Here is a 72,089-nt window from a genome sequence, read left to right on the forward strand (position 1 = left end):
AAATCAATTTTGTAAACATTGGTGCGTCATTGAAGAGTGATTAACGATTAATTGCTCTCTAAAGGATGCAATTAACGATTAATTGCTCTCTTTGAAGGCGTTCCAAAGAAGAAAAAATAACCCATCCTACGATTACATGTAAAATACATGCATGGTAGTCATATAGTTTGTCTATTTATTAAATTGTTTGCGATAAAGCTTTAGAAGAAATTGACATGTTCATTGCATTTATTTTCTTGTTCAGGTCTATTACATACATCTGAAATAAATTTGTGCTGTATTTCAGTCAGGTAATTCGAGGTAAAATATAAGTTAGGGCTAGAGCTGACATGATGAATATATTAAGAGAACTTTTTTCATGTTTTCTAAAATCGTTTGCAATGAAGCCAAGGAAAGCCTAACTTGTTTGTTTTGTGAAAAAGTTTGGCTTCTAAGCTCCATTACAGACATGGTCGATTTGAAATATGTACAGTGATCTAGGATAAAATCTGAACAATGATGGAATTTTTACGAAGAGATTTTCCTTCATAGCAAAAACTTTCATCTGAAAATTCCATGATGCGATGGACGATCTACATTCAGTATTTTAAATGTGCAATGATGCGAAGCATTTTTTAGCTGATAGAAATGAGAAAATCAATCTTTCTTTTCAAAAGAAACGTTTGATTCTTGTTTCCCATCACCAATTGAAGATTTGATAAGAAATTTTCTGGACTAAAAATTATTTCAGTTCTGACTTTCCTTTGTATTTGTCTTTGTGATGTTCAAGTCTTACTACGATTTTTAATCTAGAAGTATTTTTGTGGTTATAGAGAAAGCTTTATTATGCTGCCAGGTTAATTTATTAATAGAGAATCTACCTATACAACCAGTGATTTGTTGACCACATTATTTGGATGACATGTAAAATATATCTTAGGTAGTCATCTAGTTTGTCTATTTGTTAAATTGTTTACGATAGAGCTTTAGGAGAAATTGACATGTTTATTACATTCATTTTTCTGTTTTGTTCTATTGAAGACATCAGATATAACGATTAGTTGTGTTGTATTTTAGTCAGTGATTCGAGGTTACACATTACTTTGATGACATGTAAAATACATGGTAATAATCTTGTTTGTCCATTCATTAAAATTGTTTGCGATATAGCTGTAGAAGAAATTGCCCTGTTCATAACAAACATTTTCTTGTTTTGTTCTATTGAAGACATCAGAAATAGTGATTAGTTGTACTTCAGTCAGTGATTTTAACTTTGAAAAAGTCAAAGGACAGTTAACTTTTCATATTTTCTAAAATCGCTTGCAATGAAGCCAAGGAAAGCCTAACTTGTTCGTTTTGTGAAGAGGTTTCGGCATTCTAAGCTCCATTACAGACATGATCGATTTGAAATATGTACAGTGATCTTGGATAGGATCTGAGCAATGATGGAATTTGACGAAGAAATTTTCCTTCAAATGAAAAACTTTCATCTGAAAATTCCATGAAGGATGATTTACATTTAGTATTTTCAATGTCGATGTTGCGAAGCCTTTTTTTGCTGATAGAAGTAAGAAAATTAGTCCTTCCTTTCAAAAGAAGCGTTTTCGATTCTTATTTTCTATTACCAATTAAAGATGTGATAAGAATTTTTCTGGAATAGAAATTATTTCAGTTCTGACTCTCCTTTGCATTAATTAACCTTTGGGAAATTTACGTTTAGAAGAAATTGACATGTTCATTACATTTATTTTCTTGTTCAGCTCTATTGTAGACTCCCGTAATAATGATTAGTTGTGTTGTATTTCAGTCAGTGATTCGAGGTTAAATATTAGTTGGATGACATGTATAATATAAATGATATTTATTTTCTAATTCGTATATCAAACGAAAATAACATATTTGTTTCAACTCCAATCGTATATTGCCCTATATATTATAAAAGACATTCCAGAAACTTTTTACAAATGGATAAGTATAACAATAGATCTAGCAATAAGCTGTAAAGAACACTGTAAAAATATGCCTTAATTACACAAACGGGTCAGTAGCTAATATGAAGTTTCTAACATTTCTCTAAACTAGGTCCCCGGGGGGGTACTAGGGTTGGTGAATGAGGGGTATGTGCTGACGGGACCTCCGAAAACCGACCCTTAGAGAGACCAAATTTTAGTGAAAAAGTGACCCTTAGAGAGACTTTTTCGAAAAATTTTCTCTGATTTTCAAAAATTTCCTACCCTTAGTGAGACTTTTTGTAATTTTTTCTCTGAAAATCAAATTTTTTTTCTAAAAATCGTGATTTTTCCCACCGTTAGAGAGACTACTTTGAAATTTCCTGATTTTTGTAACCCTTAGAGAGACTTTGAAAGGTGAAAACCCCGACCCTTACCGTCCGCACATACCCAGCACCTATTTTTGCCTAAGTACCCCCCCCGGGACTAGGTCTCAACCATGTCAATTAATCTTTTAATATCATTGACGTGGCAGCTTTAGATGAAATTTATTTGACGTCAAAAAAGTTGTTTAGAGTTGTTTTCCAAATTCCAATTTTTCAGATTTGGTATATTCAGTTGACATCATCGATGAAGATCTTATGAAATTTTTCTGGTAAGTGACCATTTATTTTTTTTTAATTTCCAAGACAACTTAGAATTATTTGATAATTGGCTCTAGTTTAGACAACCGACTTCCTGCCCTGCTTATTCTAATTTTTAGAGTAGACAAAAAAGGGCAGAATGTTGGCAATTAAAATCTTTGCATAGACGTCAAAGAGGGTCAAAGCAATTTTGGCGATGTCCTAACGTCTGTAATCATTGTGTGGTAAAATTGCTCTATTTCTATTTGTTTTCTATTTGGTTGAGTTGCAGGAGGCTTTAGAGGCCTATTTTCGCAACTATAGACGCTTACTAATGAGCGTCCCATCAGCACCTTGAACTGACTACCCAATTCCCCTCACATGGCATGGGTTGACCCGGGCGAAGGAATGTTCACTTGCCAAGTGAACTTATAATCATACAATCTCATACAATAGCTCATACAATCTTATTTTGTATATGAACTATCTTTACAAAGTACAGCTTGGAAAGACTTTTATTTGCTTACAGTTACTCACAGTTCAAGAAACTTTAAATTCCTTTCACCGAATCTATCACTCTTGATAAGGTCTTTTCTCAACTTTGGTTACCTGTAATTGGTTTGTTCTCCTGGTGGAACCTTTGTATTCTCTTACTGTTGAATACCCCTGTCCTATGACTTTATGCTGTAAGATGAGTTTCATCTAAGAAGATCTAATCTAACCAACTCAGTGCCAAGGCCTGGCGAATGGGCGCCCATCTTCCACCATTTTTGTCTAAATGTCATTGCTTTGGGTCTATATTATATTCATTATGGCAGAAGTGAACCGAAAGATTGTCTCTTTCGATCCGTCGGCGAAAGATTTGAAGCTGAATGAGAATCTTAATACGTCTCCGATCTATCTTGTCTAAACCCTTCTTCATTTATTATGAAGATTAGAAGTTAAACGGGAGCCGTTCTCTCCGGAGTAGCTTTTGCATGATTCATCATCCCCGCACTGTTCTCCAACCATAAACAGCTTCAACCGTCTGCGTCATATTTTACCGCGCGCCCATAAAGCTTTACGGACAATAACATCGCCTGCCCCGGGGGTACCTAGGCAATTTGAGGGTACGGGTAATATGTGCCACCCTTAAGGGTACCTTTTTTGGACTTCTAAAGTCCCATTAAGGGTCGGAAAATAGGAATTCTATTTTGTGTCTCTAAAAACATTGAACTTTGGTCTTAAAATTCACAAAATTTACCGATTTTTCCTCTTTTTGGTCGAAAGTCCGGGCAGCACACCCTCTCAACCCTAGTACTCCCAAGCTAGTTATTCAGTTTGAAGGAAATGTTAATACCGAACATTAGGCAAAGAAGCATGAAGCACCATTTTGGATGAAGGCTAAAGGTGAATTTTCAACCTTTCCCACTTTTTATCTAACCTTCTCTAAAATTACTGGTTTGCTTCAACAGAAAAGTTTTTATGACACGACTCTCAGTTACGTCAATTTTGAACAATTAATTATTTGACCTCAAAAAAAAAAGAAAAAAAAAGTTTCCAATAACATGGAAATGGAATAACATAGCATATCTGTTAACATAAGGAATAGAAGTTATAAAAGGTGTGAGATGTGAGCTCGTCAAGAAAGGCGTAGAACATGATGCTACCTAACAAGGCTAAAATATTGTAAACTACTAGATCAGTTGGAACGGAAGAACCAGAAGGATTGTTTGTATGCGATCATTAAGGTGACTTTTGTTATAAACACTTTTGCTCGTTCCTTTTCCTCTAATCAAACCTTATGTCGGTATTTCGGTATTTTTTATCAACTATCGGTATCAAAGATCACGAGCCATTGCTTGCAATTTTTTTCACGTGCTTCGCTCGCAATAAAGTTCTTCGACAATTTGCTGAATAAAATTATTTAAAACAAAAAATCTCAAATTTTTTTCTCGCTTTGCTCACACTAGCTTCTTTGAAATTCTCCTTCATCGAGAAAAGTATCAAATTCATCGCATTCTTTCTATTTGGCCCCTTGATGGAGCCTCCTTTATGAATAAATGAACGATATATATGCCTCCCCTCCTGCTTTTACTTGTATAAAAAAATACTAATTTCCAAGTAGATTCCGATTGCTCTATGATCATTACAGGTAAACTGTAGACCTGTAGACCAGGCCTTTGAAGCAGACAATGTTGATAACATACAACTACGCCCATTTTTGTTCAACTCCTGTATATTTAGAACGCAGTATGATAGTTTTATGGTTTTAATGATGTGTACCATGGGTAAATATTCTCAAGATGTCAAACTGACTTGTGGTAGATCGCATCCATAAATTAACTGGGAGAAGTAATGTTCGGTTCATTGGACGTGTGAGACGGACATCGAAATCACAAGTTAGATTATACTAAGGGATAGAAGTCATGGGCACCTACTTCTTTTCAAAGAAAGTGGGACAACGTTGATGATTTCTATCCCCAAGTAATGAAATGTTCTTGAATGTTGTTGTTTTAAGGGCTCTAATGAGAAGTAATGTTCGGTTCATTGGACGTGTGAGATGGACATTGAAATCACAAGTTAGATTATACTAAAGGATAGAAGTCATGGGCACCTACTTCTTTTCAAAGAAAGTGGGACAAAGTAGATGATTTCTATCCACAAGTAATGACATGTTCTTAAATTTTGTTGTTTTAAGGGCTCTAGTGAGAAGTAATGTTCGGTTCATTGGACGTGTGAGATGGACATTGAAATTACAAGTTAGATTATACTGATGGATAGAAGTCATGAACATCTACTTCTTTTCAAAGAAAGTGGGACAACGTTGATGATTTCTATCCCCAAGTAATGATATGTTCTTGAATGTCGTTGTTTTTAGGGCTCTAATGAAAAGTAATATTTGGTTCATTGGACGTGTGAGATGGTCATTGAAATCACAAGTTAGATTATACTAAAGGATAGAAGTCATGAGCACCTACTTCTTTTCAAAGAAAGTGGGACAACGTTGATGATTTCTATCACCAAGTAATGATATGTTCTTGAATTTTGTTGTTTTAATGGCTCTAATGAGAAGTAATGTTTGGTTCATTGGACGTGTGAGATGCACATTGAAATTACAAGTTAGATTATAATGAGGGATAGAAGTCATGAACATCTACGAAACCATCCAGCGAGGACCGTTTTTTAAACATCTGTTTCCCAGGCATATCCTTCCTGGAAAATTTGATCTGTTGGACAAAAGTTTCAAAAATCTTATTCCTAGAAATGAAGATCTGTTTTTCCTCAAAACCTAAATTTCTAATATCAAAGTATCTTCCCTAGAAAATTTGGTCTGTTTCCACAATTTTCAGAAATAAAAATTTTAATCTGTTCTCCCAAGCTTATAAGGAATAGGATATCCGTTTCCCTCTCCTGGAAATTTTCATCTGTTTCCCTTGCTTTTTGTGATTGATATCCGTTTTCCCCAAGAAAGTTCGAGCTGTTTCCAATGCAATATCATCTTTTTGGAAACAGATATCTGTTTCCCAATTTATTATGTCATCTCCTAGAAATATTGATCTGTTTCTCTCTGATGACGTTATCAGCAGGAGCGGGGAAACAGATAGTTTTAAGGAAAAGGTCGTTCCTAGAAAATCTGATGGGCACCTACTTCTTTTCAAAGAAAGTGGGACAAAGTTGATGATTTCTATCCTCAAGTAATGGTATGTTCTTGAATTTTTTATGTTTCAAGGGGCTCTTGGAAACAGATTAACTGTTAACATAAGGGACTGAGTAACATAAGGGACTAGAAAAACTTGTTCGAGTTAAGGAGGCATTCGAGTTGTAGAGGTTCGAATTAAAGAGACTCAAATTTAGTAATCCGCTTAATCCGCTAAATCTTAAAAAGTACTTCCACGGCTCCACTTTGAAAGTGATAGGGCCATGATATACCAACGGGCGAAAAGTTTTGAATAGAAAATCTTCCTTCCCTCACGTTAATCGCTGTTTTTGGTCTGTGTTAAATGAGAACTAATTCTTGGATCAAAACTCGAATCCTAAAAAAAATCCTAAAATCCAAGCGAAAAGAAATAATACAATATTTATCGTCTCCAATAGAAGTCTGAGCAATGATTTTGCCTCGGGTGCTCTTTGAAGGGAAAAATATTTTCTCAAATTATGACATTAATTTTGAAACAATTTAATATTTGACGTGGAAAAAAATGAAATATGATTATTCTCGATTTCCAGACCACTATTCTTTTAACACAAAACGTTGGAGCAATCCTGCCTCAAAGTAAAAAAAGAAAGAAATCCATACCGGAAGTTGGAATTCACACACTTAAAAAGTAAACAAACTTCTAGGTAGGTTTTTTCTACTACTGTAAAAAGAAGCTTTTGAGTAAAACTGATGTTAATTAGTAGTGTAGATCTAGACTAAATTTTGATTGAAATTTCACTTTTTAAAAATCGTTTTCAATGAGGTGGAGAGGACTTAAAACATTGGTGGTTAAGTACACTGGACTAGATCAAACGTCTTTCTGTCACTATCCGTTTTGATTTATGAATACAATGCAATGGTATCAACGAATTAAGTTAATCCATTGTTTTATATTCATAGACCATTGGATGTACAAATTCCTAAATATTCTATTTATTTAGCAAACTGTTGAAGATTTCGCTCGTAAGATTACACCTTACTGTTTGTTAGTCGTCTAAGAGGTATTTTGTATTTTGTTACGGATCATAAGGTTTCTTAGTGACGGAAAACTGTTTTATAGCCTGTTTATATTGAAATGGTTGTATTCAGTTCCCCATCACTAACAACCAGTATTTATAATAAATTATGCGGATTTGTTCTTCAGTCATTAAGATTATTGGTAAAACTTTCTTTGAGTTCATTTTTTCGCCGTTGTATAAAAATCAAGCTGAAAGACAGACAGACAGAAGCATTAAACGAGAATTTTTATGGTAGCTTTTGATGATGAGGCTATAATGGAGAAAGACGAGGGTACACTGTAAAATTGAAATCTGTTTCGTGATATGGGATAGTAGTATGTTGATGAACAAATCAATGACGTCAACTTTGAAAAAAGATTTGACGTCAAAAGATAAACTCATTTTGAAATCATTCTACGATGAACATAAATGCATCTACCTTTCTTTTTGTTCGCTGTTCTTTAATGACTGATTTAGTTTATCTTGAAAGGTGAGATTGCTTTTTTTGTAGGGGGGGGGGGAGTTTGTACTTTTACGGTGTGACGGGATTGGCCCTTTTTTAGTACGGTATTACGGGATTTGACAAAAATGAGACGGGAAAACAGTATTTTGAAATCAAACGGTGATTTTTTAGCCCTTATTTTTGGTCAATATTTCGGTATTTTCAAATTCAAAAACTTATTTATTCGCCTGCATATCATTAAAAATTTACATATTTAAGTTTGTATAAATTAGGGGAGGGGATGCAGGCCAGGAGTCCATCCAATAGACGTTTCCGTCTAATCATATGGAATGGCTACCTGGACGCAGATTTTTTTTCTGTGGGGTTGATATAACTATTATAGTAACAATATTTCAATATTCCAAATAACAAAGTAAAAAAAAAAAAACTCAACGTAACTATCGACAAAAAAAATATAGTTATATAAGTAATCTTTTGTTTTAATAAATCAAATTAGAGTATTTTTATATCTATATGGACTTTCATTTTTCTGGTATGCAAGAGGTCAATTTTGAAGGAACTCGCTTATCTTTTTTTTGATCATATATCCAGATAATGGTTGTAGATCGATTTTAGTATGTAATATTAGCTGGTTCCAGTTTAAAAGAGATTGGTACTTAATCGATTTCAATCCATAGTTTAATGTTTTGGCTTTTGGGCGCTCCAAAAGTTTCAGTTCGTTATTTCTAGTAAGATAATTATGAGACAGAGTTTTGAAGTTTAAAATGTTCGTAACAGCTTCAGGAGAAAGACTAGTGAGAGTTTGATGTACGAGTCGGATATTGAACTTTGTTACAGTATGTGGCAAAGTTGGAATATCCAGGTTATTGAAAAGAGGAGCAGATTCTGCATTAAAATCTGAAAAAGTCAAGATGCGCACGCATCTTTTTTGAAGTTTGCCTATTCTAGAGTTTTGAGTGAGACTTTGCCCCCATACAATTATTGCGTATGACAAATGAGAGTGAAAAATAGCATAGTATAAAGTTTTAAGAATGGTCTGTGGAACAAAGTGACGCAGTTTGGATAAAATGCCATTTGACCTTCTAAATTTTGCGGATAAATGATCAAAATGGAAATTCCACGCTAGACATTCATCGAGAAAAAGACCAAGATATTTGACACATTTCGAAAATTTCAAGACATGCCCATCAAGATTGAGATTCATTGTATATGGTACAGGTTTATTTTTACTTCTAAACAGGATAACCTCAGTTTTTGTAGTATTAAGAGAGATTTTGTTGGCACGAAGCCAAGAGGAGAGTCTGATTAAGTCAGAATTCACTTTCGTCTCAAGTGAATTTAGATTCGAATCGGAAGAGAGAAGACAGGTGTCGTCAGCAAAGAGGTTTGTTTCGCTATTCAGAATGGCTTCAGGAATGTCATTTATATATATTAGAAAAAGTAGAGGCCCTAGGACAGAGCCCTTTTTTTTTTTTTTTTTTTTTTTTTAACTTCTACAAACCGGTGTGACGGTGTTATAATTTTTCTCAATTTTCGGGATTCCGAGATTTAGTAAAAATTTTGTATTTCGAACCCCTACAATCCCCCTTTTGTAGGCAAGACTTTTATTACATTAGCCAGTGACTGTGCGATATGTGTATTTGTTAGAAAATAAATCTCTCACAACAATGTTTTCCTCTTCTCGATGGAAATTTGGATTTGAGCTCAGCATAACCGCTGTTTGTTAACGAATTTCCTGCATGAGGCTACTTAGTGAAGGGAGCGCTAAAAAACAATACTGTTTTTATAGAACAGGTTGTTTTCTTATCCCCATCACTAACAACCAAGCTTTTAATACTTCTAGTACTAGTCAAAATTAAGAACGTCGTCGGCTATTATGAACAGAAGTTCTTTTTGAAGCTAAATACTTCATTGTCAGTACCAATGTTTGTCCATCAATTATCCATCAATATCTTTACGTTTGTAACACCCGAGGGGGAGGGGGCGTTAAAAGTGAACTTGAGACCTTAGCTAAGTTCTAAAAAAGTTTGACGTATATCTACGTTCAAAACTTTCAACGCATGATGTTTGTTAAAGAGAGTATACTTGTAATTTTTTTTACGACAGGGATGGGGGAGGTGAATGATATGTCCGATTAAGAGTACGAAAATAACTTTACGACTAAATTTCGAAAGTAAGAGGGAATTGAATAAATTAATTCAATGATGTCAATTTTGACAGAAAATATATTTGACGTCAACGTATCACAATGAATTTAAAATTGAATTAAGATAGAAATTTTTATTTGGAGGTAGTTTTTGAGAAGTATAAGAAACTTTCTCAAAAGTGAAGGGGAATCCTTCACCAAGTTATTAGTAGTAAGAAATTCAACAGCATCAAATACAATGTTTTCACTTTTCAACTAATGGTGATGGGAATTTTGATCATTTTTTAAATGAAAATCTTCATCGGAAAATTTCCACTCCGGATATTATAGTGATGATTTTAAGAAATGTGAAATATTTTGAGAAAGTTTATTCGGTGATGATAGAAATGAAGAATTGATTTGTCTTTTCAAACGAGACAGTTGTAATCCTCGTTTTTATCACCGATCGATAATTTAATAATAATTTTTCTTGAATCGGAAATATTTCACTTCTTTCGCTGATAGAAATGAAGAATTGATTTGTCTTTTCAAACGAGACTTTTCCAATTCATTTGTTCCTATCATCGATCGATAATTTGATCTTTCTTGACTACTACAGTAGGAATTACTTTATTTATTTTTGCTGATAGAAATGAAGAAATGACTTGTCTTTTCAAACGAGACATTGTTACTATTCATTTCTATCACCGATCGATAATTACACGACTTTCGAAGACAAAGGATAAATTTATATTTTTTCCGTCTTTTGGATATCATTCAGCGTGATACTCAATTTAAGAAGTTATCTTACGATAAAGCTCGATGATTTGCATTTAAGATTCTTTCATTGGAGAAATTGGTCCACATTTCAGCTTTAAAGTTGAGATGTGGTTGTCCACAATGTGCCGTATCATGGGGAAATCATCTTTGTTCAAAAAATCTTCGGTCAAAAAATATTGATCAAAATGGTGAGGAAGAGCTCTCGAGATGATCTTCTAATACATCTTCATATCGTCTCAAAGTCGTTTGCAATAGGGGTTCCTTGTTGATTTGTTCATTTTATGACGAAACAACTCTTCTTGGGCTCTGTTGCAAGCATTTGAATTGAAAACATACATACTTTTTTTTTTGTTGGCCGTTATTTGACCTGTGAAGACAGAGCGTTTATTTAGCCAAATCAAAAGTAGTCATGGCATGCAAGCATTCAGGATCTAGGATGAAGTCCGACCAATGACGGAAATTATGACGAAGACATTTCCCTTCAAATAAAAAACTCTCATCAGAAAATTTCAATGAAGGACGATCTACATTCAGTATTTCAAATGTCTGACGTTGCAAATGTTTTTGCTGATAGAAATGAGAAAATCAGTCTTACTTTTCAAAAGAAACGCTTAATTCTTGTTCCCTATCACCAATTAAAGATTTAATAAGAATTTTTCTGGACTAGAAATTATTTCAGTTTTGACTCTCCTTTGCATTGGTTGACCTTTTTGGCATTCAAGTCTTATTTCAATTTTTAGTCTAGATGTTTTTCTGTGGCTTGGAGAAAATTTTATGAGACTGCCAGGTCTTTTCCCAATTTATTGATAAAGATTCAACTTAAAATAGCCAGTGATTTGTTGACCACATTATTTGGATGATTTGTAAATAGAGAATCTACTTAAACAGCCATGCATGGTCTTGTTCGACTTTATTGCAGGTACTTGAAATAATGACTTGGAGTGTTGTATTTGAGTCATGTAAAATACATGCATGGTAGTAATCTTGTTTGTCCATTCATTAATTTGTTTGCGATAGAGCTTTAGGAGAAATTGACATGTTCATTACATTTATTTTCTTGTTCAGGTCTATTGCAGACTCTAGAAATACTAATTAGTTGTGTGGTATTTCAGTCAGTGATTAGAGGTTACACATTAGTAGGATGGCATGTAAAATACATGGTTATAATCTTGTTTGTCCATTCATTAAATTGTTTGCGATAGAGCTTTAGGAGAAATTGACATGTTCATTACATTCATATTCTTTTTTTACTCTATTCCAGACATCTGAAATAAAGTTGTGTTGTGATTCAGTCAGGTAATTCGATGTAAAATAGGTAAGTTAGGGCTAGAGCTGACTTGATAAATGTATTAAGAGAAGTTATAGCTTTTCATATTTTCTAAAATCGTTTGCATGGAGCCAAGGAAAGCTCTCTTAACTTGTCCGTTTTGTAAAAAGTTTGGCTTCTAAGCTACACACATGATCGATTTGGAATATGTACAGTGATATAGGATTAAGTTCGAGCAATGATGGAATTTTGAAGAAGAGATTTTTCTTCAGATGAAAAACTTTTTATTGAAATATTCCATGATTGACGATGCTACAGTACAATCAGGGACAAAATACTTGGCACAAAAGAGAAATTCACCGGGGTGTTTTGAAACCACAATCGATTTGTAAGTGCTCTAAAGTAGGTTCGAAGGGTAGAGTTTTAACTCTGACTTAAGACTTAGGACCTTAGGATCTGAGGATCCAAAAGTTCAAAAATGGTCCAGTAGGGCTTGAAATATAGCCTAGAAACCAATAAATCCCTTCCAGATCGAAATAATCGAATAAATCAATTTGAGGGCCTGAAATTGACATTCTCGCTCGAACTTCTATTTTCGAAAAATGGTGAATTAGCCAAAAGTGCAAATATATTATGGCACGGATTGTATTTCAAATTATGTCGCGATCGATTTTTGTTTTGCTGATCGAAATGAAAGAATTAACTTTTCTTTTCAAAAGAAATGAAATTTTTCTTTTCTATCAGCAATTGAAGATTTGATAAAGATTTTTCTGGACTAAAAATTATTTCAGTTCTTAGTTTCCTTTGTATTGACTTTTGTGGCGTTGAAGTCTTATTTCGATTTTCAGTCATCAGATAATATATATTTTTTTGTAATAGGAGAAAATTTTAAGAGGCTGCCAGATCGTTTCCTAATTTATGAATAGAGAATCCACTTAAACAGCCAGTGACTCGATGACAAAATGAGTTAGATTACACGTAAAATACAATTTTGGTAGTCTTCTTGTTTGTCCATTCATTAAAATTGTTTGCGATAGAGCTTTGGGAGAAATTGACATGTTCATAACATTCATCTTCTTTTTCAGCTTTATTGCAAACTCCATGATCGATTTGAAATATGTACAGTGATCTTGGTTAGAAAAAGAAGGGCAGAATTTTGGCAATTAAAATCTTTGCATAGACGCCAAAGAGGGTCAACGTATTGACTTTAGACACCAAACTTTTTGCCCACTTGTTTCACAATTATAATACCACGAGTAGGCCGTCTAAGCCAGACCTAATATAAGTATATACAATGTCGGCCTTTGAAATGCAAATAGTAGAACGTCATTACATCATTTTACTCCAACGGGTTGTCAATTGAAAAGTTGTTGCATGAAGCAATTTTGACGATGTCCAAACGTCTGTAATCATTGTGTGGTAAAATCGCTCATACAATCTTATTTAGTATATATGAACTATCTTTAAAAAGTACAGCTTGAAAAGACTTTATTTACATCTCCGCAGTTCAAGAAACTTTGAACTCTATCACTCATGATCAGGTCTTTTTTCAACTTTGGTTACGTGTAATTGGTTTGTTCTCCTGGTGGAGCCTTTTTTGCTCCTAACTGTTGAATACCCCTATCCTAAAACTTTATACTGCAAAAACGAGTTTCATCTAAGAAGAACAAACCGGTAGTAGCTGTTGCATGATTCACCATCCCCGCACCATTTTTTTCTCCAGCCATGAACAGCTTCAACCGTCTGCGTCGAAAGTCCGGGCGGCACACCCCCGTTCACCTTGCAACCCTAGTACCCCAAGCTAGTTATTCAGTTTGAAGGAAAAATCTGTTTTGATTAATGTATTACAATGACAAAGCTAACCAAATCGCTGTTGAGAAATTATGAGTTAAAGGGTTAGATAGAGTTTCTCAAATGAGGTGACTCTTTTATCATTATTCACTAGTGATATCATTTAGAGTTCGGAGTACATTACGAAAATGGATGTATAGATGTATTTATAGGCTCTCGACCCTAGTTAGAGGTGACCCGAAGGCTCCACCGAGGGCTCCACTTTCGATATAGCTATTACTCGAAGGTAGAGAAGGAAGCCACTTTTTCTTCCTGGATTATCCACTTACTCTTAATCCTTCTCTTTTAATATCGAGCCTTAGGCAAAGAAAGAGATGGGATCAAGCACCATTTTGGAAGAAGATTTAAGGTGAATTTTCAACCTTTCTCTAAGGTTGAAAGGTTTTTGAAGGTGTACCTTGAGAAGATAATTTTAGAAGTGTATACTTGATATATCGCCTGGCCAGAGGCTTTCTCAGAGTTATGACCAATCCCATTTCTTTCGGTCAAATTTCTCTTTATATTGTAATAAGTGCAGAATGTGATTGTCAGTAATCGAATGTGTGAGTAGGTTTGATACAGCCTGTATTTCATCAGACTGTCAGCAGCCACTAACGGATTCGTGCTTGACTATACTACCGGTGGTTTTGTAGAGATCTGTGATTCAGACTAGTATTTCATCTAACCTTCTTTAAAATTACTGATCTGCCTGCAACAGAAAAGTTTTTATGGTATGACTCTCAGTTACGTCAATTTTGAATAATTAATTATATTTGACGTCAAAAAACAAAAACAACAAAAAACAAAACTGTTTCCAATAAAATTTGTTAACATAAGGAATAGAAGTTTAAAAAGTGTGAGAGATAAGCTGGTCAAGTACGCAAGAAAGACATAGAACATGATGCTACATAACAAGACTAAAATCGTAAGCTAGATCAGTTGGAATGGAAGAGCCAGGAGGATGGTTTGGCTCTGATCATGAAGGTATTCATCAATCTTTTGTTATAAACACTTTTGCTCGTTCCTCCCTTCTACTCAAAACGAAAATTATAAAGAGCATGCTATAAAGAATCAAATTTATTTCGAACAGAGGGCTGCTTTTCCTGTATAAATAAATACTAATTTCCAAGTAGATTCCGATTTCTCTAAGATCATTGCTGGCAACTTGTAGGCCTTTTGGTTTAAGGTCCACCAGGCCCTCAATGCAGACAAATTTAGTGGTTCATGTTGTTCAAGGCCTGTAGATTTAGAACGCCATGCCTACGTCATATAATGGGGGGCCCCCAGTGGTTTGTGTGAATGCATGAATGGGCATTTTCGGTTGCGTGAATGCGTGAAAATTGTAAAAGAAATGCGTGAATGCGTGAATTGAAAAAACTTGCGTGAACGTGAAAATCCACTTTTTGATTGCGTGAATGCGTGAATCTGGGCTATTTTGTGCATGAATACGTGAATTTTCCCTTTTTTCCACCAATTATTGGTAGTTTTCCCGATTTTCCAATGTTTCCCCGATCTTCCCCAAAAATTTCCCGATTTTCTGAAAAATCGGATTATTGCGTGAAACTCGAGGAAAATTTGCGTGAATGCGTGAATTTCGAAAAAAAATTGCGTGATTGCGTGAATTGAGGGTCCGCTGGGGGGGCCTCTATAATTGTTTGGTGTTTTTGATGATGTGTACCATGGGTAAACATTCTCAAGACGTCAAGCTGCCTTGTGGTAGATCATCCATGAATTAACTGGGAGAAGCAATGTTTGGTTCATTGGACGTGTGAGATGGACATTGAAATCACAAGTTAGATTATACTAAGGGATAGTAGTCATGGGCACCTACTTCTTTTCAAAGAAAGTTGGACAACCTTGATGATTTCTATCTCCAAGTAATGATATGTTCTTGAATGTCGTTGTTTTAAGGGCTCTAGTGAGAAGTAATGTTTGGTTCATTGGACGTGTGAGATGGACATTGAAATTACAAGTTGATTATACTTAGTGATAGAAAGCATGGACACCTACTTCCTTTCAAAGAAAGTTTGGACAAAATTGATGATTTCTATCCCCAAGTAATGATATGTTCTTGAATTTTGTTGTTTTAAGGGCTCTAGTGAGAAGTAATGTTTGGTTCATTGGACGTGTGAGATGGACATTGAAATTACAAGTTGATTATACTTAGGGATAGAAAGCATGGACACCTACTTCCTTTCAAAGAAAGTTGGACAACGTTGATGATTTCTATCCCCAAGGAATGATATGTTTTTGAATTTTGTTGTTTTAAGAGCTCTAATGAGAACTAATGTTTGGTTCATTGGACGTGTGAGATGGACAGTAAAATCACAAGTTGATTATACAAAGGGATAGAAGTCATGGGCACCTACTTCTTTTCAAAGAAAGTTGGTCAAAAAAAGACGATTTCTATCCCCAAGTAATGATATGTTCTTGAATTTTGTTGTTTTAAGGGCTCTAATTAGAAGTAATGTTTGGTTCATTGGACATGAGAGATGGACATTGAAATCACAAGTTAGATTATACTAAGGGATAGAAAGCATGGACACCTACTTCCTTTCAAAGAAAGTTGGACAACGTTGATGATTTCTATCCCGAAGTAATGATTATGTTCTTGAATTTTGTTGTTTCAAAGGCTCTAATGAGAAGTAATGTTTGGTTCATTGGACGTGTGAGATGCACATTGAAATCACAAGTTAGATTATACTAAGGGATAGTAGTCATGGTTACCTACTTCTTTTTAAAGAAAGTTGGACAAAAAATATGATTTCTATCCCCAAGTAATGATTATGTTCTTGAATTTTGTTGCTTCAAAGGCTCTAATGAGAAGTAATGTTTGATTGATTGGACGTGTGAGATGGACATTGAAATCACAAGTTAGATTAAACTAAGAAATCGAAGTCAAGCACCGTATCTAATTCTTTTCAAAGAAAGTGGATCGAATGACGATTTCTATCCCCAAGTTATGATATGTTCTTGAATTTTTTTGTTTTAAGAGCTCTAATGAGAAGTAATGTTTGGTTCATTCGACGTGTGAGATGGACATTGAAATTACAAGTTGATTATACTAGGGATAGAAAGCATGGACACCTACTTCTTTTCAAAGAAAGTTGGACGATGAATGTTTTCTATCACCAAGTATTGATATGTTCTTGAATTTTGTTGTTTTAAGAGCTCTAGTGAGAAGTAATGTTTGGTTCATTGGACATTGAGATGGACATTGAAATTACCAGTTGATTATACTTAGGGATAGAAAGCATGGGCACCTACTTCTTTTTAAAGAAAGTTGGACAAAAAATATGATTTCTATCCCCAAGTAATGATTTTGTTCTTGAATTTTTTTGTTTTAAGAGCTCTAATGAGAAGTAATGTTTGGTTCATTGGACATGTGAGATGGACATTGAAATTACAAGTTGATTATACTTAGGGATAGAAAGCATGGGCACCTACTTCTTTTCAAAGAAAGTTGGACGATGAATATTTTCTATCCCCAAGTAATGATATGTTCTTGAATTTTGTTGTTTTAAGAGCTCTAATGAGAAGTAATGTTTGGTTCATTGGACATGTGAGATGGACATTGAAATTACCAGTTGATTATACTTAGGGATAGAAAGCATGGACACCTACTTCTTTTCAAAGAAAGTTGGACGATGAATGTTTTCTATCCCCAAGTAATGATATGTTCTTGAATTTTGTTGTTTTAAGGGCTCTTATGAGACGTAATGTTTGGTTCATTGGACGTGTGAGATGCCAATTGAAATCACAAGTTAGATTATACTAAGGGATAGAAGTCATGGACACCTACTTCTTTTCAAAGAAAGTTGGACAAAAGCTGTGATTTCTATCCCCAAGTAATGATATTTTCTTGAATTTTGTTGTTTTAAGAGCTCTAATGAGAAGTAATGTTTGGTTCATTTGGACATGTGAGATGGACATTGAAATTACAAGTTGATTATACTTAGGGATAGAAAGCATGGGCACCTACTTCTTTTCAAAGAAAGTTGGACGATGAATATTTTCTATCCCCAAGTTATGATATTTTCTTGAATTTTGTTGTTTCAAGGGCTCTAATGAGAAGTAATGTTTGGTTCATTTGGACATGTGAGATGGACATTGAAATTACAAGTTGATTATACTTAGGGATAGAAAGCATGGACACCTACTTCTTTTCAAAGAAAGTTAGACGATGAATGTTTTCTATCCCCAAGTAATGATATGTTCTTGAATTTTGTTGTTTTAAAAGCTCTAATGAGAAGTAATGTTTGGTTTATTGGACGTGTGAGATGCCAATTGAAATCACAAGTTAGATTATACTAAGGGATAGAAGTCATGGGCACCTACTTCTTTTCAAAGAAAGTTTGACAAATCAATTTTTCAATTGCGTGAATGTGGTAATCTCCCCGATTTTTCCCAGTCTTCTTCAAAATCGAGATTGCGTGAATTTCAAAATAAATTGGACCCACTGAATTGGTGTCCTTTAAAGTTTCTTTTCCACTGACGGTGATAGGGGTCTACAAGCGATGGTTTGCATCTATCAAGTTTTGAGCTGTGGTATCATTGATAGTGAATTCATTTTATTGATTTTTGATAAATCACGACTTCTTGCAGAGAGAAAGGTTACTTTAGTTCCGGGATTCTGCAGAATAGACCTGCTTATATGGAACAGTTTTTTTCCAGTTTCCCATCACTAATGATAACCAAAATCATTTCTTCAAATTTATTAGTGATGAGACTGAAAACTTTGGAGAAAAACAGACAATTTCTCAAAACAGTACACAGTGCTTATTGAGCATACAGTAGAATTTCCATAACTCGAGTAAGCACGGCCAAGGTAAATTTGTTCGAGTTAAGGAAAATTCGAGATACAAAGTAAGGTTTACAAGGCATTGTTAACTTAAGGGACTAGAAAAAATTGTTTGAGTTAAGGAGGCATTCGAGTTATAGAGGTTCGAGTTATGGAGGTACGAATTAAAGAGACTCCACTGTAGTATTTCGCCTAATCCGTTAAAATCTCAAAAAGTACTTCTGTGGTATTTTGGGCTTTGGTGGGGAAACACCGTCAGCTGTGTATCATTGGAAATCTTCTCTTGCATTAACCGTTGTCTTGGTCCATGTTAAATGAGAACCAGTTCTTGGATCAAGTGTTAACTCGAATCCTAAAACTTAAACAATCAAACGAAAAGAAATAATACAATATTGATCATCTTTAATAGAAGTCTGAACAATGGTATAGCCTCGAGGGCTCTTTGAAGGGAAAAAATATTTTGTAAAATTATGACGATAATTTTGAAACAATTGATAATTGACGGGGGGCAGCGTGGGAAAAAAATCGATTGAAATTTCACTTTTTTAAAATCGTTTTAAATGAGGTGGATTGCTCGTTTAGATTACACGTTACTGTATGTTAGCCCTCTAAGAGGCTACCTCTGTATTTTCTTACTGATCATAAGCTTTCTTAGTGACGGAAAATTGTTTTATACCTGTTTATATTGAAAAGGTTGTATTCAGTTCCCCATCACTAACAACCAATATATTTCTAATGAATTATGAATGCTGTGTCTACTGTTTGTTAATAGTAGAACCCTCCTGTATCAATCAGTTGCACTGTGGTATAGTGGTCATTAAACTTTGTGGCTGCACAGGCGATCGAGGATCGAATTCCACACGCAGTAGTTCACTTGGAACAAATCATCGCCCGGATCAACACATACCATATGATGAATATGATGAAAGGCTTCATTTTTCGAAAATTATCAAGGTGGAACTTACCAAGAAACGGAATGAAAAATCCCGGTTTTTGGTGAGCTGCTCGAATCGTAACTTTTGTGGAAATTTGTCGAAAATTTGGATTAGTCCAATTTTTTCAGTAGCAAAACTCTTTCAGGATAGAAATGAAGGAGTGAACCTTTCTTTTTTCAAAGAAGAGGTTTTGGTTCTTCCTTTCTATCACAGATTGACGATTCAATAAGAATTTTTTTTCCAAATATTGTGGTTTTTTTGTCAGTCACTATTTTAGATTATTGGTAAAACTTTCTTTGAGATTTTTCACCGTTGCGAAATCAGACAGAAAGACAGAAGCATTTAACGAAAATCTTTATGACAGCTTTTGACGATGAGGCTGTAATGGAGAAAGACGAATGTAGACCTTAAATTGAAACTGTTTAGTGATATGGTTGTGGTTTTCAAAGGAATATACGATACTTGAGCAAAATCATAATGGGCTTATACTTGATGTTGCGTACTCTGTACCAGATTGTATCTCACGTTTATCGCTTCGTAGTACACTCTGTGCGATGAATTTTGAAATTAGCCGTAGATACTGGATCTGTGTACAGACAAGATGTTGCCTTATAGGTGATAAAATTCTGTTTAACAATAATGATGAATAAATCAGTGACGACAATTTTGAAAAAAGATTTGACGTCAATATATAAACTCATTTTGAATTTCAAACATTGGAAATCATTCTACGATGAACCTGAATGGATCTACTTTCTTTTTGTTCACTCTCCTTAAATGACTGATAGAATTTATCTTGAAAGGACGGTGAGATTGATTTGTTTGTTGGTAAGACTTCTTACTTTATTACATTGGCTAGTGACTGTGCGATATGTGTATTTGTTAGAAAGTACATCAAAGATATGCTTGAAATATAGAAATTTTTTAAAGGGGTGCGTCCAGATTTCTTACAACAATGTTTTCCTATTCTCGATAGAAATTTGGATTTGAGCTCAGCATAACCGTCCTTTGTTAATGAATTTCCTGCCTAAGGCTACTTAGTGAAGGAGGGAACGTTAGAAAACAATACTGTTTTTATAGAAAAGGTTGTTTTCTTATCCCCATCACTAACAACCAAGCTCTTATTCGATACTAGTCAAAATTAAAAACGTCGTCGGCTATTATGAACAGAAATTCTCTTTGAAGTTAAACACTTCATTGTCAGTACCAATGTTTGTCCATCAATTATCCATCAATTTTTTACGTTTGTAACACCCGAGGGGGGGGGGCGTTAAAAGTGAACTTGAGACCTTAGCTAAGTAGAGTTCTAAAAAAGTTTGACGTATATCTACGTTCAAAACTTTCAACGCATGATGTTTGTTAAAGAGCTTAAAGAGAGTATACTTGTAATTTTTTTACGGCGGGGATGGGGGGGGGGGTGAAGGATATGTCCGGGCAAGAGTACGAAAATCAACCCTTTGATAGACTACATTTCGAAAGTAAGAGAAAAGTGAGAAAAATTATTTCAATGACGTCAATTTTGAAAGAAAGTATATTTGACGTCAAGTACCACAAAGAATTTAAAGTTGAATTCAAGTTGAAATTTTTATTTGGAGGTAGTTATTTAGAAGTATAAGAAGTTACAGAAAAACTTTCTCAAAAGTGAAGGGGATTTCTTCACCAAGTTATTGGTAGTAAGAAATTCAACAGCATCAAATACAATACTTTCAGCTTTTCAACTAATGGTGATGGGAATTTTGATCATTCTCTTTAAATCAAAATCTTTATCGAAAAATTTCCACTCTGGATATTACAGTGATGATTTTAAGAAGTGTGAAATATTTTGAGAAAGTTTATTCGGTGATGATAGAAATGAAGAAATGACTTGTCTTTTCAAACGAGACATCTGTAATCCTCGTTTTTATCACCGATCGATGATTTGATGATAATTTTTCTTAATTCGGAAATATTTCACTTCTTTCGCTGATAGAAATGAAGAATTGATTTGTCTTTTCAAACGAGACAGTTGTAATCCACGTTTTTATCACCGATCGATGATTTGATGATAATTTTTCTTAATTCGGAAATATTTCACTTCTTTCGCTGATAGAAATGAAGAATTGATTTGTTTTTTTCAAACGAGACTTTTCCAATTCATTTGTTCCTATCAACGATCGATAATTTGATGAAAATCTTTCTTGACTACTACAGTAGGAATTACTTTATTTATTTTTGCTGATAGAAATGAAGAAATGACTTGTCTTTTCAAACGAGACATTGTTACTATTCATTTCTATCACCGATCGATAATTACACGATTTACGAAGACAAAGGATAAATTTATATTTTTTCCGTCTTTTGGATATCATTCAGCGTGATACTCAATTTAAGAAGTTATCTTACGATAAAGCTCGATGATTTGCATTTAAGATTCTTTCATTGGAGAAATTGGTCCACATTTGAGATTTAAAGTTGAGATGTGGTTGTTTAAAATGCGCCGTGTCATTGGGAAATCATCTTTGTTCATTGTCTTGGTCAAAAAATATTGATCAAAATGGTGAGGAAGAGCTCTTGTATCGAGATGATCTTCTGATACATCTTCATATGGTCTAAAAGTCGTTCGCAATAAGGGGTTCCTTGTTGATTTGTTCATTTTATGATAACAAGTCATCTTGGGCTCTGTTGCAGACATTTGAATTGAAATCTTCATGCATACTTTTTGTTTTGTTGAATTCAAAGGCCGTTATTCGACCTGTGAAGACAGAGAGCTTGTTTAGACAAATCAAAAGTAGTCATGGCATGCAAGCATTCAGGATATAGGATGAAGTCCGACCAATGACGGAAATTATGACGAAGACATTTCCCTTCAAATAAAAAGCTCTCATCAGAAAATTTCAATGAAGGACGATCTACATTCAGTATTTCAAATGTCTGACGTTGCAAAGCATTTTTTTGCTGATAGAAATGAGAAAATCAGTCTTACTTTTCAAAAGAAACGCTTAATTCTTGTTCCCTATCACCAATTAAAGATTTGATAAGAATTTTTCTGGACTAGAAATTATTTCAGTTTTGACTCTCCTTTGGATTGATTGGCCTTTTTTGGCATTCAAGTCTTATTTCAATTTTTAGTCTAGATGTTTTTTTGTGGCTTGGAGAAAACTTTATGAGACTGCCAGGTCTTTTCCCAATTTATTGATAAAGATTCAACTTAAAACAGCCAGTGATTTGTTGACCACATTATTTGGATGATTTGTAAATAGAGAATCCACTTAAACAGCCAGTGATTCGATGAGAAAATAAGTTAGATTACATGTAAAATAAATACATGCATGGTCTTGTTCGACTTTATTGCAGGCACTTGAAATAATGATTTGGAGTGTTGTATATGAGTCATTTAAAATACAAGCATGGTCGTCATCTTGTTTGTCCATTCATTAAATTGATTGCGATAGAGCTTTAGGAGAAATTGACATGTTCATTACATTTATCTTCTTTTTCAGGTCTATTGCAGACTCTAGAAATAATGATTAGTTGTGTGGTATTTCAGTCAGTGATTCGATGTTACACATTAGTAGGATGGCATGTAAAATACATGGTTATAGTCTTGTTTGTCCATTCATTAAAATTGTTTGCGATAGAGCTTTAGGAGAAATTGACATGTTCATTACATTCATATTCTTTTTTGACTCTATTCCAGACATTTAAAATAAAGTTGTGTTGTAATTCATTCAGGAATTCAAAGTAAAATTTAAGTGAGGGCTAGAGCCGACATGATAATTGTAGTAGAATAAGTTAACTTTTTCATATTTTCTAAAGTCGTTTGCAATGGAGCCAAGGAGAGCCTAACTTATTCGTTTTATGAAGAGGTTTCGGCATTCTAAGCTCCATTACAGACATGATCAATTTGAAATATATAAAGTGATCTAGGATTAAATCTGAGCAATCATTGAGTTTTGACGAATAGATTTCTGCAAAATTTCCATGATGGACGATGCTAAAGTCTGTATTTCATTTGGCAGATGTTGCGATTGATTTTTTTGCTGATAGAAAGGAAAGAATTAACTTTTCTTTTCAAACGAAATTTTTTTATTCTACTTTTCCATCACCAATGAAAGATTTGATAAGGATTTTTCTGGAATAGAAAACATATCAGTTCTAGATCTTCCTTGTGTTGACCCTTGGTGTGTTCCAGTCTTATTTCGATTTTCAGTCATCAGATGTTAAGTTGTTTTTTGTTGTATAGAAAAAACAATATTATGCTACCAGATCGTTTCCCAATTTATTGATAGAGAATCTACTCAAACAGCCAGTGATTCGATGACAAAATTATAGTTAGATTACATGTAAAATACATCTTTGGTAGTCATTTTGTTTGTCTATTGATTAAAGTTCTTTGTGATAGAGCTTGAAGAGAAATTGACATGTTCATAACATTCATCTTCTTTAATAGCTCTATTGCAGACATCAGAAATAATGATTACTTGTGCTGTATTTGAGCCAGTGATTCGAGATTACACATTAGTAGGATGACATGTAGAATACATGGTAATAATCTTGTTCGTCCATTCATTAAAATTGTTTGCGATACATGTTTTTTCTTTTGAAATATGCACTATGATCTAAGACTCTTAGATCACAGTACATATTTATAACGTTTATAAGCATACGCAGGCTCAGTTTTGGAAACCTAAACAATGGCTCTATTGTTTGAGAACAATAGAATGCTCAGCATAATGCGAGCCTGATATAGGTGTAGACACTTGCTTATAAAAAGAAAAACATGTAGAGCTTTAGGAAAATTTGGCATGTTCATAACATTCGAGTTCTTTTTTGACTCTATTGAAGACATCAGAAATAACGATTAGTTGGATTTAATGATTAAATCCAGCCAATGATAGATTTTTGACGGAGAGATTTCCCTTCAAATGAAAAAAACTCTTATTGAAAAATTTCCATGATGGACGATGCTACAGTCTATATTTGAAATGTTAAATGTTGGGATTGATTTTTTTTTGCTGATAGAAATGAAAGAATTAACTTTTCTTTTCAAAAGAAACATTTTAATGCTGCTTTTCTATCACCAATAAAAGATTTGATATACAAGTGTTTTTTCTTGGCTAGAAAACATTTCAGTTCTTGAAAACATTTCAGTTCTTGAAAACATTTCAGTTCTTGATCTCATTTGTGTTTGCCTTTGTGACGTTCAAGTCTTATTTCGATTTTAAATCTAGAAGTATTTTTGTGTGATTAAAGAAAACTTTATGATGCTGCCAGGCCTTTTCCCAATTTATTGATAGAGAATCTGTTTATGCAACCAGTGATTTGATGACAAAATTAGTCAATTGACATGTAAAATATATGGCTGGTAGTCATCTTACTCATCTTAAAAGCTCTTGTATGGAGAGACTCTTCTGATAACTTTCTGATACGGTCTCAAAGTCGTTCGCAATAGACTCCTTGTTAATTTGTTCATTTTATGATGAGACTAGTCTTCTTGGGCTCTGTTGCAGACATTTGAATTGAAAACATACATAATTTTTGTACCGTGGGATTCAAAGGCCGTTATTCGACCTGAGAAGACAGATCGCTTGTTTAGTCATCAAAAGTAGTTATGTCAATCATTCAAGTTCTAGGAACAATGATGGAATTTTGACGAAGAGATTTTCCTTCAAAGGAAAAACCCTCATCACAAAATTTCCACGATGGACGATGCTACAGTCTGTATTTCAAATGTCAGATGTTGGGATTGATTTTTTTTTTTGCTGATAGAAATGAAAGAATTGACTTTTCTTTTCAAATGAGATATTTTGATTTTCTATCACCAATTGAAGATCTGATTTACAAGTATTTTTCTGGACTATACCTTATGGCGTTTAAGTCTTATTTCGATTTTAAGTAATTAGATGTTAAGTTGTTTTTTGTGGTATAGGGAAAACTATATGATGCTGCCAGATCGTTTCCCAATTTATTGATAGAGAATCTGCTTATGCAACCAGTCATTCGATGACAAAATGAGTTAGATGACATGTAAAATACATCTTTGATCGTCATTTTGTTTGTCCAATTATTAAATTGTTTGCGATAGACCTTTAGTAGAAATTGACATGTTCATTACATTTATTTTCTTGTTCAGGTCTATTGCAGACATCAGAAATAATGATTACTAGTAGTTGTGTGGTATTTCAGTCAGTGATTCGAGGTTAAACATTAGTTTGATGGCATTTAAAGTACATATGGTTATAATCATGTTTGTCCATTCATTAAATTGTTTGCGATAGAGTTTTAAGAGAAATTACCCTGTTCATTACAATCGAGTTCTTTATTGACTCTATTGAAGACGTCAAAAATAATGATTAGTTGTATTTCAGCCAGTGATTCGAAGTGAAATATAAGCTAGAAGGTATGTTGAATGAATTAAGAAAATTAACTTGTTCATATTTTCTAAAGTCGTTTTCCAAGGAGTTAAGATGAGCCTGACTTATTTGTTTTGTCAAAGGTTCGGTATTCTTTAAGCTCCATTACAGAAATTATTTCAGTTTTGCCTTTCCTTTGCATTCCTTGGCATTTGTGGCATTCAAGTCTTATTTCAATTTTTAGTCTAGAAGTTTTTTTGTGGTTATAGAGAAAGCTTTACGATGCTGCCAGGTCTTTCCCTAATTTATTAATAAAGATTCAACGTAAAACAACCAGTGATTCGATGACAAAATTAGTTAGATTACATGTATAATCGCACGATGGGTTATTTTTTCTTATTTGGCACGCCCTCAAAGAGAGCAATTAATCGTTAATTGCATCCTGTAGAGAGCAATTAATCGTTAATCACACTCTTCAATGCTGCGCCAATGTTTACAAAAATGATTTTAATGTTTTTTCTTACATTTTTTTTGCATTGAACGTTTTAATTGCATTCGAAATTCATTTTTTGAGAACGAAAATCAATAAACAACAATAAAAGAAAGACACAGAGAGAAGAGAAAAATATAAAACTCTCAGTGTAATTTCTGTAATTTACTTTCCTAAATGGGAAAAAGCAGTGAAAGCCATTGTGCGATTAGCTCGTAATCACATAATAACTCGTACAAGTCGAAAATTGCACTCGTGATTTTTTTGTTTTGAATTTTCCTCGTCCTTTCGGACTCGGAAAATTAATAACAAAAAAATCACTCGTGCAATTATATTCGAATTGCACTCGTTATCATGTGATTACATATACTAATCGTCAGCCGTGCAAAATTACTCGAATCTGATTGGTTTAGAGGAGTGCGATTAATCGTTAATTGCACTATTACCACTTTTTGCACTCTTCGGCGGGGGGACACTTTTGTCCCCTTATTCTTTTCTCTCCCAAGTCCTGTGTCAGAGACTTTTTTTTACTATATAATAAAAAACAAAGACATTTTTTTTCTTCAATATAAAAAAGAACAAAGAAATTTTACGTTACAATAGCTTCTTTCAATTGAAAACAAAGAAAAATTACACTGCAATGTTTTCTTTTTAAACAAAAGAAAAAAAGGAGGTTTTCGAATGTTTACAAAAAAACTATGATTTACTAATGATTATTTACTGACGATTACCTTGTAACAAAGGACTCGTGCAAATTACTATTTTCTCCTTTGTTACTCGTGATTAATCGTTAATTGCACTCCAAACCATACGATTACTAGTACAAATACATCTTTGGTAGTCATTTTGTTTGTCCATTCATTAAAATTGATTGCGATAGAGCTTTAGGAGAAATTGACATGTTCATAAGATTCATCTTCTTTTTCGTAGCTCTATTGCAGACATCAGAAATAACGATTAGTTGTGGTGTATTTCATTCAGTGATTCGAGAATACACATTAGTAGGATGGCATGTAAAGTACATGGTAATAATCTTGTTTGTCAATTCATTAAAATTGTTTGCGATAGAGTTTAAGGAGAAATTGCCCTGAAATTGACTTTTTTCCAGACATCTGAAATAAATTTGTGCTGTATTTCAATCAGGTAATTCGAGGTAAAATAGGTAAGTTAGGGCTAGAGATGACGATGAATATATTAAGAGAAGTTAACTTTTTCATATTTTCTTAAATGGTTTGCAATGCCAAGGAAAGCCTGATTTATTCATTTTGCGAAAAATTTGGCTTCTAAGCTCCATTACAGACATGATCGATTTGAAATATGTACAGTGATATATGATAAAATCCGGCCAATGATGGAATTTTGAAGAAGAGATTTTCCTTCAAAGGAAAAAATTTCATCGGAAAATTCCATGATGGACGATCTACATTTGGTATTTCAAATGTCCAATGGTGCGATGCCTCTTTTTGCTGATAGAAATGAGAGAATCAAGTCTCTCTTTTCAAAAGAAACGTTTGATACTTGTTTCTTATCACTAATTGAAGATTTGACTAGAAAACATATCAGTTCTTGATCTCCTTTGTGTTGACCCTTTGTGCGTTCAAGTCTTATTTCGATTTTCAGATGTTAAGTTGTTTTTTGTTGTATAGAGAAAACTATATGATGCTGCCAGATCGTTTCCCAACTCATTGATAGAGAATCTACTCAAACAGCCAGTGATTCGATGACAAAATTATAGTTAGATTACATGTAAAATACATCTTTGGTAGTCATTTTGTTTGTCCATTCATTAAAATTGATTGCGATAGAGCTTTAGGAGAAATTGACATGTCCATAACATTCATCTTCTTTTTCATAGCTCTATTGCAGACATCAGAAATAATGATTAGTTGTGTTGTATTTGAGCCAGTGATTCGAGGTTACACATTAGTAGGATGGCATGTAGAATACATGGTAATAATCTTGTTCGTCCATTCATTAAAATTGTTTGCGATAGAGCTTTAGGAGAAATTGGCATGTTCATTACATTCATATTCTTTCTTGACTCTATTGAAGACATCAGAAATAATGATGTGTTGTATTTCAGTCAGTAATTCGATGTAAAATATAAGTTAGGGCTAGAGCCGAGATGATAAATGCAGTAGAAGAAGTTAACTTTTTCATATTTTTTAAAGTCGTTTGCAATGGAGCCAAGGAGAGCCTAACTTATTCGTTTTGTGAAGAGGTTTCGGCATTCTAAGCTCCATTACAGACATGATCGATTTGAAATATGTACAGTGATCTTGGATAGGATCCGAGCAATGATGGAATTTGACGAAGAGGTTTTCCTTAAAATGAAAAACTTTCATGATGGACGATCTACATTCAGTATTTTTAAATGTCCAATGTTGCGAAGCATTTTTTTGCTGATAGAAATGAGAAAATCAATCTTTCTTTTCAAAAGAAGCATTTTCGATTCTTGCTTTCCATCACCAATTAAAGATTTGATAAGAATTTTTCTGGACTAAAAATTATTTCAGTTCTGAATCTCTCGTTGCATTGATTAACCTTTGTGGCGTGAAAGTCCTATTTCAATTTTTTTGTCTAGAAGTTCTTTTGTAGCTTGAAGAAAAGTTAATGAGCCTGCCAGATATTTTCCCAATTTATTGGACCTACCCCGGTGGGGTGCAGGTCCTATAAATTAACCTCTGTCCATATACTGATGTTCAAATGTTAAAATTTTCCTATCAACAGATTCATGTAAAAAAGTAACGAAAAAACGTCGAGTAAAGCTCTGATTGGCTGCACACATAAACATACTTTTTTCCAAAATAAACAAACATATAATAAATAAATAAACAAATTTCTAAAGTATGAGGTAACCTTTACTTGTCTCAGTGAAAAGTAAAAGTGAAAATGAAAATCAGCCAAAATTGTTTCTACATGACAAAGCATAATTTGAGGCCGAAAATGAGATTTTGCTAATAATGAGCCTCAGTCCAAATTTCCTGTATGATTATAAAGCAAAAATGGTGTGGGCCAACTAAATCTGATTTTGGAAAATTTGCCTGGATTTAAATAGTCAGCGACTGAAAAAAACGCGAACTAAAATCTCGCAAAAATCTTCTCAAAATTTACTGTCTCCCATCCCTCACTCATACGTTTAATGTTTACAAGTTGTTTCTGGTAGATCAACCAAAGGTGATGTGATATATTTGTTCATCTCTGACACATCATATAAGGTGATGTGATAGTTTTTAAACAATTATCTCAAATCAGATACAAATGATCTGATGATTTGATAAAATTAAGTTTAAATTTTCTATGTAATATCAACTGCCTGACTGATCTAAGTCTTTTTCGAAAAGAACAATCATTTTCTCCATCACCACTCGAAGATATCTTTCCAACATTATTTCTTCTTGACATAAAATGTTCTTATTACCAGCAGGTTCACATTTGTGGTTGAAGTAAAAAGTAGCGCCTGAAACTTCTTTGTGTAGATGTCTGTTAAGCAAGTAGGCGAAGCTTAAGTTTAACGTGTTCTTTGTCTTTGAGAGTTGTCTAGCCTCGCTTTGAGACAACCACGTGATATTGAATACATCAAAATAATTATGCATACGCTGCACTACGAATCGTTCCGAATGGCTTAGACGATCGTTTTTAAATAAGACAACGCAATATAATTTATTTCCCTTCAGTTTTTCAAGTTTGAATTTTAAGAAATGTGCAAACTGAGCAATACCATCCCAATCGAAAAACTGCGTCAAATCTTTAGTATAAACGCGTAAAAACACTGTAGTGTCGGTAAACGTTTCTGGGAATTTAAAGTCAGGAATAAGTGTTTTAATGTTATATTCGAATCTATTGAAATGTGGATTCAGAATCAAGTTGTAGATAGCAGATTGAGACGGCAATATTCCGTAGATTTCATCTCGATAAAGAATTGATGTGGTCGAAGCGACAATTCGGTGGTTTGGGAACATGGCCAGTGAAAACGAATTTTGTGTTTTAAAATAACTTTCATAAGATGTAGAATGAAAAACCATACGAATAACATGATAATTTCCTATTTCTGAAAGTTCTTGTAAAGTCGATTGAAACTTGGTTAAGAACAAAATAATATTTCGTGGTGATCCTGCCAACAAGCAATTCGGTTTTAAAGTTGTTTTGAAATCTGATAACACCGCATGGTCAGTAAAACGTTGAGTTTTCGAACTTAGATAAAGCATCAACGACTCGAATTGTAACTCTAAATTACCGTCAGTTTTGCTGATCGCTGTGCAAGATCTCGCATCCTGGTCATAAAACTGCACGTGGAAACAGGGGTTTCGTATGATGCCTTTCAGAAAGTTAAAATATCCCAAATTCCATTCTACAAGTCCAAAATCAAATCCATCGACAAAAATGGTCAAATTAGTTTGGACCAAACAAAACTTTTTCACCTGCAAGGACTTACTTCTTGAGGCAGTTGTTGCAGTCATCAGAAAAAGGCTTTCAAATATATAGAATATAGCAACCATTATAAATACCTCGTTGTTTTTACTAATGAAAGTAAAAAAAAAAAATTCGACCGAGTACCTTACAGCTTCTCTCGTATATTACTCTTATAAAACTTTTTCTGAAAATATTTATGTATCCTTGAAGAGCTACTTGACAGGGGTTTGATTTGAGTGAGATTGACAAATCTAATAGATTCACAGAGTGAAGTGAAGTGAAGAGACTACAATAAGATTTGAATTATTCATTCCTTGTTTTTTTTCTGTTTTAGAAATAGCGTAGACCTCGCAACTTCATTTGTTTAACAGACAGGGATTTAAGGAACATATGATAACTACCGTACTGTGCGTACACTCCTTTTAAAAATTTTGAAGAACAAGCCCAATTTTGACTAAAACTAAAGGTAAAATTAAGAACAATCCTTGACTTAGATTTCAGAAACAGCTGAGAATTTACGAAAAAAAAACGAGAACAGCTCAAACAAAAATTAAATTAAAAAAAGCGCATAACGGTGATCACGGAAAGAAAGTTTCCAAATCACGTTATCACGGGTTAAATTTCCTTTCTATCACGATCAAGTTGATCACGTTGGCTCCTCTGATCCCGCACTTTAAAATCTTAAATCACGAAATCACGAACTTTAAAAACGCCAATTACGCCATCACGATAACCGCAAGATGAATGAAAGAGACCATGAAAATTACTTTCAATAAGATTGAATTTTATACATATTGGTAAAAAACTAAATTTTTAAGCTTTCATAAAATTGTGTTCAATTCTTCAGTAGCGAAAATCAATTATTTGACTGATTTTTCCTCCATTCGAATTAGGGTTTCATCGGCACAATCGACAAATGTGTGTGGTACGTTTTAGCAAGACCTGGCTGTTTTAATTGATTCATTTAGTTCCTTGAAAAAAGTCGTAAAATTTTGGACACTCCGGCTCCCATTCAAGCTCTGTTTTGATTTTACTAATATCATATATTTTCCCTGCGATCCCTTCGCCTCCTGTGAATTGAACATCAATTCCGGTAACATTGGCTATGTCTTGAATATACATTGGATATCCATCAGCTACTAGGAAGACCTCTCTTTCAATCTTGGATGGATTCTGTAGACATTTAACAACAGCCCTGGCAGCATCATCATAGTGAAGCAAATTCATCCAATTTTTCGGTTTCAATGGTATCTTTTCGACACCTCTCCAAAAATGATGATTTCCATATTCCTTACAGTATAAACCAGCCAAACGTAAAATACAGCCCTTATTTTGGCGCACAATCTTTTCTCTTGCCAACAAATTTTGACTTCTCTGAGTTGAGGTTGTTTCTGTGTTTTCGTCGACAATATCACCGAAATTGTCCTCGTAAACACCTCCAGATGATGTCAAAACAAACGCAGATACAGGGAGATCTGTATCCCAATGCTCTTTAATACTGAACTCAATATCCTCAATGCACCCAGTCATTGAGGGCGCACAAAACACCACAAAGGGCGCCCTGCACGCCTGGCTCTCCTCTTTCGTTATTGGCACGAATCCTTCTTTCTTGAACTGTTTGCTTCTCTCAATGTCCTTTGATTTATTCTTTACTGTCACCTTGGCTGTTGGATATGTGTTTTTCCATATTAGCGCTATCCTTATTCCAAGCCTTCCTGCACCAACAACCAATAAATCCTCTGACATTTTGGTTAAACCAAGTTTCAATTAAAACAGTTTAAGTATCCTTTAAAAGCCTAAAAATTGGTCATTGATTTGTTTTCATCACTTCATACTGTCAATTTCGCTGTATTGCAATCATTTAAAGTCCAGTACGCACTCGAGTGAGCGCTCATGTCTTTTTTAATGTAATTGGAGAATACTTGACAAACTAATGTAAACAATTTTGTTGACATAACACACGTAATGTTATGTCACTTTGAATTGAAATTACCATTTCTTTCCTGTTTCAAGCAATTTCAACAATTTTCGAAAGTGATCTTTTTTTATCGAGAAATTACCATGGAATTAAAAAAGCCAACATTGAACAAAAATCATGAAGGTTAATATATGGAGAGTGAGTCGACAATTTTATTTTGATTAATCATTGGAAGCAAACTGAGATTTAAAAAGAATAACACGTAACGAATTTGAAAATCGTAGATGCAAATTAAACTTTCATATTTGATACACACTTGCAAAATTTCAAGTCAATCGGATAAACATTTCATAAATTTTCGCCCCCCCCCCCCCAAAGATGCTAAGAAGGGTTAAGGTAAGTAACTTTTAACGACGATAAAAGACTGATGACAAATCTTTCGCGAACCTTACCTTCAGACAAATTATTTCACATGGATTGAATTTAAATCAAAGTTATAAGATTTCCATTAAAAATTATTACCTATTCTATTTCGTTTGTTATAGAAAATGATATGTACAAGAAGAAAAACACAACAAAAATCAAGACAAAAACAAATTACAACATTTAAAGTAACAATATATAAAACCAAAACTGAATATAAAACGCCCAAAATTCCTTCCTAAAACATCTTCTCGCTGAAGTTAGCGCTTGAAAGCACATATTTTATCGATCCCGGTCTCAATCTCTCCTGGAAATGGAAGAGTATGTACGAAAAAAACATCGGTCGGCGAACCGAGATCCGATTTAATAACTGAGACACTCAACATGTGACTAATGAAAAAAGATGAAAATTAAAATACATATACAAATCTTTACCATAAAAATAATACATTAGTTTGTCTTCATTTGAAGAAAATGTCTGATTTTACCAGAACGGGCACCTGAAAAAAGGAAAGATTAAATTTTTAGTTTGTTTGTGACTAGGTCAAGATAAATTCCCACTCAAGACCGAAAACGTTAGACCTTATATCTAATAAAGGAGGGCAGAAATCAAAATGTAAAAAAACGAGAGGTCAGAGTATATATTGTATATATGCGGTTAAATCTAGTTGTCCAGAATATTCAGAACATGCTATATTCCTTGTAGGGATGAGAGAATTCTACATTTCCTCCTGACTTTATCTATTTATTAAAAACGTGAACGTGAAGTGAAAATATACTTACCATCCAATATAAGCTTGGCAGAGGTTAGCATGTGAAGTGGCTTGTTGAATCAATAAATCAACTTGTGTGTCAACATCTATCGCTTCGTCTTTGTTGAAATCGCGCCCCGTCAATTTATCACGAACATGTTTCACGATTTGTAACGCTGTCTTATTGACGGCTTCCGGTTTATTATTACTGTGTTCCGGATCTTGTGTCGGGTGTTCCGGATTGGTAACCTTTTTACCGCGTGGACGGTCGTGCGTTCGATCCACGTTAAACTCCGATAAGATCAACTCCGTAGGATTCCAGTCGTTTTTGGAAGAAGTATAAGCTTACTATAAGAACTCTAAATCTGTTGTTCAGCTGTTCTCTCTAAATCATAATAGGAGGAGAATAGGAGATTTAGAAGTGTCCAAATTTCTTACCGTGACCTTCATTGTGCGTTGAATAAGATTCTTGTCTTCCTTTTGATCGTTTCTCCGCTGAAAAAAAATTGACAAAACATTAATAGTGACCATTGACACTGTTTGCAGTGTGGGACCTATTTACTTTGCTTTATACCTATTGTATAAAGAAAAATCCCCAAGACTCGTTATCTTACTTGAAACAGAATCCTTTTTCATTCGATAGATGTTCGATTCCCAAAGGTAATAAAATGGGAAAGGTAATTTGAATTAAAATTAGCGAGAGCTATACAAGTGGTAACAAAAACAACTTACTATCAATCAAGCGCCAGTTCAATAAAGGATCGTAAACGAAAGCTTCGAGAACGGCCATTAAACTGTCTTTGCTTTCACGTAAAACACGCATGACACTTTCACACGTCATACGGTAGTTGCCGTCAATACCCGTCACCTGAAAGACATCAATTTTTCACTTTCAATTCTTTTATCTAGAGATAACACTTATTTATAAAATGTCTTGGCTCAGACTTAAGTCTCAAAACAATAGTTTTATCTTTAGCTGCGAAAGCTAATAAAGGACAAAGATTTCAATCCATTCCCAACATTACAAGCTTTGAAGGATGCATAATTAATGTATTGCTGCAATTCGCCCTTTCAGTCTTTAAAGTTTACCAAGAAATTGCTGCTGTATGGCTAACTATGTAATATCCCGTATGAAGTTAAACAAACAAACCTCCATAGCGTTCGTCAACATTCTGGTCAAACGGAATGGGACTTTCTCGGGAAACTTTTCTCTCGTCATTGCAACCTAAAAATGGTGAAAGTGAAGATTAAAAAAAGATCGTAAAATTAAGTAATAAATTGACACAAAGATTCTCACTCAGGATATAATACCGAGTTTATGTATGTTTGTTTTTCTGAGACGGAGTTTATTTGTCTTACTGAAGACGACGGTAAATGAGCACTTTTACCGTCCTCGATTTTGCGGGTTAAAACTGCGGGTTGTTCCAAATCGCTTCAGTCACTTACTGTCCTCAAAAGTGCAACTAAATAAGCTCGCTAATACAAGACATAATAAGATAAACGACATAAAAATAGGTTTGACAAAGCTTTTAACGAAGAAACACAATATAAAAATATTTTTGAAGAAACATCTCTTACTTCGAAGCAATCACCAAAATCAATATGTAAAATCTTTCCAGACATTCGATCTAACATCAAATTCGAAGGATGCCTGATAAAAATAAAAGAAGAGTAAGATAGGAGTGATGGTTGACAGGTCGCTAGCGTCAGGGTCTCGGGGGGGGGGGGCAGCTGGGCAAAAGGACCGACGGGTATGTGCGGGTCCTAAGGGTACCTTTTCCAATATGTTTAAAATGCACTGTAAGGGTCGGAAAAACTAGAGATGCACTGTAAGGGTAGAAATTTCAGAAAATTCTTGAAAAATCTAGATATTTTGACCAAAAATGCTAGAATTTTGACCATTTTTTGCACGAAAGGGATCGAAAATTTGGGGGAAAATGCACTCTAAGGGTATGATTTTCACTGATTTTTGCTGCACTGTAAGGGTGCAATTATAAAAGCCAATTTTTGGCCCGCACATACCGTCAGTCCGCAAACCCAGTGCCCCCCCCGGGGTCAGGGTTTAACGTTTGGGATTCCCACTCTTCCTAGACTGTAGGACGAAGACGATACAACCCTGATTTTATTTGGGAAATGCGCGTATTATTTCGATTTTGACACGGTGGATTCTTCTCAACTCGAACACGCACGAGGAACACAAATTTGTTAGAGTTAAGGAAATTTCGACTTACGTATTAAGGACTATAAGGCATTGTTAACTGAAAGGACTAAAGAAAACTTCGTTCGAGTTAAAGATACATCCGAATTATAAAGTTTCGAATTATGAAAACTCTACTGTATGTAGTAATGGGAGTCAAATTTGTAATAAAATTGTGCTGCTTACCTGTCACCCAATCCAAGAACGTAACCCACCATTGACATCACAGCGAGCGACCGCGTGTAATTCAAACGGCGGTCATACCAAACCTATTGAAAGGTTATATATTGAAATTAAAAAAAAACATAATTACAGATCGAAAAGAGTTTCGAAAACTACAGTTGACGCTCTCTAATTCGATCTTCAAGGGGAATTGGATTTCTATCGAATAAAGGAGCCTATTAAATAATAGAACGCCGAATTAGAGAACGTCAACTGTAATTCAATCAAACACGACTGTTTTCCGAAACTAAAGCTTTTATGGAATCAGTAAATAATTACCTTATCGGGGAAAACTTTTGGCCAAGCGACGATTATTTTTCCCCGACGAAAATTTTCCCCGGCCTTAATGCGTTTACCAACTACCAGCAAGTGACGAATACTTTTCCCCGACGAAAGTTTTTCCCAACGAAAATTTTCCCCGACGAAGTTTTCCCGATAATTATCACTCAATCACTGTTAGAACAATCAACTTACCTCAGAACTGGGACTCTTCAGCCAGTGAACTTTGGCCAAATCGTAACCCTGTGTTGTGTTCAAAGCATGTTCGAAAACATGTTTGACACAATTTAAACTAAAAAAAGCTAATGCTATAAGAGCTGTCCTCAATAAAAAGTGAGTGAAGATAAGATTTTGGCAGTAGCATTTTCCAAATCAATACGTTTGAAATATGCCATTGGTGGCAAGGGTTTCAGTAGCTTTTCTATTTAGATCTCAAACTTTTTCACCACCTAGTCTTCTTAAATTCATTTGTATATTCAAAAATTGAAAGACAGTGCATGTGTATTTTATCAATTCAATGATTGTCAAGAATTTGCCGACCATGGGTTTACACGAATCATTACGTCAGTTTAAAAAAAACCATCTTCTGACGTATCTTTCCAGAAAATATTTGACGTCAATTATTTTCTTTCAATTGAAAATTCTTTTCAAATATTTCTTCTGTTGAATCAAGTCGCAGAAAGTCTTGTAAAATGTGTATTTTGAGTAAAATAAAAGTCTTCGGTGAAAACTCGAACGTTTCAAGTAAATCTTTGTTCAAGATTGCTTCTGAGACAAAGGTCGATATCACTCGTGTAAAAGTTTTCACCGCAAAACGCAAATCAGTCGTCGATTTGCATTCAAAAATTGAATCCCGAGATGAATTTCATCAAATCGGAAAATCCAAGAATCCTCGTGCAATGGCATTTGCATTGGAGAATTCAAACATAAAGAAGTTGAACACTGGACGTTCTCAAATCAATTCGAAGAAGTACCATCGTGTTCTGAAAGCTTCATACAAGAACGCTGTCTTCAAATCTCAACCTTTCACTGAGGCTCGTGTTGTTATCAAAGCAAAACGCCGAGACGCGAATGATCTCATTCAACAACGTCCACTTCCTTGTGTCGAAATGGGTGAATCAACAGTCTACAAAAGTACAGATGACTTCACTGAATTAGCTGACCAGTTCACCAATAAAATAACAATCTCATCAGATGTCCGCTCAGGAGAAACCAAAGTCAACAAGCTATTCACACCAACCGACTATGTCGCTAAAACACTTAACGAAGCTGAATCAAACGTTTCAAAAGGACGGAAGAGAAAATCTACATCAAATGTCGAGTGCGACGATAGCGATGATAAAGACTTTGAGCAGCTCTTCAAACGTCTACGCATCTGAACATAAAAAATAATTTCTATTTTTCTTGCAAATATAACACCTTTAAACGCAAAATACGTTGTTTTTCTTCTTTGTCTTGAATTTCGCTACTTTTAGGGAACATATCCTAATATCTTTGAAATTTTGCCATTCCAAAAGTAAATTTAAAGAAAAACAACAATGTTTTTAAAATTGAGCAAAAGCTTTTCGATTAAAAATCATCTTCAGTGCTACAAATGATGTTAAAAATTGGAAATCAAAAAAGTTACAATTTATGTGTTTAAAAGCAATTAAATGTAGTAAAAAACTGGATAAAAGAAACATCATAAAATACAAAAGGCAATGCATGTTAAGAGAATATGTAAAAAGTAATTAAAATAATCGGCTAAGTTACTCCATTTCGGAAAAGAATCAATCGGTTTGAGTCTAGTTGGTCATTTAAAGACGGTCTCTTGAGGCTATGATAGATGCCTCTAAGTTCTTCCGTAAACCAGTTTTCTCAGAGGCATTAAAGATAACTTTCCAAACGAATTGATGATTAGGGAATTTACGCAGGTGTTTGGCTTGGTTCAGAGGTTTTTGTCAAGTTTTCATGTTCCCCCCAATCTGGTTTCGACGTTTCTTTCGGTTTCTCACAAATATTTCCACAAGTGCAAATTCCTTCATAAATTTGCATGCCGGATATGGGTTCTTATCTTTGACATTAAACAATTGCCTGACTTTCTTGTGGACCATTTCACGGCAAAATCGATATTATTCTTAGTGAAGGACTTTAATTCTCTAAAAAACGTTTTGATAAAGATTCATTCTCCTCACAGAACGGAATTTCAATAAGAATAAACTTTCTTGGCTCTTTAAACAAGAACTTCTGGGATTATGAATTCTGACGACGTGTCAAGCTTCATTTCAAATTGATTGATAACCGCTCTCTGTAAAACGTGTGGGAAAGCCAGCATTTTGAACTTTGTACGAATTACTTGTTTTTCTCAAATTCAAAATTCATACCTATCCGATACGATCTGTTGAGATCACCATTGATGGCATTTCGTTTATAGCGTTTGGGAATTTGGGAAGACCAGTGAGTTGCCATTTTGTTCGGTTTTCTGTGGACTGAGGTGCGGACTTTCTCATTTACGTTTACATCAATATTGGTGTCCAGAAACTTCGAAGGCCCTAACTCTTTGTGAAATTAATGTTAGGGGATAATTGTTCAGAGCAAGGAAGATGGTCTGTTTCATTGATTTTTCTTCGAACAATGACGTCATCGACATATCTCTTGTAGAATGTTGGTTGAACCACTTTGACAATATCGGATTCCATTTTAGTTAGGAAGATATTCGCAAGTGTGACTGAAAGAGGTCCACCCATGGTACAGCCATCAGTCTGTTTGTAGTAATTGGATTGGAAAATAAAGGTATTCTCGGTTGATAATTTAAGTAGCAAACGTTTCATGATAAGACGGGTGCAAATTGTGGGTAATTTCTTGTTTACATATATTTCATCTAGGATGTAGTCTATCGTGTCATAGATAGGAACATTAGTAAATAAAGATTCGACATCATAGGAAAAGATTTCACATACTCCAATCTCAAACGACTCAAAGATGATAATTCCATCGTTATAATCCCTGGTGACAAAGATTCGTGTGTCGTCGTAATGGACAAAGCCGATTATGTCCAAAAACTACAAGACATGATTAACGATGGCATAGAAAACGGAGTGTACAAAGAATCTGAAGACAAAACACTAATCGACTTAAAACATTTTCAAGATTTTTTACGCCGAAATTTTCTCAAAGTACAAACATTATGACGAAATGTGGCCAAAATCCAACGCACCAGCCAAACTGTACGGTACCGCCAAAACACACAAATTCGATGATATTTCTAAAGTTACAATCCAGGACCTAAAATTTCGACCAATTATCGCACAAACAGGGACTTTCACCTACAACGCTGCACAAGTAATCTCAAAGTATTTAAAGCCACTTTATACTTGCAACGACTACATCATCAACAGCACCCAAGACTTTCCTGAAATGATACAAAATGAGCCGCCTATCACCGTCGATGACGAATACGTTTCCTATGATGTCGAATCTTTATTTACTAATGTTCCTATCTATGACACGATAGACTACATCCTAGATGAAATATATGTAAACAAGAAATTACCCACAATTTGCACCCGTCTTATCATGAAACGTTTGCTACTTAAATTATCAACCGAGAATACCTTTATTTTCCAATCCAATTACTGCAAACAGACTGATGGCTGTACCATGGGTGGACCTCTTTCAGTCACACTTGCGAATATCTTCCTAACTAAAATGGAATCCGATATTGTCAAAGTGGTTCAACCAACATTCTACAAGAGATATGTCGATGACGTCATTGTTCGAAGAAAAATCAATGAAACAGACCACCTCTTCCTTGCTCTGAACAATTATCACCCTAACATTCATTTCACAATAGAGTTAGGGCCTTCGAAGTTTCTGGACACCAATATTGATGTAAACGTAAATGAGAAAGTCCGCACCTCAGTCCACAGAAAACCGAACAAAATGGCAACTCACTGGTCTTCCCCAAATTCCCAAACGCTATAAACGAAATGCCATCAATGGTGATCTCAACAGATCGTATCGGATAGGTATGAATTTTGAATTTGAGAAACAAGTAATTCGTACAAAGTTCAAAAATGCTGGCTTTCCCACACGTTTTACAGAGAGCGTTATCAATCAATTTGAAATGAAGCTTGACACGTCGTCAGAATTCATAATCCCAGAGTTCTTGTTTAAAGAGCCAAGAAAGTTTATTCTTATTGAAATTCCGTTCTGTGAGGAGAATGAATCTTTATCAAAACGTTTTTTAGAGAAATTAAAGTCCTTCACTAAGAATAATATCGATTTTGCCGTGAAATGGTCCACAAAGAAAGTCAGGCAATTGTTTAATGTCAAAGATAAGAACCCATATCCGGCATGCAAATTTATGAAGGAATTTGCACTTGTGGAAATAATTATGTTGGAGAAACCGAAAGAAACGTCGAAACCAGATGGGGGGAACATGAAAACATTGACAAAAACTCTGAACCAGCCAAACACCTGCGTAAATTCCCTAATCATCAATTCGTTTGGAAAGTTATCTTTAATGCCTCTGAGAAAACTGGTTTACGGAAGAACTTAGAGGCATCTATCATAGCCCTCAAGAGACCGTCTTTAAATGACCAACTAGACTCAAACCGATTGATTCTTTTCCGAAATGGAGTAACTTAGCCGATTATTTTAATTACTTTTTACATATTCTCTTAACATGCATTGCCTTTTGTATTTTATGATGTTTCTTTTATCCAGTTTTTTACTACATTTAATTGCTTTTAAACACATAAATTGTAACTTTTTTGATTTCCAATTTTTAACATCATTTGTAGCACTGAAGATGATTTTTAATCGAAAAGCTTTTGCTCAATTTTAAAAACATTGTTGTTTTTCTTTAAATATCCTAATATGATTTGTCGCTATTTTGTTAAGATCTTTCTTATATTAAAAAAACATTAGAAGCAGAAAGGAAAATTACCTGTTGGAAAGATATTTCGTTTTGTGTTTGAGGGCCATTCTCCATGATTTGATGTAAAGGATCCAACACGGCAAACATTCCTTTCACGTTACGTTCACCAAGATATAACCGAGATGCTTCTTCTAGTCCTTCAGCCCATAATTCATGCCACAGGATAGTAACTCGGATCAACTCTTCGCTTACCATCATAGCCTGTTCTACTAACGCTAGACTGTGTTCACGTAGACTACAGAGGATTTGTTCGGCGGCGTTTCGGCGATCAGCACTTGCTGACTTCGATGCGACGGTTAACGGATAGATCAAAGCCTGAAAATAGATGGAATTTGAATACAAAGATGAGTTAAGATAACTTAGAAAGTCATTGACCTTACGTTCTATTCTATCGAATCTCAATGGAAAGGTGTGCAAGCTGAAGGATAATCTCATGATAATCTCTATAGTTTAAAATTATTGTTCGGGTAGTTCAGAGATTCAAAATTTCACACACTAAAGAATTTAAGGATCCTTGATACGAGAAAATCACGATGTCATATTTTCTTAATGGAAGCACCCGAAAACGCGGGATTTTGACCACTGTGCTTCTATTTTTAGCAACGGAGAAGGTTCAGATCCCGGCTTTTTTCAGGTGTCTCCGTTAGAAAAATTATTTACACACATTGAGGATTATGGGATTCTGTTACCTGAGGATGTTGCTTTCCGACGTCGGATAAGAGTTGATGAATCAGTCGACCAATCATTTGTCGTGGTGTATCGATACGCGCTATCAACTGCGGAATCACCTATATTCAAGTTAAATAATAATAAAGTCAATGTTAATTTCAGTTTACATATAATAGTAGAACAGTTAAAACACAGTTGTGTAATATACGACGTTTCGACGTTCGCCTTTATCGGATTCAATTAAATCAAAGGTGGCGAGGGATGAAAAACTTTCAAGGTTATGAAAATTCTCCATCTCCATGGAAAAGGATATTCAACAATAAAACAATGGGTGAATTTTGAAAGACAATGAGTTAAACCGCTTAAAGCTCAAATAGACTAAAACATACCTGGAGCCAGTTATCAATATGGATTGTTTTCAATCCATCGACAAGTGCTTTGTGCACGTCATCGTAATGTCCAAAATCGAACCACAACGTCAACAATCTATTGGACAAACAGAAAAAAGGAGGTAGACTAGGTTAAAAGAAGATTACTTTGAAAATTAACGACTGGTACTTCCAAAAGTTCGTGGTTCTAAGACAAGTTTGAATCATGAAGGCGAAGTAGGAAACTATAAACATTACGATGAAAGTTTCCAATCTCTGTCAATTTTTGAACCATCAACAAGTAGTATTAAGTATTAAGTCCTAGAGAATTCTTGTTAAGTGAAAAGTGGATTACGATGAAATAATTCTAAACAGTGAACTGACCTCAAAGTGTCTTGGAGTGAATTACCACGTGACAAGGAAATGGAATGGAAGAAACCTTTGACAGCAGGTACTGTATAATTGTGCACCGTCGCATCCAACGGCTACATTATAACAAAACAAAAGTTATTGTTCGGATGTACAATAAAATAATAAATTCAGTGGCATTGATAGTAAATTTTCAAAGGAAGAAAACGCCCTTTGAAATACGATGACTAATCTCAGCCAGATTTTTTTCTTTGATTTTCTGGAATACAAGGCAAGCTAAAGAGTCCGAATGAAATCAATGCGAATTTGTTGGTGTTTCAAAACCGAATGTAAACTGCAGACATAATATCGATTCTATATAACATAATCCGTTTTGTTGAATTTTGAGGCAGAATTTTTTATTGAAGCCTGGCTTAAACGCTGACGATGACGATGAAATTTAAACAATGATTACGATACAAACCTGAAGTTTTCTTAGCGACCCAGGAGGACAGGGCACGACAGGTGTAGGAGGTGCAATGGGTGTGTCACTGTTTTTGTAATACAAAACACTCTCATAATTCATCAAAGCCCACGAATGCCATACCTGAAACAAATAATGGAATATAGTACAACCTGCATGTTAAAAGATTTAAATGCGAATCAATATTGAGATTACCAGTATTACATTTTACTTTCACATTTAGACAAAGGATGCCTAAATTCAAAAATGTCCTGATTAAAACGAAGCAAATACTTTGTCTCAATAAAGAAAACAAAATACAGTTTGGTCCCTCTAATTCGTAAATGGAGGAAGAACCAGTAATCGTAATAGTTATGGAGAGTTGAAAGCCAAGAAAGATAAACCCAACGAAATTCACAAGGAACCAGGAAAACCGTTCGGGTGAAGGAAAAGTGGTCAAAACAAAGTCTACATCTTAGACGGAAAAGGGAAAATTATCCAGTAATATTGAAATTTTGCAGAATTTCGAGGCGAAAAAGACTCATTTTGTACTTTGCTGAGACATGGAATAACTTTGTACGCTGAAGGAGAGTTGGATGTACCTTGTAACTTTTGTCAGCGGCATGATATTGCAAAATATGTGGGATTGTAAGTCCACGCACACACACAGACAAGAATTTGTAACGTTGATTGAATTGATATTGAGGTTCAAGTTCAAACTTAAGAAATAAAATGAATGAAAATTCCTAAGTTTCTAATTAACAAAATAAATTGAGCCTTGAATTATAAATGTATTTGACAAGTAGAGCCCAACTTAACTTATCCTAAGGCCTGAACAGTCACTATGCAAAATCTTTTCGAAATTCTGATTACGTCAGCAAAAAATAGGATTTTTTCTTTTTCCTAATTTCTGCTGACGTCATGAAAATTTTGAAAAATTTCTTTTTCTCAATGATCGACTTTAATGAGATACATCTTTGGTGAAAGTTTGAAGACAATTGGAAAAACCATTCTTGAGAAATTCAATTTTTAGTTTTTATGACGTCATCGATTATGACGTCATAATCAGTTTTTACGGTTTTTCGCCAAAATCAGAGAAAAAACAATTAGGTTACACATCAGGTTAGAAACTTAATCATAGTACCCTTCATGTTCAGTCATTTGTTTGGTCACTTTCTGTCGACTAATGCGATCTAAATATTATGGTAATTTTCAGTTTTTTAGACATGCCATAACTTACCCGAGTACGTTTTCATTTTCGTTACGATATCGAATGATGGCCTTACGTGCCACCCCGTCACGACCAAATTCGAGACTCTTGACGATTCCATAGGTGTACGAGTTTGACAGAAGTGATTCGTTTTTGGTGAACAAGATGATATCGCCAACGTTGATTTTGTCTGATGTAAACGATTTTTGCTGGTGCATGAGTTTTGGCACATGGACGAGAAGCCAAACTTCAAACCAGGCATTGAAGATGAATTGGTTCTCCTTGATGATATTTGATGGGTTGGTAGATGATAGAATGCCAGTGGGGCAACGACTATTATTTCGTCCCAATAGTAAACGATTCGGCGTTATCAAGTCGAGACATTCGAAGTCTCCCACAATGTTACCAACAGCCAAGGGCAAGTTGTTAATTTGATTGCCAATATATGATGATAACGTTTCCCACTGAAGGATTGAAAGACGTTGGTTGTGAACAGATTTTTCGATCGAACTGTTGATTTCACGAATTTTTCGTTCTACTTTTCCATGCATTGAGCGGCCTTGAACTGGACATAATTCGAACTCAACACGTGCTTGTTTCATCAATTTGGATTTGATATCAATGAAATCAAGTCGCATTTCTTTGCAGGCTTTGATGAGTTGACCTCCTTCGTCACAAAGAAGTAGTTTCGGGTAACCGTGGTCACAGGAGAAGCGATTGAAAGCAAGGATGAATGATGTCGTTCCATAATCGTCCAAAACCTTTATTTTGACAGCTGATGTAGAGCAACAGCAGAAGACAGCCAACCATATTTTAACTGTCTTTCGTTTGTGATATGGTGTGTAGCATTGAAACGGTCCAGATAGGTCGACTTGGGTGTAGAAGAATGCTGGAGCTATGGTGATATTGCATCTGGAGATTGGACCCATAGCCATGTCGATGGTTCGTTTGGCCAAAAACTTGCAACGTTGACACGAAATTTTGATGGATTTGATAAGAATTCGACCTTCAAGGATGTAAACTTTCTTGAGGACGTAGCGAAGTGTGGACTCTATCCCAGCATGACTGACTTCTGGATGATTCCAATGTGTGTCGAGGATGATACTATATGCAATTGGTGATCTTCTGTCTATAACTGGTACACAAAAGGATGTCGAAGATAAATCTTTCATTGATTTGGTGAAACTTCCAACTATGGATACTTGATCATCGGCGAGGATTTGACCAGTGTACACCAAGATTATATTGTCGTTGAGTCTGGTGATATTTTCATATTTTGATTTTGGAAGGAATTGAATTATCTCTTGTGATGCTTTCCTGTAGAAATACGTCTCAGCAGCTTTGATCTCGTCATCGTTAATGAGAATGGTTGAATGTTTCATCATGGTGAGTTGGGAACGAGATTTATCTTTTGTACGTTTGAGTAGAGTGTAAATATACTTGAAGACGATTGCCATGATACGAATAACTGTAGAAAACTTGTGTTGATTTGGGTTCAGAAGGTATTGAGAGAATTTATACCTTTCAGATGTTTCTTTGAATGATAAGATGTGATAACTTTGAACGATAGTATGTTCCTTGTTGATTTCAACCATCTGTTTGATGGAGATCGTAACTTCAGATGCTGATTGGATGGGAAATGATGACTGTGATTGCTTCATCCACTGATGTCCATTGATCCAATTAGATGATTGGTCGATATCCTGGAATGTGGCTCCTCTTCTGGTGCCAAGGTCTGCAAGGTTTTGATCTGTTGGAATGTAGTACCAATCTTTCTTGTCCGAGAAACGAAGGATTTCTAAGACGCGACTTCGAACCCACTTTTTCAAAGGTTTGTCGTCATTGCTTATCCAGTACATTGCAATTTGGCTATCGGTCAGCTTGATAGAGGAATCATGAAGACTTTTCAATGATCGTTTAACGATTTCGCTTGTGTGAGTGTTTACAAGAGCAGCAAATAATTCTGCCCGAGGTAGAGTGTAATCTTTTGGTACGACTTTAGTTCTGGCGAAAATGAGTTGTGATGAAAATTCCCCATGAGGTCGAGGAAAACGAGCGTAAATTGCAGTGCAGATGAGTGATTGAGATGCATCCCCAAAATCTACGGTATTGACTTTTAATGAAGTTGCATCTGAGGGAATAACAGCACGTTTGAATTTGATATTTGGAATATCTTGCATCATCTCGAAATGATCTAGCCAGATTGGGCGAAGTTCGTCTGGAATCTTATCATCCCAGTCGAGTTGTCGAGTTGAAAGTTCGTGGAGATTGAGCTTGAGAGTAGCAACAATTGGTGCTATTCGTCCGGTAAGGTCGAAGATTTCTGCGACTTTAGAAGCACAGTGACGTCTTGTCAATCGTTCTGGGATGATATTGATGGTTTCAGTTGATTTCTTCCCTCTACGTTTCTTTGAAAAATTCAATTCGGATATACTGATTGAGAGCTCATCGGTTTTGGGGTGCCATATCATGCCTCCGACGCCAATTGTGACACCATCATCCGTTAGCTGTTCTGGTGGATCAGATCCGGAAAACGTGATTCCTTTTAGTTTGAAATTACCATGACTCAGGACGAATTCAATTTCATCAGCTCTTTGGTGTGCATCTGGAATAGTTAATGCACCTGTTATACAATCATCAACATAGACGTCGGGTTGAAGGATTTCGTCAACTTTGGGATATTGGTCTTTGAAGGATGTCGAGATCGAACGAAGGGCGTATTCGGCTTGATTGCCACTTGGACGAATGCCATAGATCAAAGTTTTTATGATCTTTTCTTTTGGAGCTTTGGTCGAGTCAAGTGATTCTTCCCAGAGGTAACGTTGGTAACACCAATGGGATTCGTGGAGACTAATGGTGTTTTACATTTTTCTAATGTCAGTATGAAAGCCAATGGGATGGATTGTCCAACGGATGAGTATTTCCTGGAGTTTATTGAGACTATTGTGACCTTTAGCCAGTAAGTCGTTGATGCTAAAGCCAGTTGATGTTGGGTTTGATCCATCGAAAACGATTCTACAAGGAGTTGTGACAGATGAAGCCTTCCATACGACTCTCCAAGGTATGAAGTTGTGGATCGATGTGTCCTTGAGCATTGATTATTGTTGAGCATTAAGATTTTCAATGTAGTCCACAAAACCAAGATCTTGAAGTTTTGCTTCAGATGAAATGATTTCGACTTTATCTGATGGAGAGTTGTTGAGTTTTCGAAGCTGTTGGTGATATATCTTCAGGGCGATGCTCTTGTTTGGTGCCAACTTGGTGAGAGGGTCTGCAACAAAGGGTAGAGTTGCAGTGACAATTTTCGTATCAGGGTCGATTTTAACAGACGAATCAATGATGTTCTGCTCATATTCTTCTTTGATGCTGATTTCCTCTGGGATGTTTGAATTCTTACAATCGTTGCATTCTCTGCACTTGATGCACCGATAAGATATGGTTGAACCAGTTGATTCTATCTCTTCGAATTGCTTGATGGGATACGATGGGTAAGAAAATAACTTGTTGACATCTGGATTCAATTGAATTCCAGTTCGGTACAATGATAATTGATCACTCAAAAATCCAAGGAAGTTGGTTTGATTGAAGAATGTTTGATGAATTTTCGTGAAAATCTCATGAGGTCCTCCAATAACCCCACGACCACCATCTTGATTGTTGAAGACTGATTCATAGATCGTCAGTCCTGATGCAAGTTGATATACGACTTTTGGGTGATATCGTAAATAGCTAATACCAACCATGAAGTGGACATCTCCTCCGATACTTGAAGGTACAGATGGAAGTTGAGTTGAACAATGATCGGATGAGTGGTAGCTTTGAGCAATCTCCGTGTAAACATCAGTGAGTGGAAAGGTAGCGGTTATCGTATCAAGTGATATGCCATTGAATGATGAATATGATAAATTGCCATCGTGCATTGGGATTTTGACGTTGAAGGTTCCAAATGACTGCAATGATGTTTGACCAACTCCGCCGATGGACGTAACTTGGGATGACATTTTTGTAGCTCTTGAACCAAGTGATTGAATAGCTGAACGTTTGACGATTAGGTCACTACACCCTGTGTCATAGAAGATAGTGTATGGGGTGTTGTCAATTGAGATTGTTTGTAGCATGTAGATACCACGCTGGTCAGTTGATTCTTTATCACCAGATGTTGGAGTCGTCTTGAACGATTCATGTGCATGAAATGATAAACTGATGTTTTTGGAAAATTCTGGCAGATTGGAGCTTCGGACACAGCGTTGTTTGTAAGTTGATAACAAATCTTTGTTGACTTGATCCTCCTTGTGGTCGTTGCAAACAAGGACGTGTTTTCTGGTTGGATACTTCTGGTGAATAGGATTTGGGCAGGTGTAATCACGTTGACATCTCCCTTCTTTGTGCTTAGGTGATGAAGCATCAGCACCTGGAAAAAGGCACTGAAAGCAGTATCTTTTGCTTCTTAGTAATGAGAGTCTATCAGCTGGACTTAATTCTACAAACTACTTGCAGGTGTAGTACTGAAGAATCCTGGTGCCTTCAGGACCAAGAGTGGATACATGTTCATCAGTTCCGTCTTTTGCACCACAGATAAAGCAAATGGGCTCAGATTGAGGTATGGAAGGAACAGAAGAAAATCCATACCTCTGAGTCCCGTTGTTCTTTGATGAGTCTTGGTTGTTTGGACGTTTGTTATCGGTCTTGTTGTCTTGAATGCTTGATTTCACTGTCAGCTTCTGGTGTTGGATTTTCAGCTCATCTTCGAGGAAGGTGCACAGTTTTGACCAAGTCTCCTCAGGTGTAAGAGTGACGTTTGATATCTGTGTTAACCATCTTGATAGCCTGGCATCACCAAGCAGGTTATAGACTTTGTTGATTGCACCACCGTAATACAGATAATTCTCGACGTGATGTTCCCTTGCCAAAGATGTAAGGTCCTTGATGAGGTTGACAATATTGGTCATTGATTCAATGATTGATCCAGTGTCTTTGGAGCGTTAAATGGAACTTGATGACGTCAGTTGGTTGATTTTTCTTTGGAGGATGAGTATGACGTTGCCATAGGCTTGATTCAGTCGATCCCAAATTTCGTCTATGCCATCTTGAGTTTTGACACAACTCAGGGCTGGTTCCTTCAGATAGTTATTCTTGAGTAAATCAGCAAGTAGATGTTTCGGAGTAGTTTTGAGATGTAGTTTTTCAAATTTTGACTTGAAGGTATAAATTTCGATACTATCTGAATATCCAGAAAATTTCTCAAGTTTAATGTTCAGGTTCGATTCAGAAAACAACTTTTGTTTATAGACTTGACGATCATCGATTTCTTTGTTGAGATCTCTGATGTACACAGATTTTAATGAAGTCAAATGATCATACCGTTCCAATAGACGTTGGATTGCTTCTGTAGTTGTTTCATTGTTGGTTTCAGCTGAAGAGATGGATTCAAGACGTTTTGAAGTTTCATTGACTAAGTTGATATGTGATGATAGATTTGATTTCATGTCCATTAACTCCTCGTTGGAACAGTCTTTTGGTTGGCGTGAGAAATGAGTAATAAGCTCCTCGATAGAATTTTTAGAATCTTTTATTGCGAATAGAAGTGATTTTTCCTTACGGTCAACAGCATCACTTTCCTGCTTTGCTTGTACCATTTGAAAATGACGTTTGGATTTGGTAGCATCCTTGATGTAATCCTTCATCACGTTGAGTGTCTCTAGGATGGTTTTGTCAAGATTGGATCGGGGGTTTCAGTAACGAGAGTTTGTTCATTGGAACGAATGGATTTACGTAACTCGATTAACCTCTCGATGACGTCTTTGTAGTCAGCTCCAGGTTCGATAGGATTTTCGTCAATAGTGTCAGCTACCTCCTGGATAAGGACTTTGATTTTGATTGCAGATTGAGATGGCATCTCGTTGAATGCTGATTTTGTTGAGTAGATTTGAAATTCAGTTGAAGACTCCTTTGACGTGTCAACATTCTCGACTAGCTGCCCAGTAGAGTTGAGTATTTTGTAATCGATCCGACGAAGATTACGTCTTGACATTCACGTAAATTGAGTAACGTGAACAAGTTGATAATAAGTTGAGAGATTTGACTGATTCAGTTGAAAGAATGAATTGAATTGATTGAAACGATTTGCTGCACCAAGGATTTATTATACACTGGATATACAAGTAACAGATTTTTGCCGATTTCTCGTGTACTAGCTATGTCCGCAGTAATGATATTATTGTTCACTCTCCTTCCCTCATTAAATGATTTTTCGAAGCATTTTTATTGCATTTCTTATCGAAAATCATTCATCCAATTCCCAAAAGAGACTTAAAACTTTCCTGTGAGAGTCAGATTCTTCCACTTAATTGTTAATTATAAGTCGTTATGACGTTTCAGGCTGTGAGAAAGATGCAAAAGACGTGTTGTGTATAAGAAATTTAATGTTGACACCGGAAATTTTCAAACTTCAACCTCAAAAAAACCACCTTGCCACCAAGTGCCTCCAAAGGATTTTCATACCACAGTGGAGCCAAGAAACTCAAGTCTTATGTATGTTAATTTCAGCTCTTCTGGGGACAGTCTTGGGAAGATATTTCTAATTGAAAATTTCGTGTCACTATAAGCATTTTGTCTGAATTTCTTGTCTAATGATGCTTTTCTCACATTAGATTTCACACATGTATCAAACTTGGAATGATAGCCTTACATTCAAACTTTTTTTTCTGAAAATGTACAAAAAGAAAGAGCTAGAGAACTTTTTAAAAGTAAGACTGATAAACATTTTTTTAAATCAGACAGCTTCGAGCCGCCATGACAGTTGTCCTTTGCGGACAAAGCTAGAACATCAATTGTTACAATGAAAATACAATGATCGCTCTCCATCGTTTTATGAGTCGTTTATCCAGTGTATAATAAATCTTTGGCTGCACGATCAGCGGATGTTGAGTAGGGTTCTGTTTGAATGTAAGTCCACGCACACACACAGACAAGAATTTGTAACGTTGATTGAATTGATATTGAGGTTCAAGTTCAAACTAAGAAATAAAATTAATGAAAATTCCTAAGTTTCTAATTAACAAAATAAATTGAGTCAACTTGTGACTGAGTAGCGAGTGAGAAAAAGTTGGCCTTTTTAATAGATTTGATACAAAAAAACTAGTTTGACAAGATATAAAAACAATTAATATATAACACTCTTGAGAAATCAAATGATAATTAAATAAAATGCGTGTGAAATAATTAATTACTAGATAATGACTAAATGAAAAAATGATAATAACTGACAAAGTGTTTGAAATAATTGATAACATAGATAAATGACTTTAAAACATAGAACAAAACAAACGACGCATGAAACACGAGAATGCACAAGAGAGAAAATACGCTGAAAAAGAAAGCACTGGGAAAACAAAGGACGCTGGGGACAAAAAGACACTGACAAAAACAAGACACTGAAAATTGAACTATAAAATATTTTTGCTTTTTTAAATATACTAAAAATTTGATGAATCACATTACAGGGATGGTATTCGAATTGACTCCTTCTGTTATTGTCATCCATTCGCCAAGCTTCATGTGACATCTTAATTAAAATTAAAGCTTGAATATTTTGAAGATATTTATCTGAACGCCCGGGTCTCCCGGGGGCCCCTAAGTACTAGGGTTGCGAGCTGACGGGGGTGCCGCCCGACTTTCGAACTTTGGACCCTTACCGGGACTAAAAAGGAGAAAACAAAGGTAAATTTTGGGAATTTTACGACCCTTAGCGGGACAAATTTGACCAATTTTGACCAAATTTCGATCTTTCAGGTGGTAGAAAGTTGAAACTTTCTTATTTTTCTGACCCTTTGGAACTGAAATTTGATTTTTTGATTTTTCCGACCCTTAGCGGGACCCTTAAAGGTGGCACATACCGTACCCTCTATTTGCCTAAGTACCCCCCCCCCCCGGGTCTGAACGGTTAGTGCGGTTAGAGGCTTTTCCGTAGACAGATACCATGAACTGAAATTTGTTTAAAGGGAATAGTGAATGTTAATAAAGATTTGAAGTTTGGAAGGGTCAAGTTCCTTTCGTTGGAATTGTTGAGAAATTCAAATTATAACATTTACTTTACTGCCACATGAGAGTGTATCAGAGCGATGGTACCCTATATCCCTAACGCATTAACGGTTGGGTATTGAATACTGGCCTCTGGTATGCTGATAATAACTTCACTATTATGATTAACAATAAACGTTATTTCAATAGAAATCTAACATTACATAAACGCCAAATATCACTATTTGGCGTGTTGAAAACTGTTTTCATAAAACAAAATGAAGAAACTATGACTATGGAAGGGGTAAAGTGACCAACTGAAGTTTTGCTTCGTACTCACATTATAAGCTCAGTTGTAGGATTCTCCTACCATAGCCGTCAATTCAGTATACAACATGTCACGAGCATTATCGATACACTGAAGATAATATGATAAGATGGAATGGGATTAAAACTTATGAACAACCCACTCCAGCAGTCCCATACCTACTAATACATAACTGAAAATGCTAGAGTGCTAAAATTATAAGCAACCAAAGGCAAATCCATGGAAGTGATAATCTAAGGGATGATTTATAAACTGACTGGAAATTCAGAAGGAGTTTAACATACCAAAAATGACTGCCTAAAGAAAGGGTGTAAAAGATTTGTAGGCATAGCCCAATGAATCTCCTTACCACTTGGACCAAAGGTCTCAAAACTAATCCTCAAGACTTACACTTTGTGTAGAGAACAGCTGTACACGCATTAAACAATAATCATAAAAAACTTACCCAGACCCTATGCGGCGGAAGCAGCAGTTCTAGCCATTTTATGTCGAACATCATCGCTTACCGCTGACCATTTCTCACAAGCCAAATTGTGTAACTCACCCCTAAAAAAGGTTAAAGACACGTCTACGTAACAATTTAATTTTTGATGCCTTGAAAAGCTATCAAAATGAATCTAAACCGAAAATATCACAAGCCTTGACAAATGCCTCATTTCAACATCAACTGTAACTACTACCAAGGTGCAAGCTGAGATTTGACTTCAAAAATTGTGATCTACAGTTTGAAGGAACCCATTCCAAGAATCAAGGAAAATAAAAAGAAGGAGCTTAGGTTCATTTAAATTGATCGAGACCTAGTCTAGAAAGGTATTTGTAAGGTTGCAAGGCTTTAGACGAAAGGAGTTCCCAGACGTTCCTACCATTTTCCGAGGGCTTCCAAACACCGCATACGACCTAACAAGATTTCATGATAGTCAGGATGCGTTGCATGTTTCTTATCGTAAGCATTTAATGCGTTCTCCCATTGGTGAAGTTTCTCGTACCATCGTTGTTACACTTTTTATTGGGTATTAATAGGGAAAACATTAGCACTTTCTTCTATAGATTACGGGGAAAATATGTGATATTCATGACTTATTTTTTTATACGGAAACACCCAAAAAGGACCATTTCAATCATTTTTTAATTTTAACAATAAAAAACGCTCCCTTATGAACACAATCAGGCTCCTTAATACGAACAGGTACAGGAGACGAAGAAGAGTTTTCCTTCAACTGTTGAAAATGCGTGTTTATCGACACTCTTTTACATACCCTGAGTATCAGAGGTTAAGTTTTCAAAGAAAATAGTAACCTCTGAAGACAAATAATAGAAATTTTATCGCGCATGTGTCAATCTAATCACTGTAGAAAAAATCCAAGATGAAGAGCAAATATTACCATATTAATGTCTAGCAGACTGTATCAGTATGCAGTTTACTATTTACAAATTTCCCAGAAACCTCCAAGTGTAATTGAAATGAGTTTATTTCGAAAGAAATCTTTTATATGATCCCCAAATGTATAAAAGTAATTACTAAACTTTTAATTATGGAAATGTCACTTTAATTGAATCGAAATAATAGACAGACTTTATGTTATGATTCTCTATCACTGACTCTTTTTACAAAGCATTGATGACTTTTTGTAAGTTGTGTTTTCAACGACGGGAGTAAAAATATCGACTATGACGCTCATCCAAGATCTTGGATGGTCGTCATGGTTACTTTTGTCTTCGCTGATTGCGCGCTGAATAGAATCTCGATTCGTCGGCACAGCGTAAATATATGATTTTGAGCTGTGGTTTTCACGGTATCTTTTACAAGGATTGGCTAACTGAATTAAACAACAAGTTCAAGTTCAGGAGAGATTCGAATACGAGTGGTTTGATAGTTATGGATACTGGTGTGATGTATATTTACCTATTGAGAACATTGTAAAAAAAATTTTTATGCTTAATTGCAACTGAAACATTGGCGACTATTTTTTCAATAGGGAGCTTGGATTCATCAAAATCACAGCACGATACTTACATAATCAACCTTGGAATTTCTTTTGGCGTACATCAGAACACCATTTGCTGCTTCCGCATTCTGCAGCTTATTGTTGATACTGGAAATTGAAACTTATCTCAAGAAATATGTTGGCGAACCAGACACGTAGGCACCTCAATTCTACATGAAAGTTATCGATGGGCCTGCATTTGTGAATATGAACGCTCCAGCTAAGACATCAACCACCTCCAATTGCTACTCCAACCAGCTGAAGATATTTTATGATCGTGAAATAATTTTTAACGTAAGCCATTTTGTTACCTAGCCTGGAATTATTTTCTATCTCTTTATTTTCAATTGCGTCAGAGGATCTTTAATACCGTGGTTAGAGTATAGAGTGTTAGTGATTAGCCTATTAGTATTAGGTTTCCGTCCGTTGTTTCAGTTTTGAAGGAAAAATAATGGCGAAAAGTTAAGGTTTCTTAGCCTAAATATTTTAATTGGTAGAACAACGATACTGACTATTTTTGAAATGTCACAAGCGTTCACTTTGACGTCTAGTTTTTATTGAATGGTGTTCATAAAATGTCAGCAAAAATGTATTCAGCATGAATTATCCTTTCTAACTTTATTTAAAAGATAATTCATGCTGAATACATTTTTGCTGACATTTTATTATGAACACCATTCAATAAAAACTAGACGTCAAAGTGAACGCTTGTGACATTTCAAAAATAGTCAGTATCGTTGTTCTACCAATTAAAATATTTTGTAAATATATACTAAAAATTTTTGAAGACGTCACAAGTCTTCTTTAACTATTATTGACATCATTTTTATGAAAAATCGTAAGCAAAAAAGTTGTTCAGAATGAAATTTCCTTTCCAACGGTATATAATACTTGGTGGTTTGTAACTATAAATTTTTTGAAAATTTTTGATGACGTCACAAGTCAGCTTCAGAGGCTTCTAACTTTTATTGACTTCGTTTTCAGTAAAAACTGTAAGCAAAAAAGTTGTTCAGAGTTGAATTTCCTTTCCAATGGTATATAATACTTGATGGTTTGGATACCTTCAAAAAATTTTCATGACGTCAGCAAAAAAATGCTGACGTCAGCAGTCACGTGGTTTTCAGACGTGTCTCTGTCAATTTTTTTGTTCAGAATACAATTGTGCATGTCTGTGCCAAGTTTCATGCTTTTTTCACAAACTGAAGTATTATTGTGATAAGCCACTGGACTATTGAAGGAAAGACATTCAATGTTGATACAAAATATAAGACGAGAAATGGGAATGAATGCGATCATGAAGGTAAAACGATAAACAAACTGAAAGACGATCACTTTAGAATCATCAGAATGTGCTATAGGGCGTAACACACTTCACAAACGTTACCAGTCCCGACTTTGGCGTTTTCTCAAGAGAGATTCCATGGAATATCACGCAGCAAACAAAAAAATTGTTTTTGATGGTTAAATAGAAATAAAACAACAATTCCACAAAAAATACACTTTGATAAATACCTGATACCTCAGTGATTCGAGGACTTCCGTAGTGGCACCTTGTTAGAATTCTTTTTCTTTGTAATGGAGAGCTTTAGGGTACGCGCTGCACTTTGATGCACATTCACCGAGGAGCGCAATACTCAATGAAAATGTACCCTAAAAACAATATAGATTAGAGGTTAGGATAGGTAGAAAGTTGCGAGAGTTTTTTTAGCTTGTCTTGGGATCAATGTCATTTCTAACCAATATGAAATGTTTTTACTTTACGATTTATGTTCAAGCGTCGGAACTCATAAAAATGTTCACATTCAGTTTATATTTTGGGTTCAGGAGTTCGATGGGTAGGTGTGGTAATTTGTGCTGACGTCAATTTATTTAAAAAGAAAAAATTTGATTTGACGTCAAAAAATAAAAGAAAAATAAAATTGGAAAAAGTTGATTTGAAAAATTTGAATATCATTTTCAACATTGTGAAAAGTGGTGGCGAGTATATATAATGGACACGGTTAAGATTAATTAGAAACAAATTATTATGGCAACTTTATTTTTTGCATCATTAATAACCCAAGACAACAAAGGAAAGCTTGCTTAAGACGGCTTTACACAAGTCAATTCTACCGGTCTATTTTCAAAACTTTTCAAGCAAACTCAGGTAATATTTTTCTCAATTATCGCTTTAAACGTTCTTGTAATCATCTTAGTTTGAACATCTAATAATGGATATTAAATTCGACAATAGTTGAGCAGGGTGAAAAAACTGATTTTTTTAAATCGCCATCTTTATTCAAATCTTCTCTATCATAAATAAAATGTACTAGTTAAAGCATTACTTAATCAGTAAGGCTAGTGCTTGAGAGTCAGACTTCTTCTTTGACCAAAAAATTAAAACAAATTTTATAAAACCTTATTGAAAAAAAAAAATTATGATTGCTAATCGACTGAATTTTGTAAAACAGACCCAAATTTTGTGACGCTTTTCTCGCTGTTTGACAAATTGAAGAAAAAAAATTATTATTTTTTCAATAAAGGTTTCATATGATTTGTTTTAATTTTTTGATCAAAGAAGAAGTCTGACTCTCTAAGCACTATCCTTACTGATTAAGTAATGCTTTAACTAGTACATTTTATTTCCCTATTAATTAATAGGTATCTTTAGGGCATGTTCACGAATCTTGAAAGTTTCACCGTAATACAAAAAAGTTTACCTAACTCAAGATGAGTTAGATAAACTGTTTTGTCTGATCAGACCTGCGTGAAGGGTACAGGGTTCAATTTTGAGAAGATTTTCTATAAGGAAAACTCATTTGACTGGTGATAGGGCCCGGGGGGGGGGTACTTGGGTTGGCGAATGAGGGGTATGTGCGGACGGGACCTCCGAAAACCGACCCTTAGAGAGACTGATTTTTGCTGAAAAGGTGACCCTTAGAGAGACTTTTTGAACTTTTTTTTTCGATTTTTGAAAAAATCATACCCTTAGAGAGACTTTATAACAATTTTTTCACTGGAAATCAAAAAAATTCCTAAAAGTCTTGAATTTTCCGACTCTTAGAGAGACTAATTTAAAACGTTCTGATTTGTAGGGGGAAATTTGTAAAATCGCTCGATTTTTTTAGTCAAAGCACTTGTTATACATTTTTAGAAAGCTAAGGGGTAGGAGAATCAAAATAACTTGGGTGCCAAATTTTTTATCGGACACTTTGGTGTGATTTTCGGACAAATACGACGGTCTCAGGCAAAAATCATAGGGTGAAAAATTAATGAAAGTTTGGGAAAACGGAGACCTGTTGTATATTTTTGGAAAGCTCTCAAAAAATTAAGATTAGTGATATATTGCGAGTATAGGTGATTTCTTTACCTAACTCGAGATATTGAGCTTACGAAAGCGCAAAAACTGACAAAACTGCTGTTTCTGGCTGAAAAACACTGAAAAACACTGTTTTTAAGGATTAATATCTCGAGTTAGGTAAAGAAATCTTTCATCCCCATATAATAAAAGCCGACTGAAAAAAGGAGGGTTAAGTGGATGAAAAATAATGCCTAGGGTCTGAAGTTAGATCATCACTCCACATTTAAAGAATGTATAACATATTTTATATTGTGAACAGTCTGAAAGTGATCGAGGAAAGAAAGCAATATCTTATTTTCAATAGGAGTCTAGTTTTCTAAACTTGATCAAGATATACGTTTTTGGAAATTTGTCTGTGATCGAAACTGAGATACATGGTCAGAAAAATTCCTTTATTTTGGTCACTGACAAATAGTTTCTAAAATCTCAGAAGTTTGGTACCCAATAACATAATTTTTTATGACGTAATCACAGTTTCCGATTTCAAAACAACCAACCAAACAATTGGACCAAGAGATATACATTAGAATAAATATAAATATTATAAGACTAAATTAGTTAAAAACAAATAATAAGAGGCGAACGAATCAAGTATCACAAATCCACATCATAAGGATAACATAATTACCCTGCCAACGAAAGCGATATCTCTTAGTGACGTCGATTCTATGAAAAAACATGACGTCAAATATAGAATTTTTATATGAAACTCAAAATAAAGAATACTGATCTTGTAATATGACAGATGTGGAGTCAAAAAGTCGGGGTTAAGGCAAAAAAAATGAATCGCTTGCTATAGTATGTATAATTTTCAAGGCAAAGTCACATAGTAAATAAATTGTATCATTGCACGTGATGGCTTTGTATCAGTATTTAATGCAGGTAAGAGCTTTGGTATAACATGATGATAGGTTACACGGAAAACAACACTTTACTAACAAAAGCATACAAATCTTTATAAGCATACACGTCCTTTTATAAGAACAGACTATATAAGGCTTCGATGGCCGAAATATTAAGAAGTTAAGTTAAGTTAAGGAAATTTTTAAGGCCTCATGAACTCTAAAACACCTATAATTTCTTAAGAAAGCGCACAAAAACATTCACAAAATGGTGATAATAAGAACATTTTAGGCTTAAAACTCGAACAAAACGAAAGATATCAACAGAGGATAATATGATCGCCTCTATGGAGACTTTAAGAGTCATTACCTGTTAGAGTCAGACAGAAGTGTGTGGAAGTTAAGAGTTCGGGCAAGAACATCGATTGAAACTATTGGAGACGACATACACGGAGAATCGTCGAGAGAAATTGAGAGTGAAACCCCTCCGCATTGCCGTATAATTAGTTAAGTTAAAAGTTGAAAGCACCTGTTCGGTGATAGAAATAGATAAACCAGTTGTCTTTTCACCGACAAATTGGTTGTTTCCCTCTATCCTCAACAGATGAAACTTTTGTGATTTTGCATTGGCTTTCGTTTGTCATGAGGTTTCAATTAGAATTTGGAAATAAATCAGCAGAAGATAAAACAGTGAAAAAGATCTTGTTGGTGATAGAAATCAGAGAAATCAATCTCTTTTTATGATAGAGGATCTGCTCTCGATGATTTCTACTACTGACAAATGACTTTTCGAGTTTATGGCAATTGTATAATAATGATAACAATCTACATAAAACAACATGAACTGCGCGAAAAGTGTTCGTAAAATTCATTCTGCACAGTACAATTCATATCACAACTGTCATCTTCGTTTCCAAATAACGATTTTTAAGCATCTGTTTGGTGATAGAAATCGATAACCAGTTTTCTTTTGACCAAGAAGGGGTTCCTGAATTTCTACCAGCAGCAGATGAGACTTTCCTAGCCTCCTCGTGGTTAGAAAACAGCAGATAATCATTGTCGATCATTGTCTCTAGAGGACCATCGAAAAAATGACCATGTCATGATAATTGAATGGAAAAAAAACGGAGCTAAAAAGATTTTTTTATTTGGTGATGGAAAATGAAGGACCGCTTCTTTCTTAGTAGAGAAGGGTGGACTTCTTCCATCAACAAAACCTAATCTTTTTTGACCAGACTTTTCACCATTACTTTTTGCGACTTTGTTTTCCAATTTCTATCTCACTGACAAATGATTTAATTTTGTGGTATGAAAATCCTTTGGAGGCACGTGTTGGCAAGGTGATTTTTTTGAGGTTGAAGTTTGAAAATTTCCGATGTCAAAATTCAATTTCTAATACACAACCACAGATATCTGTAAAGCCCGAAGGGCTAGATAGGCAACTTTAATCTTTCTCCAGCAAAAAAAAGTGAAGCAAAAATTTGACTTTTTAAATTTCGTGCCGATGGATAGGATGTAGCATTTTAATTGTTTTCGGAGCGCGAGATCAAAAAAAGTAGCCAGCAAACGCTATTTCACATCTCTCAAATCGGTGAAATTGCATATTTTAGTCACGTGACTTTGGTAGGAAATCCTTCCAAACCTAGGCTTCACTGTGTACACAACACGTCTTTTGCATCTTTTTCACAGCTTGAAACGTCATAACGACTTATAATTAGCAATTAAGTGGAAGAATCTGACTCTCACAGGAAATTTTTAAGTCTCTTTTGGGAATTGGATGAATGATTTTCGATAAGAAATGCAATAAAAATGCTTCGAAAATTCATTTAATGAGGGAAGGAGAGTGAACAATAATATCATTACTGCGGACATAGCTAGTACACCAGAAATCGCCAAAAATCTGTTACTTGTACAGGGTGTCCCTAATAAAAGTATCGAGTTTGAACATGCGATTGAGTAAAAAAGTTTGTGTGTGTTATCGCTAAAATATAAGAACGTTCTCCATCACATAGGCTCATTACAAAAGGTAGTTACAACGTATAAATTAATCAATAGCCCTTTTTACTATTCCCCTGTTGCATAAATGTATCTTTAAAAATCAAAATTAATAAAAAAATTTTATTGTTCCATACATTCCATTTTTATTATTTTCATAGTTTTACATACGATTCTTTACAAACATGTTTTAATTGTTGCGTTTTTCTCATGATCGTAATTTCGCTGCATTTGTAAACAGGCAGAGTATGTTTTTATTGTTACGTAATGACAAAGAAAAAAGAGGGAGAGCTTAAAATACAATTTTGTGAATACACACTTAAAACTTTCTACTCTAATCGCATGTTCAAACTCGATACTTTTATTAGGGACACCCTGTATATCCAGTGTTTAATAAATCCTTGGTCAGATAATTAATTGCTTGTCATGTAACATTTTCAAGACACCATAACGTGCTTTAATTTCATAGTTTAAGGTAAGTGAGTTTGATTTTTCTTAAGTATAATGCTTTGGTCGGATCGAAAAGATGTGGTGTAAATTGGAAACATAATGGTTAACAAGGGTGTCGACGCCGAGAAAGTTTTATACCAATGATATATGAGAGCTGATTGTTAATAGAAGTTGATAACGGACTCCTTTCTGTCACAGAATGTCGACCGCTAATCTTCATCTATTATCAACAGATGACTGACATTCTAAATAAAATCTAATTGAAGTAACGAGGTCAACTGCTCGGTAATGGACACGGAGAACCAATGTTTCTTTTCACGAAGATTTGTTGCGCTTTAAGTGTCTATCAACAGCAAATGATTCAAAGCTTGCTTTGCTTTGATATAAATGTTTCATACAGATATTTGAAGTCGGAGATCAAACTATATTTTCTCAGAATATGTGAACTTTGAAATTGAAAAACCCTTGCTAATTGGATTAACTCTATCTATCACCGATAAACGACTTCATTTTGAATTCATCGTAATGCAACTTTCTTGTAGCAGAGTGAGGAACTAATCCGGTTTTTCATCATTTTCAATAGAGCCTATTTACAATCACTTGTTCTTTTATTGAATTTGAATTTGTTTCGGACTCTATTGCAAATGTATATCGATAATTTGGACGGTAGAAGCGTGAAGCTATGAACAAGGTGATGGTATCTTCATTTCCAATAGAGCCTGTTTACAATCACCTATTCCTTTATTGAATTTTGAATGTGTTTGGTTCTATTACGAATGCAAATGTATATCGATAATTTGGACGGTAGAAGTGTGAAGCTATGAACAAGCTGACGGTATATTCATTTCCAATAGAGCCTGTTTACAATCACCTATTCTTTTATTGAATTTTGAATGTGTTTGGTTCTATTGCGAATGCAAATGTATATCGATAATTTGGACGGCAGAAGCGTGAAGCTATGAACAAGCTGATGGTATCTTCATTTCCAATATAGCCTGTTTACAATCACCTATTCTTTTATTTAATTTTGAATGTGTTTGGTTCTATTGCGAATGCAAATGTATATCGATAATTTGGACGGTAGAAGCGTGAAGCTATGAACAAGCTGATGGTATCTTCATTTCCAATAGAGCCTGTTTACAATCACCTTAGTCTGAATCGCAGACCTCTACAAAACCACAGGTAGTATAATCTGATCCGCGCATTATGTACAGTCTGTAGATTTATTTTTGACTTTTGCTTTTATAAGATATCTGGTCTGTAAATTTATCAAAACTTTTCCATCAGCTCTTCGGTCGAAGCTCAAAAAATACAAATATGAACACAAAAGTGAAAGAAAACAACCAGAAACACTCCAATCTCTTCAAAGAATTGAAGCTAAGTACCTGAAAAGATACAAAGGCCACACAGTATTAAAAAGTGAAATGCCAAAACTGAAGAAAAGTTGTTTGTTTTAACATTTAAAGGCCCTTGTTGAAGGAACAACAACACTCCCTTTTGTAGAATCATAAAGAAGTAATGTCAGAAATATTCAATATGAATATAACCCCCAAAATGTACTGTATAAACATAACTAGAATACCTTGAAATAATCTGCAACATATCTGTAGAACTGACAAAACAATTATCTGCGGAGCCAAAGTGATCAACGAATCCAGTGTGGTAAAAAAATATACACTCATGCAAGTCCAAATTAAAGCATCAAAATGTAGTTTTATGAAGCAAAATTTTGTTGGTGCACACAGAAGATACATCAGGGCACTTAAATTCAATAAATCTAATTTCTCATCTTTTACAAAATCTCCAAATTAAACAAGAAAGGAGGAAGAAAAACAAGCAAACTTCCTTCCGCCTACTTTTTTTTCAAAATCCAAAGTTATTTTCCAATCTATGATTTGGTGCCTCAAAGAAAATTTAAACATTACGTAATGTTATATTTGTAGACACTCGCCAGCTAAAAATGTCTTTAGCCGTATATCGGCTAAAGGCGGCAAATCTCTGGACAAAGGAAATATAGCTTATTAAGCATCCTCTATAAGGAGCACGAATCCGTTAGTGGATGCCAGCAGCCTACAATCACCTATTCTTTTATTGAATTTTGAATTTGTTTGGTTCTATTACGAATGCAAATGTATATCGATAATTTGGACGGTAGAAGCGTGAAGCTATGAACAAGCTGATGGTATCTTCATTTCCAATAGAGCCTGTTTACAATCACCTATTCTTTTATTGAATTTTGAATGTGTTTGGTTCTATTACGCAGGCTCGGATACAGAGGGAGGCTATAACCAATGGAGGAGAGTGCGCTTTATTATCGTATTACCTTATATGGAAACTAATTACTCTCCATGAATAAGATAGCCTACCTGCTGTATCCGACCCTGATTACGAATGCAAATGTATATCGATAATTTGGACGGTAGAAGTGTGAAGCTATGAACAAGCTGACGGTATCTTCCAGGGTCGGATACAGAGGGAGGCTATAACCAATGGAGGAGAGTGCACTTTATTATCGTATTACCTTATATGGAAACTAGTTACTCTCCATGAATAAGATAGCCTACCTCCTGTATCCGACCCTGTCTTCATTTCCAATAGAGCTTGTTTTACAATCATGTGCTATTTTATTGAATATTGACTGCTTCATGTTCTATTGCAAATGTATCGATAATTTAGCCAACAGAAGGTTAAAGCTATGAAGTAGCTGACGTTTTCTTCATTTCCAATAGAGCCTGTTTACAATCACCTATTTTTTTATTGAATTTTGATTGTGTTTGGTTCTATTGCGAATGTAATAACACAAAAACAACATAAATTACGACAAGGTTGTTCGTGAATTCTCCATTCAGTTCAAAGCCAGATATGAAACTCTTGGGATGGGGAATGAAGCCGCCCATTTCCCAACGGAAACACGTAACCTGCGTGGTTATACAGTAATGTAATATGATAATACCGAGACTGTTATAAAATAATATTGGTTGAATAATGTCCTTCAGTTTTTTTACATTACAATACCCTGCATTTTCTTACTCTTAGTCGTATAACATACTAGACTTTGGACTTTGACTATACAAAACAAGATGGCCCTAAGTTTCCATGACGAAATAATGATTTTGCTATGGTGATTGAATAAACATAATGGGGATGGAGTGGATTTTTGGTGATAGAAGAAAAGGCACCACTTATTTCTTTATTGTGAAAGACGGGCGTTTGTCTTCTATCAACGAGAACGACTTTGATTTCATGACCAAATAATGATTTCGCTATGTTGATTGAATAAACATAATGGGGATGGAGAGGATTTCTGGTGATGGAAGATGAGGCGCCGCTTCTTTCTTAATTGTGAAAGACGAGCGACTTGTCTTCTTTCAACGAGAACGACTTTGTTTCCATGACCAAATAATGATTTTGTTATGTTGATCGAATAAACATAATTGATATTAAGAAAATATTTGGTGATAGAAGAGAAGGCGCCACTGCGGATTATTTTTCCGTCAACGGACGAAGACCTGATTCAGCGTTCGAAGACCTGAATTAACGGCCGAAGACCTGATTTAACGGCCGAAGACCTGATTTAACGGCCGAAGACCTGATTTAACGGCCGAAGACCTGATTTAACGGCCGAAGACCTAAATCAACGGCCGAAGACCTGATTTAACGGCCGAAGACCTGATTTAGCAAATCACCGGCCGAATACCTGATAGATAAGTTAGGGTCAGTTAAACTAGCTTGAACCACTCGTCAAGGCATCAGTTGCGATGGTCCAGTGGTTCGTGCAGTGGTATAGAAGACGAAAGATGGGTAGTTCGAGACGAGTTATTGGCATTAATTTTCATTCTTTTTAGTTTTAATTTTCATTCTTTTTAGTTTAAAATCATTTGTTTTCAATACTATTTCCCATTGAAACATCATATAAAAATCTTGATTGAATTCATAAAAAAGATTTATAACAAATTTATAGCGGCGCCGCTTCTTTCTTTACTGTGAAAGACGAGCGTTTGTCTTCTATCAACGAGAGCAACTTTGTTTCCATGACCAAATAATGATTTTGCTATGCTGATTGTATAAACATAATCTATATTAAGAGGATTTTTGGTGATAGAAGAAAAGGCGCCGCTTCTTTCTTAATTATAAACGAGCGACTTGTCTTCTATCAACGAGAGCAACTTTGTTTCCATGACCAAATAATGATTTTGCTATGTTGATTGTATAAACATAATTGATATTAAGAGGATTTTTGGTGATAGAAGAAAAGGCGCCGCTTCTTTCTTAATTGTGAAAGACAGGTGTTTGTCTTCCATCAACAAAATTAATTTCATTTCGAGTAAGCTTTAATCGACAATATCTTATTGTCTTTTTTCGTCGTAGCTACACCATATTAGCGGACATCTAGTAACAGTCTTTAGAACACACAAAAGTTGGCCGAGTCCAAAATTGATATCACAGACTCACCTTAACGTTTGCTATCCACCAGCACAATCAAATTTAAACTAACAATCTTTACAACCAGAGTAATCAATATGAATTTAAGTTGACATTGTTTCGTGATAACAATGGAAGAAGCAGCTGTATAGGTATACGCCTAAAATTTGTGCATTTCTAGTGTAAAGAACTTCAAAAATTTCGGATTGTGAGAAAGTTTTTTTGTCAGAATTGAATGAAGGACTTTTTTCTTTATAGAGGCAAAAGTTTACCAAATGCGGTGTCTATCACTGACAATAGGCTATACCATTTTGAGAGTGAAAATGTTTGTTGGTATGTTTGAAAAAGACTCCTTTTAAAATTGTTGTTTATTTTCAAATTTCAGAAGAATGCTTTTAGTGATACTACGATAAACTATTATCTTCTTTAAGAGGGGGTTTACTCTTTAGAGTTATGACAACGAGATTTGAGCAAATTTTGCAACAGCCGATACCTTGATTCACCTTTCAGTAAAAGAAATTGATCGAGTCATGAACTCTATGTTCACGGTACAATCCATTTCTTTTATTGAAAATGTTGGGCAGGTACTCTATGATGACTGCATTGCTATTTAAAATCTACACCCTGGTATAAATAATAAGATAAATCACAAATTTTTTTGGATAAACATATAATAGAAATCAAATATATTTTAAGATGAAAAATCTGAAAAACAGTGAGCAATGACCAAGAGGAAAAAGAAAAGGCAAACATGAAACTGAAACCCTTTAAAGACCAGTGTGAAAAACTCAAAAAAAATGTCCAAAAATACGTATTGAAAAATACGTGTCTAATAAAATATAGTAATAAAAAAAACAAAAAAAAACTGAAAACTTATTGAAAACTTTAATTAAATATTACAAATGAAATTTGTGACTTCTGCGTCATCAGTGGTGTTAACGAAAGGCGAGTGTCTCCGGTGCCTCCAGGACTATCAAAACTAATTTGGGGATGCATGCAGCCTAACCACAGCTGACCGAATCAGACTAAAAGAAATTTTTCTTTTTACATAAAAATATGTTTCCGAAAATGAAGATTTATTTTTCTCACAGAGAAGCTCGCTTAAACGGGCGTAAAATCGCTTAGTTTCTGTGCTCATTCCACCGTTGGCAGAAAAAACGAGTGGTGTAAAAGTACCGTTTTCTTGATCGAGTATGCGATTTACGTACTTTCTTTTCTTCTTTTTCTCCATTTGCTTCATTATACTAGCAAGATTTTGGTTTTGGTAACTTCTGGCTGAAGGGGAAAAATCCCTCACGTCAAGAAATGCCTTCTGTTGCCTCTGCCAAAATCCTCTTAATGTAACATCAGTACGGAGTTCAGAGTCATGATCGAAACGTTTTTGAAGAATTGGTTCCTTCTCAACATCTTTGCAAACAATTGCAAATAGATTAGACGTTATGTCCCTTAACCAACTCATTGTGTCGCATGTGAATAAAACCGCCAACCTTGCACTGTAGTGAATGATCGACGCTGAATTTGGAAGCCGCATACACAGTCGCTCGGTAGATTTTTCATCTCCCAGTTATACCGAAGGTAGATTGCATCGAAGAATTCTCTTTTTGTCAATGAGAACTCTTCTGACTTGTATAAATATAGTATAAATACCTTGGTAACAAAATTAAATGTGACGTAATTGTTTGTTTAACATTCAATTTTTATTTGACGTCACAAATGAAGGATAGTTGTAAAAATAAATAGCCGCATATTCTTTTCAATTTCGAACAATGGTTTGCTGAGTAGAGAGACAGTATGGTTAAAAATGTTGATTTGTATATATACGTAGTTGATTTTGGATGCATGTTCACTTCTGGTAGAAAATTTAGCCAAAAAGAGGTATGTGATGAACAGAATAGAACAATATGTCCTTTATTACAATATTATGGATCAAGCTAATCTGCTCAGGTTGGCGCAGCGGTCTAATCACTGTGTCACTAAGTGAGCAGCCTGGTTTCAATTCCCGGAGGTGATATATTCATCTAATCCTTTATACTGTAAATACAGTTGATTAATTGTTTGATAAAGCAAATTTTTTAATCTTTTTATTATGGAATCAGATGTGTTAGTTACTACTGTAGATTCTATTTGAATGCATCGATAGGTATCAATACATACATGAAGCGTGTAAAATGAGTTGATATGAATTAATCGAGTTGCATTTTCTTTATTTGCAATGGAGCTCACTTCACAATAGTGTTCTGTTTTTGAATTCTTTATTGTTTTTGGCTCTATTATAAATACAAATGGAATCAATGATTAGGTTAGCAGAATCATGAAGCTATGCACTAGCTGACGTTTTCTGCATTTGCAATAGAGCTTGTTTTACAATCACGTGTTCTTTTATTGAATATTGACTGATTCATGTTCTATTGAGAATGTATATCGAATATTTGTACAGCAGAATCGTGAAGCTATGGACAAGCTGACGTTTTCTTCATTTACAATAGAGCCTGTTTTACAAACACGTGTTCTTTTATCGAATATTGACTGATTCATGTTCTATTGATAATGTATATCGAATATTTGTACAGCAGAATCGTGAAGCTATGAACAAGCTGACGTTTTCTTCATTTACAATAGAGCTTGTTTTACAATCACGTGTTCTTTTATTGAATATTGACTGATTCGTGTTCTATTGAGAATGTATATCGAATATTTGTACAGTAGAATCGTGAAGCTATGAACAAGCTGACGTTTTCTTCATTTACAATAGAGCTTGTTTTACAATCACGTGTTCTTTTATTGAATATTGACTGATTCATGTTCTATTGCAAATGTATATCGAATATTTGTACAGCAGAATCGTGAAGCTATGAACAAGCTGACGTTTTCTTCATTTACAATAGAGCTTGTTTTACAATCACGTGTTCTTTTATTGAATATTGACTGATTCATGTTCTATTGAGAATGTATATCGAATATTTGTACAGCAGAATCATGAAGCTTTGAACAAGCTGACGTTTCCACCATTTCCAATAAAGCCTATTTATAATCAAGTTAATTTGTTGAATTTGAATGCGTTTAGGGCTCTATTGGAAATGTATATCAAATATTTTGCCAGCAGATGCGTGATGTTATGAACTAGCTGACGTTTTCATAATTTCCAATAGAGCTTTTTTTACAATCACGTGCACTTTTATTGAACTTGAAATTGTTTAGAGTTCTATTGCAAATGTATATCGATAATTTGGACAGCAGAATTGCAAAGCTATGGACAAGCTGACGTTTTCTTCATTTACAATAGAGCCTGTTTTACAATCACGTGTTCTTTTATTGAATATTGACTGATTCATGTTCTATTGCAAATGTATATCGAATATTTGTACAGCAGAATCGTGAAGCTATGCACTAGCTGACGTTTTCTGCATTTGCAATAGAGCCTGTTTTACAATCACGTGTTCTTTTATCGAATATTGACTGATTCATGTTCTTTTGAGAATGTATATCGAATATTTGTACAGCAGAATCGTGAAGCTATGAACAAGCTGACGTTTTCTTCATTTATAATAGAGCCTGTTTTACAAACACGTGTTCTTTTATTGAATATTGACTGATTCATGTTCTATTGCAAATGTATATCGGATATTTGTACAGCAGAATCGTGAAGCTATGCACTAGTTGACGTTTTCTGCATTTACAATAGAGCCTGTTTTACAAACACGTGTTCTTTTATTGAATATTGACTGATTCATGTTCTATTGCAAATGTATATCGAATATTTTTACAGCAGAATCGTGAAGCTATGAACAAGCTGACGTTTTCTTCATTTATAATAGAGCCTGTTTTACAATCACGTGTTCTTTTATTGAATATTGACTGATTCATGTTCTATTGAGAATGTATATCGAATATTTGTACAGCAGAATCATGAAGCTTTGAACAAGCTGACGTTTTCTTCATTTACAATAGAGCTTGTTTTACCATCACGTCTTCTGTTATTGTATTTGAAATTGTTTAGGATTCTATTTGAAATGTATGTTTATCGATGATTTTTCCCAGCAGGACCGTGAAGCTATGAACAAGCTGACCACTCCATCATTTACAATAGAGCCTATTTTACAATCATTAGTTCTTTCATTGAATTCTAATTGTTTAAATCGGCTCTATTGCTAATGTATATAGATAATTTGGCAAGCAGAACCGTAAAGCTATGTCCCAGTTGACCTTATCTTTATTTACTATAAACCCGTTTACAGTTTTGTTTCTTTATGGAGCAGGATGATTTTTCGAGGACCTATAGTGAATTCATCGATACGAAACAACATGCAAACTCGTGCAAATAAAACTTGACAATATGATTATGACCCTAACTTTTCATGGTCAAATAATGTTTTTGATATAACGATCCAATAAACATTATGGAGATCAAGAAGATGATAGAAGAGAAGGCGTCGCTTCTTTCTTCATTGTGAAAGTTTTGGATCTTATCTTCTATCAACGAAAACAATTTCATTTCATTCTGATGTAACGTATGGCAATTGAAACTTTTTGTTTGACGTAAAATTTAAGATCCCAGGAAAGAATTTTTCATATTCTTTTCAATTCAAAAAAGGTCGACGAGATAGCGCGTGGATAGTGAGCGATTTCGATATGCAATGGAGTGATTATGGAAGGCATTTTCTTTTCTGGAAGAAATTGTCTTTTATCCATGATACTCTATTGTGTGAATCGATGGTTTCAACAAGATGGACAGGCACTTTTAATGGTAATCGTTCTAATCTCCTTTCAAAAGGTAAAAATCAACAGATACATCTTAAGATCAAGATTTGAGTACAAGTTATTGAGGTAAATTCTCGGTTAAAAACCGTCATTTTTTAGGGAGAGTCCTTCTCTTTTGATTCGTTGCAGACTTTATCAGTGTTCTGTTTGACGTTGGTACAAATAGTGAAAAAATGAAACGTTTTGAGTTGGTAAAATCATTTTTGTTGTTCAACATGTCAGTAACGAAATAAAATATATTGGACTCTCGTTAGCTCGAGCATACATTATTCGATTCGTTCTATAATTCGATCCAATTTATAATCTCCTCGTGAAGAGAAAATCATCGTTAAATACTCTCTATAATTCGAATCTTTCTGTAATTCGAACGACTTTCGGCCAGATTTTGGACAACGTCAGTTAACTGTAATAAATCGATTTGATGTTCCCGTTCCACATCATACTTCAGCAAGATCACTACAGATATACCAGTATATATTCTTTTTCCATAGAGACGAGTTCTTCCCTTTTTCATTTAATTAAAGGATATAATCTAATCTCTATTGAGAACACAATGAAGACAATACAAGCAAAAAGTGTTTACATCATACTTTTGTAAGTATAGTACATGTTTTTTTTTATAAGCATATCTAGGCTCAAATATGGGGAAAAAGTAAGCATATGGCCAGCATTACTTGAGCCTACGTAAAATGTTTTTTCCTGATTTTGGCTTTTTTTGGCTGGAATTTTACGGATTCTCAGTATTTCCCTAAATTTATGCTTTAGATTTAAGCATCCCCTCAAGCATTTTTCAGCCTTATTAAGCTTTCGACCTAAGCATTTCTGAGCCTGTTTTCGGATTTTTGTATCCTTATAAAAAAAAAACATGTATACCACTGGATATTGTTTTTTAATGGAGACGAGTTCTTCCCTTTTTCATTTAATGAAGGATGGAATTTTATTCTCAATTTAGAACGCAATGAAGAAAATACACACAAAATGTGTCCACATCATATTTTTGTAAGTGTAGTACACCAATAGATATTGTTTTTCAATAGAGACGAGTTCTTTCCTTTTTCATTTAATGAAGGATGGAATTTTATTCTCAATTGAGAACACAATGAAGGTAATACAAAAAAAAAAGTATCCACATCATATTTTTGTAAGTATAGTACACCACTAGACATTGTTTTTCAATAGAGACGAGTTCTTTCCTTTTTCATTTAATGAAGGATGGAATTTTATTCTCAATTGAGAACACAATGAAGAAAATACACACAAAATGTGTTCACGTCATATTTTTGTAAGTATAGTATATCACTAGATATTGGTGTTCAATAGAGACGAGTTCTTCCCTTTTTCATTTAATGAAGGATGGAATTTTATTCTCGATTGAGAACACAATGAAGACAACACAAACAAAAAGTGTTTACATCATATTTTTGTAAGTATAGTACAACACTAGATATTGTTTTTCAATAGAGACGAATTCTTCCCTTTTTCATTTCATGAAGGATGGAATTTGATTCTCAATTGA

General features: G+C 34.8%; 3 protein-coding genes across 3 annotated transcripts; all 3 read right to left on the reverse strand.

Moving 5' to 3' along the window:
• Positions 1–31,624: 31,624 nt before the first annotated feature.
• On the reverse strand, positions 31,625–32,410 carry LOC136802821 (uncharacterized). Its single transcript, XM_067059585.1, has one exon. It carries the CDS (start codon positions 32,408–32,410, stop codon positions 31,625–31,627), a length of 786 nt encoding a protein of 261 aa, XP_066915686.1.
• Positions 32,411–33,454: 1,044 nt separating this feature from the next.
• Positions 33,455–37,432, reverse strand: LOC136802822 (serine/threonine-protein kinase mTOR-like). The gene is made up of 9 exons (XM_067059586.1): positions 37,382–37,432; positions 36,651–36,698; positions 36,141–36,223; positions 35,336–35,408; positions 34,908–34,982; positions 34,490–34,625; positions 34,196–34,252; positions 33,789–34,101; positions 33,455–33,505 (listed from the first exon to the last, which is right to left on the reverse strand). Exons 1-9 carry the CDS (start codon positions 37,430–37,432, stop codon positions 33,490–33,492), a joined length of 852 nt encoding a protein of 283 aa, XP_066915687.1. The 3' UTR covers positions 33,455–33,489.
• LOC136802823 (serine/threonine-protein kinase mTOR-like) lies at positions 37,124–42,340 on the reverse strand. The gene is made up of 4 exons (XM_067059588.1): positions 42,254–42,340; positions 42,066–42,164; positions 41,386–41,691; positions 37,124–37,581 (listed from the first exon to the last, which is right to left on the reverse strand). The coding sequence occupies exons 1-4, from the start codon at positions 42,338–42,340 to the stop codon at positions 37,537–37,539; spliced, it is 537 nt and encodes a 178-aa protein (XP_066915689.1). The 3' UTR covers positions 37,124–37,536.
• Positions 42,341–72,089: the final 29,749 nt, after the last annotated feature.

This window comes from Clytia hemisphaerica, unplaced genomic scaffold (assembly GCF_902728285.1).
Source record: "Clytia hemisphaerica strain Z4C2 unplaced genomic scaffold, Clytia hemisphaerica genome assembly, whole genome shotgun sequence".
In the NCBI taxonomy this organism is placed as follows: domain Eukaryota; kingdom Metazoa; phylum Cnidaria; class Hydrozoa; order Leptothecata; family Clytiidae; genus Clytia; species Clytia hemisphaerica.

What these genes read in the sequence shown, in the direction of transcription:
- LOC136802823 (XM_067059588.1), bottom strand. Translation starts at nt 42,340, where the DNA reads ATGGAGAATTTTCATAACCTTGAAAGTTTTTCATCCCTCGCCACCTTT. An exon ending in AAGGCGAACGTCGAAACGTC is followed by an intron (nt 42,165 to 42,253) that starts GTATATTACACA and finishes ACTTGAATATAG; the next exon opens with GTGATTCCGCAGTTGATAGC. An exon ending in ACGAAATATCTTTCCAACAG is followed by an intron (nt 37,582 to 41,385) that starts GTAATTTTCCTT and finishes GTACTTTTGTAG; the next exon opens with ACTGTTGATTCACCCATTTC.
- LOC136802821 (XM_067059585.1), bottom strand. Translation starts at nt 32,410, where the DNA reads ATGTCAGAGGATTTATTGGTTGTTGGTGCAGGAAGGCTTGGAATAAGG.
- LOC136802822 (XM_067059586.1), bottom strand. Translation starts at nt 37,432, where the DNA reads ATGGTACTTCTTCGAATTGATTTGAGAACGTCCAGTGTTCAACTTCTT. An exon ending in ATTTTGGTGATTGCTTCGAA is followed by an intron (nt 34,983 to 35,335) that starts GTAAGAGATGTT and finishes CACCATTTTTAG; the next exon opens with GTTGCAATGACGAGAGAAAA. An exon ending in TGTTGACGAACGCTATGGAG is followed by an intron (nt 34,626 to 34,907) that starts GTTTGTTTGTTT and finishes GATGTCTTTCAG; the next exon opens with GTGACGGGTATTGACGGCAA.